Source organism: Zeus faber (genome assembly GCF_960531495.2).
Source record: "Zeus faber genome assembly, chromosome: 19".
Lineage (NCBI taxonomy): Eukaryota > Metazoa > Chordata > Actinopteri > Zeiformes > Zeidae > Zeus > Zeus faber.
In genome coordinates, this window is record NC_137206.1 from 2,667,603 (window position 1) to 2,738,367 (window position 70,765).

Genomic DNA, 70,765 nt, shown 5'->3' on the forward strand with positions numbered 1-70,765 from the left:
AGCCGCCGGCCCCCATGTGATGACGTCAGGGCCGTGATGAGCGGTTCGCCTCTTTTTTGGGACTCGGTCCTCCACGGGTGACTCAGTGGAAGGAGCCGCGCGGCGTTCCCACCCCGGGTTAGCCGGGTTCAGTGGCCGCCACGCCCTGGTGAGCGGGGGAGGGCGAGTGAGTTCAGCTCTGCGTTTCATCCCGGCACAACTATTGATTTAGGCAGAATTCAATTCATGTTTTACGAGTTTATGAAAATGATGGGACAAGAATTTGCAAACATTTACCTCGGATTTATGGGGCTCTTACACGTCTCTTCAAACAGAGAGATAAAGCTCGGGAAAGGATTCTGCTGAGGAATCCACGTAGAACCAGAGCAAGAAATCGAATTATAATTGAAAGCGAATTATTAAGACTGTTTATCTAATGATTTTTAACGACCCCGGGCTGTTTTGGAGCAGAATCAACAGCGTAGTCCATAAATCCACCAAAATCCCGACTACCCACGTCAGATTTAACAACAAAGGTTGGAGCGATCCTGCTCTAATGACCAAATCCCGGAGGATGGTTTCTCCTCCGTCTGCAGATCACATCTCTGTGGTTCTCCCTTCGACCGTCCGACCCGTCCGACCCTTGCGGAGGCGGCGCCGGCCCGCTTGGTTTGGAGATGGACTTCATCAAAGCCGCTTCTCACGCTCTGCCGCTGCCGCTTATCTCTGTCCACACGTGAAATTGTATTCGTTTGGAAATGTGCCAGAGTTACCCCATTTTATAAAGGTGGTGATCCTCCATCTTAATAACCATGAACCTATTATCGCTATTAACAGTATAGCAAAAGTTAATTTTTAATCAACTATCTCAATATGTCAATGATTTCCACATCTAATCTCCATAACCGATCTGCTCTCAGGCCCAACTTATACAACGGCTGCTCTTTTCAAACTGACTGATGATGGATCCTTCTCAGTGGACGACAAGATGCTTGGAGCCGCATCGTTTGTAGATGTGACTAAAGCTTTTGTCTTATGACTGACTTGATGCCTCCTCGACCGGCTCCACGCCGTCCGTCTTTCAAAATGCTCTTTGCTTTGGTTGGACGGACGCGTATCTTCACCGCCGGCGTCAGCGTGTCTCTTATCAGGGCGGTCGGTCAGATTTTATGACCGTGGAAAAAGGTATACCTCAAGGTTCATCTTTAGGGACGTTGCTGTTTTCCATTTTCTATTAGTGACCTCCCACATATCCGCTCCCATGCAGATGACGCCGTGACTTGTTCTTCCAGGACTCACATCTCACAAACTCAGTCTGCGCCACAGGCCGGTTTGGGTGCCGCTCCGAAATGTTTCTCTGTTAAGAAACTTCTACTGAATGAGAAGAAGCCCGACGGTATTTTGTTTGGCACTAGGTTTGATTATTTAACCGATAATCGGTCGATTCATCTCTCGGATGGGACGCCACTCGAGGAAGTGGAGACGTTTAAATATTTTAAGCCCCGTGTTGACTCAGTGATAAAGAAACCAAACTGCAGCCTGGGATTATCGTGTCGCTCCATCGACCGTTTGACGCCGCGGGGCAGGAGAACACGGGTCTCACAGCTCATCCATGAGTGGATCTGTATTGTTTTGTTTTGTGTTTCTGTACATTTGGATTTTGGGACCCCCTCCAAAACTAGATGATTCATTTCGAGGGGTTTATCCCTCTAATAAAGAGTTGTTGATCAATCGATCAGTCAATCAGAGGAATATAAACTGCGGAAAATTCCAGAAAATGTTTTTCGCCAAATTTTCTCAAAATATTTATTTTGTCAGAGAAATGCAAAGTGTGAATCGAAAAGGGAATCCACTTCTGCCAAACTTGTTTATTTTGGTGGAACGTGAAAACGTCAATCAGTCACATTCAACGTTAAATATACCAAACGTCTTAAAGGGTTAGGGTTGTTCTTTTCAGACCCTAACCCTTTAATTTCCTCCCCGGTAATCGTTTTTCGCCGTGCGGGCCGAGTGACTCCGGACCCCCGAGTCAGTTCGCGGCTTCGTTCAGGGCGGTCGGGCCGTTCGCGTGCCTCGCGTCGTTAGAGGGCAGAGCGGCGCTGAGGGCCACGGTCACACCGCTGGAGTCCGCTGCCGTCACCCTCCGAGCCCGCGGGGAGCGATGGCCATCTGACCGCGGCCCCTTCCGTTGACTGAGCTGGTTCTCTGGGGGTTTCATTTTATTTTATTTTTATTTTTCTCGAGGAAGATGCGTTCGTGCGCTGACCTTCCTCTGGGCTCCGCCGGGCTTTTCTCCGTCTCACTGCCGGGCGGCAGGGGCAGCGCTCCGGCTTGACCGCGCCGCGCCGCGCCGCTACAACGTCACAGGATCCAAGCGCTTTATTCCGTCTGTTGTTTTTCTCCTCCCGCTTCTCTCGCTCCTTCGGTTGTTTCTCTCCATCCATCAAGACCGAGGCAGATGCCCCTCGTCCCGTCATCCCGGCTGCACCATGGTGGGCTTTCCATCCCTCGCTCCCTACTGGCCTCTCATCCGCTTCCTGGTGCCGCTGGCCATCACCAATGTGGCCATCGACCTCGGAGAGCAGGTACTCCCATCAACATCCCATAATAAAGAATCCGTGTGTTTGTTTTTAAATGTCACCGACGAGGCCTTGTCTGTGTGAGATTGAAATTCTACCTTTACCCTTTATTACGGGAGGCGGTCTTGTAATAAGAAGAAGTAGTAGAAGACTGCATCAATACCATAATACTGCAGTGAGCCGCTTGGTTCCTGCTCTTGTTCTCTTGCTGAACAGTCAAGTCCAGGATGGGGCGAGGGATAATAACACAACACACATGGAAAGGATGTGGACTTTGATAGAGATGTGGATTATTTTATTATCATCCGTATTCATTTTTCTTTTTTTCCCAACAAGATCCGCGCTGATTGTCATCTAAAACAGTGGTTTCTCAACCTGGAGTTCGGGGACCCTCCAGGGGTCCTTCTAGATGTCCCAGGGGGTCCCCAGCAAAATGATTAACAGTTCAAACGTCTCCCACTGAACAGTTATTTCATTTAGGCGACGTTGAGAGAACGCACCATTAAGACGGTTTGGATCCCAGTGTCATGGTTATCGCCTTATAGACTGACGTGGACGTTTTGGACTAAATCAGATCCAACAATGGAAAAATCTTCTCACATCGGGGTCCCAGAGGCCCAACCTCATAGGTCTGTGGCCTAATGCGTACCAAATTTGAGGTTCCCCGATTTGGGGAGAAAAAGCTTGAGAAACCAGGACTGTAAAGGCAGCGTCAACACCTGCTACCGCTGTTACTGATTCCACTGTTCCCCGAGGGAGACGGAGGGGGGGACGCCTTCCTTCGGGTTGCCATTCCGCCATTAATCAGTAAAAAAAAATTAAAAAAAAAATCCTTTATTACGGGAGGCAGTCTTGTAATAATAGGGGGGGCTGATTGTAGAGGAAGGTGGCGGATCAAGCCGTCCCGGCGTCCGGGATCCAGCGTCTGCCGGGGCAGGGAGGTAGTCCCCGTCAAAAACAACGCACAGAGACTCGCAGGGGTTGGGATTAAGCTTATGCAACGGCTCCGTTCGCCGGTATAAATAGCAGCCGTTCCTGAAATGGAAAGAGGCAGCTGCAGCTCCGGGTCTCAAGGCGAAAATTGAATGGGAATGTCTTGGTTTGCGCCGACTAATTATTTTGGTTTTGTGGTTTTGGTCGTTCTCGTTTTATTCCTACATAGAAATGGCCATGTGTGTCTTTGTGGTATTGGCGTTGACAGAGTCTTTGTTTTATTTGGATGGGGGCAGCGAGTTGCGGTTTATAAAAGTAAACTCAGTTTAGTGAGGTTTTTAATCTTCAAACGGCAATTGTGTTTGGGCGATAGATAAAGCTAGGTGAGTGGCGAGCGCTCGCCCTAGTGGTCTGCGGAGGAATCGCAAAAGAAAATGAAAGATAAAAAAAAAAGTGTATTCAAATATATAAAAGTAGGCTTTTTAATCTTTATATTAAGCACTAATTTGACATGACTACATTCATGAAATATGTTTATTTTCAAGTTTCTAATTCTAATAGGATAATCGTTTAATTAAGACATTGGGGGAAGGTGCACAGGAGACAGAGGGGTTGTTATTGTCATCAGTTCATTGAAAACAACACAATTTCTTCATATTTAAATTTATTTTCATTATTTGTTTTTGGTCATTGGTATCTTTTTGTTAGTCTTGCACCTTTCCGCCCCGTTAGCCTGTGAAAAGGCAGTAAAATCCACAAATGAAAACGATGCTCCACCTGCTTTACTGTAAACTACGCTAGTTTGCATAAGACACGCTTTTTTTGGGGGGGGGCATCAAGTCCTTGAATTCCTGGGGGGGGGGGGGGGGCTCGGCCAAAAAAATATGTTTGAATACCATTGTGCCAGGTCACGGTCATGTGCTGGTTTTGAAACTCCAACCCCCCCCCCCCGTCACAGGCCCTGAACCGGGGCATCGCCACGGTCAAGGAGGACGCCGTGGAAATGCTGGCTAGCTACGGCCTGGCCTACTCCCTCATGAAGTTCTTCACGGGGCCCATGAGCGACTTCAAGAACGTGGGGCTGGTGTTCGTGAACAGCCGCCGGGACCGCAGGAAGGCCATGTTCTGCATGGTGGCGGCCGGGACCATCGCCTTCGTCCTCCACATCCTGATAGGTGTGTGCGTGTGCGTGTGCGTTTGCGTGTTGAAAGGTGGTTTTTGGCACCTTGTCATTTCACCGGCTTCCTGTGCACACTCCGTTTCGGGAATGTTGGGGCGGACTTGGGTCCCGTTAAAACTCTTGGATCGTTGTTTTCGTCGGCGCTGGAAGGGACGGGGACCAGTTAGAAGATGCTCCGACCCGTCCGACACTGTTTCCCCGTGAACGTGTGCGCCTAAAAAATGCCCCAACACAGCACCGATGCATCGAGTTACCGGCTTCTTTTTGGAACTCGGTGACGGTGTCGTGGTGGATCTGCTTTTGTCGATATATCAGTTACTGAAAATGCCAAACCAGGAGAAATGGCTTCTGGTGCAGGTTCAGTTGCAGGAGAAAGAGAAGAATCCACCACCTCTGAAAACCCAGATATTAGGAGCTGGGCTTTCGGCCTGTGGATATCCTGTAATTATGGGATATCCTTTGTTTCTTGTAGTGGAAATGAAATTCACATGGGGTCTTCAAAATGAGTTATCTCACTATTGTAAGTACTGTAACATTGGAGTATTTACATCACGACCCCAGGGCCTGGGTTGGCCAGTTTTCCGGCATTACCTCTATGTTTAGAAACTTACCAAGCAAAGTAAAATTGATTTACTCTGTTAAAAATGGCTCGGTCAAATATGGATTGTAATTCTATAGGTTAAGCACTCCATTATAGAGTAATTACAATTATGTGACCATTTCCTAAAGTAAGTGATTACTGCTGTGCTAGAAAAGCATGGTAATGGTGCCTAGATGGAAGTATCCATCTGTCTGTGCATCCATCCGTCCATCCACCTACCTATCCGTCTGTCTGTCTGTCTGTCTGTCTGTCTGTCTGCCTGTCTGTCTGTCTGTCCGTCCATCCACCTACCTATCCACCCGTCTGTCCTTCCATCTTTCTTTGGAGTAAACGTGTCTCTGCTCTCTCGTCACCTCGACCCCACCCGGACGCTCCTGCAGCGCACACGGATTTAGGATACTACATTATCAACAAGCTGCACCACGTGGACGACTCGGTGGGGAACAAGACCAGGAAGGCCTTCCTGTACTTGGCTGCGTTCCCGCTGCTGGATGCCATGGTGAGCGATCCCCGTGCACCAGTGTTCAGTGATAATAAAGACAAGCTGTGCAGGCTGTGTTTACCACGACATTAACTCCAGAATGACAAACCAACTGCATACTGCTCTGCTGTCCCCACTGCCCTTGTGGTTTCTTTATACCCACAACTCAACTCCTGACGAGGAAAGAGCTCCCACCGTACAGTTTCTTTTTTGTATTTCTGCCTATTTTTGGTTTAGTCTTCAGCTCAATTACACGATTACACCACCACCACCCCCCCTGGCCACACAGAAACGCCTGCAACACTTTGTTTTGGTCTCAAAAAAGGTCACGGAGGCAGGCAGACAGGTCTGTAGCCGATGCGGTACGGTGCAGACCAGTGGTTTCTCAACGTGGGGTCCGGGGAACCTCAAGGTTCCTTCAAGAGGTTCCAGGGGGCCCCATCAAAATGAAGTTTGGACTAAATTCAGATTGCGTCTCAGAGACCAAATGTCATCAAGTGGGGTCCGTGGGCTAATGCGAGTCAAATTTAGGGACCTCAATATAAAAAAGGTAGAAAATCACTGGTGCAGACTGAAACCTGATGTTTAATACTGGGGCAAGGTCTTGCACGGTGGGTCTTAGACACACTAGAGATGGAACAGCTGACCTAGAATCTGGTTGTTTTTAAAATCCACGACTGGTGTTGGTCTCGGGGGGGATTGCCGCTCCGCTCTATCCTGTCATTCATGTGTGCGGTCAAAAGAAAGTGTCCAAAATAGGTCTCTTTGTTTTCCAGCCACTGGCCTGGAATTGGCAACTTAACATTTCTTTTGTCTATTGTTCCCTTGGAAGGCCTGGATCCACGCAGGGATTCTTCTCAAGCACAAATACAGCGTCATCGTCGGCTCCGCATCCATCTCTGATGTCGTGGCTCAGGTAATGACATCCTCTCCCTGGTTTTATTCCATGGAGCAGACAACGTACGGAGATTTATTACAAAACTAAATCTGTGTCTCCCACAATGAAGCATCTGCGCTGCGCTGCGCCCGGTCTTACAAAACAATCCGGGAAAACAAGTTCTGGTTCATTTTCAGTTTATCTTTTCTTTAATGCACTGTAATTATCTGGCTTTCATAGTCAACAAAACGCTCGCACTTTTTATAAGACGTTAAAGATATTCAGGCCAGGTCATAAAAAAAAAAAAAAAAAAAGAAAAAAGGCAGCACAGCTGTTTCTGCTTACAAACCGCTCTGAACGACGTCTGGTGCTGATGGCAGATTCCTCTTGTTTTGCAGATCGTGTTCGTGGCCATCCTCCTCCACAGTAACCTGGAGTGTGTGGAGCCTCTTCTGATCCCCATCCTCTCCCTGTACATGGGGGCCTTGGTGCGATTCACCATCGTGGGTCTAGGATACTACTGTAACATTCATGACAACATCCCCGACTCCAGTGGACTAGATGTTGGGGTAAGCGCTGCTCTGCTCTCTGGACGCCGGCTGTTTCCATGGACCAGGTGTTGGGTTGGATCTGTTGTATGGACCGGCTGGTTTTAGGGTCACTGCTACAATTTGCCGTGTCGTTGCTTGCGACTGCTCTTGTCATTCTTGGGGTTCGGTCTCAACTCTTTTGGGATGTCTGTTTTTTCCATATATGTTTGGAGTCTTGTAGGGAGGGGATGGGGGCATTGAACTGCTTCTAAACATGGGCCTGTAAGGCCTAGAAACTATAACAGAGAACGATGCACAGAAATGAACTGGACTGGACTAGAAGTCAACGTAAGCTCTGGGCTTTGGAGTTGCTTTTGCTTGTTATTCTTTTGGGATAATATACTGCGGCCGTGAGAAAGGGGGTGGGGGGGGGGCGATACGGTTTGAAACGGGGATGAAGTGATATGGGAAGGCGGGAAGTTCTGTGGAGGCGGCGGGGAGTGACTGTTTATTCCTGAAGGGCGACGCCACCATCAAGAAGATGCTGAGCTTCTGGTGGCCGCTGGCGCTGATCCTCGCCACCCAGCGCATCAGCCGACCCATCGTCAACCTGTTTGTGTCCCGCGACCTGAAGGGGAGCACCGCGGCCACGGAGGTGAGGGGAAGGGGCGGGGGCGGGGGGTCGAAGGGCTCATGTTCAAAGCTCATGTTCTCGTGCTGCTACATATGCTCCGGCATCGGAACCCCGATACCGACATAACACAACGTGACGTAGTGGTGGTGAAGTCAAGCAGTGTGGTTTGAGTTCCAAGCTCCGAGACAGGACAACAACAAACAGAGGGAGAGCAAGAGAACCGGGCTGGAGTTTCCTCTTCTATTTCTGAAACATTTAAAAATGATTATGAAAAACAGTGAATAAATCACTTAAAGAAAAATAATAAACAGGTGTTTTTTGTAGTAGTAGTATTCAGTAGCAGCAAGCACCTGAGCCTGAATGAGCCTGCCGGTGCTGCCAAAACGAAATGAACGCCATCTCGGATTCCAAAGAAGTATTCGTCACATACATAAGTATTTGGAAGTTCAGGTTCATCTGGTCTTTAGAACGTTATTTGCCACCAGGGCCTTAAAAACAAAAAAATGGCAAAAGAGAGTTGCCACCGAAAATGTCAAAGGTAATCCACCTTTTCACAGAGGTTTATTCATAATACGTTATATTAAGAACCCCGAAAGCAAGAATTAAACTAGAGTGTGTATGTATATATATGAATAATAATTCAGCCTCCATAGTAGCTGCGCTAAACGCTAAAGGCTTCTGTTGAGCACCAAACACTCTGAGCTTCGGGGGCCGGCGCGGGCGGCTTCACAGGTGACGGCAGAACCGCTCTCCCCTCAAGTTGAGACAGATGAAACGCCAGAATGCGAACAATCTCCCTCTGGAGCGTTCTGACCCCGACTACTAGAGACAATACAGCCCTGTTTACCAGAACCAACTGGAAGTCACTGACAACACCGACTGCCAGCGGTTTGGGTGAATCACCGTGTCCGTGTGAAGCTCAGAGGATGATGCCACCGCGTGAAAACATTCCTACGCGGCCCTACTGTTCCCCACGTGGGCTGTTGTTGTTTGGAACACAATAACAAGCGGCTCGCGGCTGTTATCTCATAAACGTGTTGGGGAGGAGAGGAAAAAAAAAACAAAAAAACCCCCACTGCACCAAAAGGAAAGTGAACAGGCGCACGGTCGCTTGGATACGGGCTGCGGTCGGTCGCCGGCCGCGTGGCGGTGAAGTGAGCTCGCTCTGATTCCTCCTCCTGTGTCTTTGTTTCGCCGCAGGCCGTGGCCGTGCTCACCGCAACGTACCCTGTGGGTCACATGCCGTACGGCTGGCTGACGGAGCTCAGGGCGGTGTACCCCGCCTTCGACAAGGTAAAGCACACACCGCCTCCACGTCACGAGAGTGATGACTGAAAACACGTCGATCAGCTTCAGGTGAAAACCTGGAACCAGGCCACTTCACACGGCTCGTTCGTCGCTCCAGATATTCAACGGAAGTTAAAGGAAAGCTGTTTTTTATCGTCATTATTTTTTTTTTACTTTGTCTGTTGGGAGTCAGCCCCAGGGATCATCAGGATCTTTGAAGTTGTGCCAGCGGCGGGAGAATTACTGCCCCACGCCGAGCTGGAAACGGGCAATCAGGATCATGGGATGCCCGGTCCACTGCGGCAGTCGTCCGTAGCTGTTCTCTCAATACTGCATCGGTTTTTGGGTAGACTGTCAATGATTGGAAAATTAGGTTCAGATAAAAAAAATTTCAAGTTGTACATTTAATAAGCAAATCGCTTTTTCTTGACGCCGAGTTGGGAGCAGAGGAAGTGACGAGCACGTTCTGAGACTTCCCTGAAAATGTCTCCATCTCAGTTTAACGTCACTAAGAATATTCAGCCCTTTCATCCGTTTGGGTATGAGCAGCGTTTCATCGCCAGTGCACAAAGTGTGGCTTCCCAGCCGTTAACGGTTGCCCCCGGGAACACACTTTGGTGCAACTGTTTCCGGGATAAATCCGTGTGGCGCGAATCGTGATTCTGACCTTTTGGTGCATCTGCAGAAAGGAAAACGGCAGAAACGATACGATGGAGGTGTCTACGCAATATGATGGAATCATCTAGGCCTGTTAATCAGAATATAAATACAGCACTTCCAAATATTACATTACATTGCATTGATCAGACGCTTTTATCCAAAGCGACTTACAGTTATTCAAACACCGATGGACGCAGCCATCAGGAGCAATTAGGGGTTAAGTGTCTTGCTCAAGGACACTACAGCATGCCAGCAGGAGGAGCCTGGGATCCAACCAACAACGTTTAGATTACTAGACAACCAGCTCTACCTCCTGAGCTACCATCCCCATCCCCATTACCTTATCTTGCAATAAAATCGGAACCTTTGTGTGCATGTCAAGGGACTTGAGGAGCGGGGGCGTGTCTACCATTTCCATGTGGTGATGTAACAGTGCCTTTAAAAGAGGCACTCTGACGCGTCTCCTTCCGTGTTGGAATTAAGACGTTTCTTCATTGAACAAACAATGCGTCAAGTGATTTATTATTAGTCCAAAACAATTCTGTACTAAATCCCCAACGTCTCTCTCTCTCCCTCCAACAGAATAACCCCAGCAACAAGTTGAATTCCACGACTCCCATCACCAAAACGCAGATTAAGAAGTTCACCTTCTGCTGCCTGGCGCTCTCGCTCACGGTAAGACGCCGCCACCGCTGTTCCACCCACTATTCTAAACACGCCGTCCGTGTCCTTGAGCAGCGTGTCGGGGGCGCCACACAAATTATTTTGGTGTAAATATAAATAGAGCGAGAGTGTGTGTCCAGAGTGGAGATGGGATGAGTCCCTACAGAGCAACAGAAGGGTATCTTCAGTGTCTTCATCTTCTTCTGTTATTGATGTTGTTTGGGGTTCCCTTCCCACTGCTCATTCCCCAAAACAACCAGTTTCAAAACGGCCCGACAACGACGACGGCGACGCGGCTGCACCGGCTGCCCGGGTTTCCCACGTTGTCGCAACTCATCTTTTACCCTGAAATGCTTGATTACAGTGCAGGCACACAGGTGAAAATCAATTCAACAACAACACGCAACGCCAGGACATGACAAGCGCCCTGCCCTGCTGGATGGAAAACAACCCCAGCGCCTCGGGTCGGACGCAGCAGAGACACGCAAACAGGGCTTAGGTCACACAGGGGAGGGTTCCCGGCACGGAAGGTGTCGGGTTTCTCACTGAGTCACCCGTCAAACTTCCTGTTTTTTAACTGGAATATGGAGATTTTAACGTATGGTGTAAAAGTTGAATTTTTTGGAGAAAGCAGTTTTTCCTCCCTCTCTTTTTTTTTTTTTTTTTTTAATGCACAGACTTGAGCGTAAGATTTCACAGAAAATACCTGATGTGCTTCTCCTGAGCGGTCCTGTCACAGTTTCAGGTTGCAGAGAGACAGAGACAGAGAGACAGAAAGAAAGAGAGACAGAGAGAGAAAGAGAGAGAGAGAGAGAATTCGTCAACACTCCGTGGCGCAGGCTTTAGCAGCTTAATAAAACAGATATTCACGTTAAAAACGTATCACTTTACAGAAGACTTTCGTCTTCAAGGTTTCTTCCTCTGCAAACAACCCAAAACAAGACTCCACAATTAGCTGATTCAGATTTTATTTTCTTAAAGCCGTGATCTTTGCGTCCAAGTATTTTGGGGCCGGGTGAGCGTCCCTCAGCCTTTCCCCCGGAGCGGAGTGACTCCGGCTCCGGCTAAAGAAAACAGGAAGCTTGTGGCTGAGGTTTGGGCTTTTAGGGGCAGTTTAAAAAAAAAAAGAAAAGAAGGAGAAGAAGAAGAAGAAGAGTGGTGCGGACCAGATGTGGAGTCCCTGAGCTGTAAACAAACGGCAGGCGTAGCAGCCTGATGGGACAGATAGGCACTGCCTACACTCGGAGGCCCGCATGCCACAACCTGCCCAGCTGCTCTGAAAGCTGCAAAACACAGTTTGTCTCACGCTGATGCAGACGGACGGTCCGCAACACAACATTGAGAGTTTTGCACAAAAGAAAAAAGATCCTGCCCAGTTCCGGAGATTCACAAGAAACTCTCCACACTTTTCCATGATGCACTTGAAGTGAGAATCTGTCACAGTATTTTGTTTAAAAAAATCCCATATTTTATCTTTTTATCTTTTAAACTGCCACTTTATAAGAAACAGTCGTTAATTGTATTTATGTTCTGCATGTACTCCTGTTTCAACTGTTGGTGGCGGGGTTTGCCTTTCCCAACAAGAATGCAAAGGTCGGGCACGCGCAAGAAGTGAAGGCAGCCGCGGTGAATTAGACGCAGCGTAAAAAAAGGTCTGCCGAAAAAAAGAAGGTTGAAAATATCCTCCACCTCAAGAAAAAACCCCGCAAAACAAATTTGTGGATCAAAAGAAGACACATTTAGGAGTAAAGAAAGTCACGAGTCGGAGCCAAATTGGGGAAGTCTAACCCTCACGCGTCTGATGGATTTCCACTTCATGTGAAAGTATCCTAATAATACAATTTTTTTTTTGTAGAATAGTGAACCAGGGCGTGTCCCGGCAGCGTGGTGAGTTTGAACAGGGAGGTCCGGCCCGTGACTTATTTACTGTCAGTCGGGACGCCGCACCTCCACCGGGGAGGGCGGAGGGGAGGCGGGGCGGCCGGCGGTCCACAATTCACCAAATTATAATTCCAAATGAGTCCCAACCCGACCTGCATCACGCTCACATGCCGACGGAGCAGCATCACAAACAGACGCTTCCCACAGCATTCCACGAAAGCCAAGTTCGCTAATTTAATATTACAAACGACATAACTCAATGATGTGTAAAAGTATGATATACACCACGTTCCAAATTATTATGCAAACTGGATTGAAGTGTCTTAAACATTACATTTTTTGTTTTTCAATTCAACTCATGGATGGTGTTGTGTCTCAGGGCTCCTTGAATCACTGGAATCAATCTCAGACACCTGTGATCATTAGTTTTCCAGGTGCCCAATTCAAGGAAAACTACTTAAGAAGGACGTTCCACATTATTAAGCAGCCACAGGTTTCAAGCAACATGGGAAAGAAAAAGGATCTCTGCTGCCGAAAAGCCTCAAATAGTGCAATGCCTCTGACGAGGTATGAAAACATTAGATATTTGACAAAAACTTAAGCTTGATCATCGTACTGTGAAGAGATCTGTGGCTGATTCAGAGCACAGACGGGTTGGTGCAGATAAAGGCAGAATGAGGAAGGTTCCTGCCACAAATTCATGGGATGAAGAGAGCAGCTGCTAAAATGCCGTCACAAAGCAGCAAACAGGTATTTGAAGCTGCTGGTGCCTCTGGAGTCCAACCAACCTCAAGGTGTAGGATCCTCCAGAGGCTGCAGTTGTGCATAAAGCTACTATTGGGCCCCCCTAAGCAATGCTAACAAGCAGAAAGGGTTGCAGGGGGCCCCCAAATACATGAAGACTCATTTTCAAACAGTCTTGTTTACTGATGAGTGCTGTGCAACCCTGGATGGTGCAGATGGATGGAGTAGTGGATGGTTGGTGGATGGCCACCGTGTCCCAACAAGGCTGCCACGTCAGCAAGGAGGTGGCGGAGTCTGGGCCTCTGAAGGTGTGAGCATATAGAGTTTGTGACTGAGCACTTTCTTCCACGGTACAAAAAGAAGAACCGGGCCTTCCGTAGCAAAACCATCTTCATGCAGGACAACGCACCATCTCATGCTGCAAAGAATACCTCTGTGTCATTGGCTGCTATGGCCATAAAAGGAGAGAAACTCATGGTGTGGCCCCCATCCTCCAGTGACCTCCACCCTATTGAGAACCTTTGGAGCATCCTCCAGCAAAAGATCTATGAGGGTGGAGGCAGTTGGCATCAAAACAGCAGCTCTGGGAGGCTGTTCTGACGTCCTGCAAAGAAATTCAAACAGAAACTCTCCAAAAACTCACAAGTTCAATGGAGGCAAGAACAGTGAAGGTGATATGAAAGAAGGCTCCTATGTCAACATGGAACTTGGCTTGTTCAGATGTTTTTGATTGAAATTGATTTTGACCATTTTCAGTTCTTTACAACCTATAGAATGTTTCGAAACTCTGTTGTGCATAATCATTTGGAACGGTGCATTTTGAGTTTTATATTTTGGAAAAAAATACTGTTATCATTGAGAGGTTTGTTCAATAACATTGGAATTATACCTTAACGGTTGATGACTTGAAAATTACACTGTCATTTACATCGACTATTTAGGAAAATCAGAGAAAAATATCATTTGCATAATCATTTGGAACCCGGTGTACAGTGTAAAAATCCTTTTGAGTTGACAACCACAGCTCCACTGCTTTCCGATCGGTCGCCAGCGTGAGCTGTGTCTGCAGGTCCACCACAAAGTCTAAAATCCAGTTACAAACATGGAAGACGTTAAAGTCTTGAATCTGAACTGAAGGACTCAACGTAAACATTCAGTCTGGTCTCATGAAGGTTTGTCAGGTTCCTGACGGAGATGAACCTTCATACTCGCCGGCGGAGAGAGAGACAGGAACGTCCTTCAACTCACCTGAAGAACTGGTTTGATCCAGTTCCTTGAATCCAACAGAGCGTAAAGTTTGTTGGAATCATCCGCTACCTGCTGCTCCAGACACGCCCTGGCAGCCTGCACCACCTCACCGAAGGAGGAGGATCACTCTCCCGAGTGCTGAGCCGCTACGTCACTGCTTGTCATAGTGGAGTAGAAATGGCTTCTGCAACCGACTGGCGAGCGGGACATTATGGTCTGTCTGCTTTATCGAGTTACAGCAGCTTTATGTAACTGACACTCAACCTGAACCGCGCCCGATCTAATTATCTGGGACCGGCCCCGTCGGCTGGGGCCAGGTTTTCATTGGCCCCCGGTTCCCTTCAACAGCTGGAAACGCACAAAACCATCGCACTCGACGGTCTTCAAAGACTCAGGGAGCGTCCGTCTGGTGTCAAAGGTCAAACGGAAAAGAACGATTCACATAGAGGATGAAAAACATCTGATGCAGCAGAAACGAGGGAGGTTTGCTCCACTCTCTGAAATGAAATGTCACCATCTGTAAGCAGGAAAAAAAACAAAGCCAGATGGGATGAGGAAGGCCCCCGGGGACGTGGGGAGGTCACCAGGGGGCCAGTAGAACCCCAGGGGGGCCAGTAGAACCCCAGGGGTGTAGGAAGGCCCCCAGGGGACGACCCCGTGGTGCTTATTCCCCGCTGTCCCTGTCTCGGCAGCTTTGCTTCGTGGTGTTCTGGACCCCCAACCTCTCAGAGAAGATCCTGGTGGACGTCATCGGGGTGAAGTACGTGTTCGCTGAGCTCTGCGTGGTTCCACTCAGAATATTCTCCTTCTTTCCTTTGCCAGGTAAGAGCCCGAGTCACGACATGTGACTCAGCATCAGCACCAGCTCCCTGCCTCCAGTGCACTGATCTCTCCCCTGTGTGTGTGTGTGTGTGTGTGTGTGTAGTGACCGTCAGGGCCCATCTGACTGGGTGGCTTATGACCCTGAAAAAGACCTTTGTGTTGGCCCCCAGCTCCGTTCTACGCATCATTGTCCTCATCACCAGTCTGGTTGTGTTGCCTTATATGGGGTAAGTGGAGGCCCTGGGGGGTCAGGGCGGGGTCGGACCAGCGCTGTTTCACACCTTTCTTTTTTGGGTGAAAGTTAAATAAGAACAATCGTGGATGAAACAGCGTTTTACAGAAAGTGCTCTTAAAAACGTAACAACTCCCGCACATTGTCGCAACGCTTCGGTCAAAAGGATGAAAGTCTTTTGACGTATTTGGAGAATCTTTAAACTTCTCATTCTGTTCATGTGTTTTTAACGCTCTATCGCCTGTTTTTTTTTTTTTAAGTTTAAAGCTTAATCCAGCAGCGTCTCGTGTGACAATATGATTATAATATGATTATATGATTTTAATATTATATGATCATAATATGATCATAATGATTATAATATGATTATATGATTATGGTTATAATGATTATAATATATGATTATAATATGATTATATGATAATGATAATGATTATATGATTATGGTTATAATGATAATGATTATAATATATGATTATAATATGATTATATGATAATGATAATGATAATGATTATATGATTATAATATGTGATTATAATATGATTATTATACGATTATATAATATAACAATATGATATGATGATTTATGAAAGGCTTCTATGCATGACTGGATGTAGATTGTTTTGGTGAATAAGTATCAAACAATATCATCGACCGATTTTGATCCATAAAACGGTAAAATATGATTTCAAATTGTCCTGGCTTCAGTTTGGTACAAACTGGGACAAGCTGCAGTAACGACAGAAGACAGGAATGAAACCGTTGAACGTTGTGGCGGCGTGTCACCTTGCATTAAACTCCCTAACGGAGGAAGGTTTCCTCCTCCCTCCTCCTGTCGCTCTGCAGCGTCCACGGGGCCACGCTGGGGGTGGGGTCGCTGCTGGCTGGTTTCATAGGAGAGTCCACCATGGTCGCCATCGCTGCCTGCTACGTTTACAGACAACAGGTCAGAAGCTCCTCCACCTTCCTCCTCCACCTTCATCGTCCCGTCCCCCCGTTTAAAAACACCCGCAGCGTTTTAGAAAATCTCTCCGTCCGCACGAGAACGCAGGAATCGATTCAAAACGCTGACATAAGCGCGGGGCCTTGTGTGGGCGGGGCCTCGGTTCAGGTTCCGTCGAAGACGTTTTTGACGCCTGGAAGCGCAACACGCTCCCCCTGAGGAACCCAGTGTCCACGTTCCCTCCTTTCTGAGCCGCGCCCACAGAAGCCGACGCCCACCTTAACCAGTCCATGGGGCATTTAGGAGGGTTGTTCGTTATTGTCGTGCTTGATTTCGCAGTGGATTTTCTCAAAATTTGATACGTTTGTGATTTATATTTTTGCAGTAAAATTTCAGGAATTGGCAAAACTTTTTGAAGAAAGAGTCGCACGTCATCACCCGACAAATAAGGAAAAGGAATGTGGGATACACACTCTGCACGTGAACTTTAATTGTAGGTCTTTTCTAAACACAAACAACCACGGGTCCAAAGTTAAGGAAAAACAGAGGATACTGTGTTGTTTGTTGGGTTCTGCTAATACGTCAAGAAAGGGACCGAATACAATGTCAACAGTACGACGGCGACGCCCGCCTATTTGGCGAAATATTGTGGAAATCAGCTGAATTTGCATGAATTATGGCTTTCGGCAAAAGGGAACCTTTAAGCTCCGCCCAACATTCTAGACCGGCCTATCCGATTGGTCAGACATACTAAAAACACCCACTCTGCACAGGATCCAGGGCATTTGACGGGCGGGGCGGTTGGGGTTTGAACGGTGGCCACGACCCCCCCCACCCCAAAAATGTAAAGATCTGAGTCTGGATCTCACGTCTTGTTCCCGCCGCAGAGGAACAACGAGATGGCGAGCGAGCTGGTGGCGGAGGGCGAGAACTCGGCGCCCATGAGCGAGGTGTGCCCCCGCCCGCAGATGGAGTCCATCGAGGAGCTGCAGGAGGAGGAGGAGCAGGAGGAGTGACCGCAGGGAGGCGGGGCAAAGTGTGGCCCCGGGCCCCCACGTTTGGCACGGGACGTGGCTCCAAGAGGGACAGAGTATGGTTTGGTTTGACAGAATGAACTATCAGCTGTTTTTTATTATTATTATTATTATTATTATTATTATTATTATTATTATTTTATATACCATTTTGTTATTTTGTTATTTTTCTCTCTCAAAGAGGAACGAGGTCTCCTCCTCGTGGAAGGAGCCGCCGTTAGAACGCACACTGTACAAAGACTAAGCCATCCATCTCCAAGGTTCACCCGTCGGTGTAAATGACCTCCATGTCTTCCGACAGATTCCGCATCCAGCGCCTCTTAATGTGTTTCTTTTTTTGTTTCGTTTTTTTTTTTTTTTAATTATTAACCGAGCGACGAGCGAGGGAACACGACACGGGAGACACGCCTCCTCCCTCGAGTGCGAGTGGAGCTGCGGCGACGCAAGGACCGGTATTCCACGTTCCATCATTGTAATCAGAGCGGCTGCGGACCAGGGGACACGTCGCGGGACTTGTTGGGTTGTGCAATCGTATTTTACAGACAAACCAGAGAACGGAAACGAGGGGAAGCGGTGTACAGGATGTCCTCGTTTCCATGGTGACGGTGCGATGTGTATATTTAATTGCGCAGGGGGATCGGGAATCTCTCCTTATATCGTTTGCGTGTGTTTCGGAATATTATGATCGTCCTCTTTCCATGCAGTCCTGGAGTGTCTCTACTTTGGTTCTGCCGAGCTGGTCGTGTGTTCACACTGTCACATGTGCTGTACATACTGTATAGGCCTCATCGTTTGGCAAATAAATTGCTTTATTATTCGTCCGTCTGAAGACCTTGATCATATTCACAGAAACGACACCACTTCATTCATTTCAATGAATAAAATGTTACTTTATTTAAACAACCTCCGCTCCCGTCCTTGCGACAGAACAGCGACAAAAAAATTTGGACAGTGCAAGAGCATCGCATCATCATCGCCTCCACCCGCTCCACCTGCTCGGGGATGGTGGCCAGGTGATCAGGTGTTTTTTTTCCTGTGATACGATCCTATTTCCATATGTTGACACAGTGTATTTATATGACTACTTTTCACTTTTACCGTCTCGTGCAGTACGAAAATACTTCAAACAAATTAAGTCCAGTACACATTTATTGTTTTGGTTGAAGATTGGTACTACGGTGGCCTTTCCTCTAAGAGGAAAATGGCCGCCGGGGCCGGCCCCCCTCAGGCGGCGGGCCTCCAGGGACCGGAGCAGGAGGGACGGACGGATGGCCGTTTACCTCCCAAAGCAAAGATTTGAAAAGGTTCAAGTTGATGCGGAAACCGAAAGCAAGCGTCACGCTGTGAGGACTCCAAACTACGTCCAGTCACAGTGCTGACACCGCTCATCCTGTTTGCCAAACACAGCAGGATCAGATCAGTGCTTGGGTTTTGAACCGGGCCTCCACAGCCTCCTGGACGGAGACGGCGCCGCTCTCCGCTTCCGAGACCAGCAGCGGAGACGTCCCTGGAACGCCCCTTTAAAACGCCGGGTGCCCATCCCAAATCGTCTCCCCCCTTGGTTGTGCATCGTTACTAAGGCAACAAGGAGGACGGAGCAAGGCTTCACTTCGGGAGAACGACGCGGTGGCTGGTGTTTGGCGCTCGCTGCGTCTGCGGCGACGTTGGCACGTTTTGTTTTTTTTCTTTTTTATCTCCAAGAGCAGCTTGGTTCAAGGCAACATGTCAAACACACACACACACACACACACACACACACACACACACACACACACACACACACACACACACACACACACACACACACACACACACACACACACACACACACACACACCCCCCCCCTTATCTTGGTGTCTCCAGTTGTTATCTGCTGAAGCTACTGTTAAACCTGATAAAAATACAACAGTTCATACGACTGTTTCAGCAGCTTTTCTGTTTCCTCACATTCACGCTTCATTTAAACCTAAACTATTACCACCCACACACACACCCACAACTAGAAATAGTGCCCAAACAAACTCCTGTTGACACTAAAGATGGTTTCATCTGTAAATACATCGTCGTCGCAGGTTCGACAACGACCGACGAGCAATGTGCTTTTCATCTGTTTGTAAACCCAAATCTACACCCACGCAAAGTCCCTCCACCCGCATCCAACTGCTCCAGCGTCAGTTGACCGGAAACATGTCCACGCTGACGGAAGTTGCAACGGGAGCGGATCAGGAAAACAAAACGCCGTAAGAATTCCCCGAAATCACAAGATTCAAGTCGAAATGTTGAGATTGAAGTCATAGTGCAACCACCTCCACCACGTTCACCCGTGATGCTGCTCACTAAGCGAGCAGCGAGCCGCTCAGCTCTGTGCAGCAGCAGGGCCGGGAGGGGCGGGGCTAAGAGGGGCGGGGCTGGGAGCCGAGGACGTTTTCAGCGTTGGCTCGGTTCTCAAGAATTTAGGGAAAATTTAGAGGAAAAGCCAAAAACAAAATCCAGCCAAAGTATTACTGCCAGATTAAAATAAGAGTAGTTGTTATGTTTATAGTAGCGTGGTTCTTCTATACAAGTTCACTTTCATTAACATGTCGTGTGGAAGGTGCTGTTCATATAAAGGTTATTATTAAAATAAATAAAACTAGTTCCAATGTTTAGTTCAACAAGTTCATTCAGAAATCTGGACTTTTTCCTCAAATTCTGACTTAAGTAGTAATTCAGTTTTAATCTTGAAATTGTGCCCCCCCCCCCCTCCATGTTGTCTTTATTCTCTAATTATTAATGAGTTTTAATCTTGACATTGAGTCATTAACCTTATTCTGGAAACGTCTCTTTTCTCAAAACGTACCAAGACTCCAAGCTCAACATTTTGATTTGATCTCTTAATGAGATTTTATTCTCAGAATCCACGGATAATAAATATAAATGTTCGTTTCTTTCCCTCCTCCTGCGAACGCTGCAGGCGTTGAAACAACTAACGTAACAACTGGAGACGACTCCTCCGCTCCTGTAAAACACGCCTCTGGACGTCGTTTACAAATCTATTTTTTTCTGCGTTTGACCTGAGGAGAGTTTGGCGAGCGGCAGCGGCTGTCAGCTGGAGGCCACTTCCTGCTCCACTTCCTGCTCCTCCTCCTCCTCCTCCTCCTCCTCCCCCTCCTCCGCCTCAACCTCGGCCACGGGCACGTTGTAGTGGCGGTCGTCCTCGGTGACCAGCGACACCGTGGGCCAGTCGTCCTTGTGGTCGTCGGGGTAGAAGGTGACAAACTCCTCGGTGTCGGCCATGTACAGCCTGTACACCTGGATGGTGCAGTGCAGGGCGTAGCCCAGGAGGAACATCTCCACCTGCAGGGGGCGGCAGATACAAACGTCACCGTGCGATTTCCACGCAACATGATCATAAAAACGATTCTACATTGATAAATCAACATTTTCTACCTATTGAGGATTGGACTTTTCAGTTGAACCATCTGACGCGCAGCACTTCAAACGCTTCACAGAGAAAACTCCGCCCTCGTCCACTTTTATGGATTTTTCCGGAAAACGCATTTAAAATAAATCCTAAATACCAACAGTGTTCTTTACAATCTCTCCGCTCGCACGAGGACGATTTAAGACGCTGACACAGGCACGCCGGGCCGGGCGGGGTCGACAGAACCCAAAAGCCGCAGGTGAACACCAGAGAAGACGAGGAGCGCGCGTCGCCTTCATCGCAACACCGCATGGACACCGCTCCGAGGGTGGAGACTTTTAACCGTCTGGTGGAGACGCGGAGAACGACACCACGTCGCTCATAGGTTCCTGACGCGGGTCCAGGTCGTTTATTAAGAAGCTCCCTTTTACTTCCTCCGCCCAAACCCGCAAACCAGAGTTGAGAAAAGTCCCCACCCGTGGAAGACGTTTGTCCAGTGACTCAGACGAAACCGGAGACGACGTCTTTTAATAACATCCAGAAACGAGTGGACGGCACCAAGTCCAAACACAAATTAAACACCACTTCATTTCATTGACTCGGGTGCTATTTGATTCAAGCACAAATGGCTGCAAAACTCCCAAAACAATGTATCGACGTTACAATTTTAAAACAGATTCAAATATTTAAACGACATAATTGATTTTTCCCGGCGTATCCCCTTTTTAATGAAGTTACTGGAGGCAGACGTAGTGGACGTCTGTTCATTGAGAAAATGTGATTAAATGTCGAGCATCACGTCTCCAACCTCCAGTCTGTCACAACACGACGCTTCCTGTTTGAGTCGGTAACAGGTCACGAGCGTTCTCTGAACCCGTCGTAACGTCTCCCCCGTCGAGCAGCACAGCGGGGACGTTCGCGGCTTCGTAGCTTGTTATTTTCGAAAGCTCCCGGGCGCCGGGGCCCCTCGTTACAAAAGAGCGAAAATACCAAGGCAGCCGGCACGTCGCCCAGAGGCTCCTCTCCCGCTCCGTCATCAGACGCCCGGGGTGCAGCGAACCCTGCGCGTGTCGGCACGCGTCGCCGCCAGGAATCTGGATTCATGAGGCGGCTGCGTGTCCGGTCAGGACGTGTTGTTTACCGGGTCGCCGACAGGGAACACATTTGTTAGAACGCTCAGACTGGTTTTTAAACTGGTTTCCCACCGGGCAGGGAGGAACAGATCGATCGTGCAACGTCTCCGTTCTTCCAAATTAGAAATATTTCTTTTTTTAGTTGTTTTATTTGGAGGAACACGGGTCGAGGAGCACAGAGAGCCGTGTCTGCGTTCGGCCGCGGACAATTCACGCATTAAAAATAGATTTATGATATTAATTTATTTATTTATAATTCCTCATTGTCTCTCCCTGCCGCTCGGCAAACCGTAATCCCACATGAAGAAAAGATTCCCTCCGTCACAGCCCCGGCAGGGACCACTCAAATGAGAGTTTTGAGGCCTATTTTTCAGGTAAGGAGGTGTATCTCAGTGTATCTCCTTTTGACTTTTCCTCTAAAGGCTTTAGTGGCTCAGTCTCGGTGTGAGTGGGCGTGGCAGCTTGGATAGGCACAACTGTCCGAAATTTGGACCTTTTGGTGCCTAAACCATTTATTTGTAAAAAGAAATGACAAGCTGTAAATAAAATAAAATGTGTCATTATACTACTCCTTGAGTTCCTCTAAGATTTTGTGGACATAAAAATATCTAACAAAAAAAATACATGAATAACATGGTTTTACTGAATGAAAAATGCACAATATAATTCTTTAATATTAAATTCTGTTTTGCAACTATCCTCCTTTAGTTCATTTAAGTTTTTCTGGGCGTACAAATATACAACGAATAAATAAATGTATAAAATGCGATTTCATTGAAATATTATTATATTATACTTTTTTCATGAAAAAAGTATAATATAGGTTTCCACCAGTCATCAATTTTAGTTCCACTCTCCATGTCAATCTGCTGCGCAGCCCCTGCAGTACCTCTGCAACCCCCGAGGGGATGAGCCCACATCCAAACATAAAAGAAAATGTAACTGGAACCCAGTGTTGATTTTGACCTGATACTGAGACAAACTACAACCAAGTTTGCACTTCCCAAGAACGTAATTTCCAATAACACAGATCCGGTCTTTAAGAACGTTCTGGCTTTAAGGATCCACATAAATATGGATGAACGTGTACTTGATAATACACTAAATTGTAAACATACAGCGATCAGCCACAACATTAAAACCACTGACAGATGACGTGAATAACATTGATCATCTGGTGAATGTTGCTGTGATAGAAAGGTGTAGAACACACAGTGCAGGGCAGCTTGCTGCGTATGGGAGCTCACAGTGTCCATGCTGACCCCTGTCCACCCCTGAAAGCACCTACAATGGACACGTGAGCGTCACAACTGGACCATGGAGCGATGGAAGAAGGTGGCCCGGTCTGATGAATCACCTTTTCTTCTACATCATGTGGATGGGTGGGGTTAGGGTGCGATCCGATGGAGCTTCCGTGGGATGTGCTGGAACAACAAGCCAGATCCATGGGGGCCCCACCTCCAACTTCCAGGACTTAAAGGATCTGCTGCTAACGTCTTGGTGTCAGATACCACAGGACACCTTCATAGTCTGGTGGAGTCCATGAGGGGGAGCTGCACAATATTAGTGTTATGATGGTTTTAATGCTGTGGCTGATCGGTGTAAGTCAACACAGTCCAGTAAAATCAGTGTATACGGGGATATTTAGACTACAGGTCTGGGAGACAGAAGCAAGGTGCTTACCTGCTCGAGCCCCCCGCTGAAGCCCACCCTGCTCAGGTGGTTCTCCAGGAGGCTGCTGGGACTGGGGGATGAGTCTCTGGCAAACAGGAGCCAGCAAAACACAGGGACCTCGGCCCCGTCCTGCATGCAGCCGTGCAGCTCGGCGGCTCGACGCAGCATCAGCAGCTTGACGGCCTCCAGGAGCCCCAGCTCCTCCTCGCCGCCCCGGAAGAGCTGCTCGCACAGGACCCGCCGCTCCCCAGCGCTGGAGCAGGACGCCGCCGCCTCCCACTGGACGGGAACAAAACGGTGCGTGGCACCTCAGTTTACAAGGTAGAGGCAGGAAGCAGCAGAAATCTACTTTTTGAAGGGAAACTCCCCCCCCCAACATCAGAATCTTCCGATTTGATCGAGTATTGAGAGAATAGCTCCGGTTGAAAAATAAGGTTTAGGTTAAAAAAGCACCGGAGCTTTCCTTTAAATCCTGAAAACCTTATTAGGGTGGATTCATTGAAACAGCAGCTTGAGAGGAATTGACAAGTCAGAGACGACCGTCGTGAATTAAAGTTCAGAGCTCGACCTTTCACCTCATTTCTTATCAGCAGCGAGAGACTTTCCAGGGAGAGCCCTTGTATGAAAACAGAATGGAAGGATGTTTCAGCAGCAGCGTGATCAATGAATGCATTCATGTTTTCACCCGTTATTATTCTGCCAAAGCTCATGTTCTGTCAGGAGTCAGCTGATCCGGTGTCGTCTTTTAAATAGGATCTACTGGTTTCAAACAAGATTGTGATGGTTTAAAAACCGCGATCGCCTCGTCTCTCACCACCATCACAATATTACCACGTTTTTAAAAGATGTGTCATCCAGCCAGCAAGAAAGAAACAGCCGTACCTCCCCCCGTTCAATATGGTTACTTACTTTGTGGTGGAATTATCCTTTAGGGTAAAATAAGCGACACCATCGATTATAAGAATCATAGAATTGAGAGAAGCGCAATAAGAAAATGAAACTGATATCAACATTAAAATGAAACTTCAATGTATTTTAGATGTTTTTTTTGCTGCGTCAACGCTCTAGAGCTGGACCAGAACAAACCAACACACAGAGACCACAGAACACGACACTTTAAAAGAAACACGCGTAGCAAACACGCAAATTCCTGGCACACTTCAAGCTGTGAGAAGGGGCCCCATAAACAGGGTCCAGGGGCCCGAAGGGGGTACTGCAGTAAAACGGTTCTGCGAGCGTCCCTCTCTGGGGCCCGAGAGGCCCTGGGTCCGTCTGCAGCCTCTGGGGGACGATGATCAACGTGAGGAGGAGGGAGCGGCTGAGCGTTCCTCCACAAACCACCAACACATGGAAGCCATCACAGCCAGCGCCTCCTGGTATAAATACATGAACTGGGGAGTGGAGTCGAGTCCCTGACGTCTGGCTTTACAGTCATTAAAGGAAGGCGGGGACTCGCCGTCATTTTGGTCAACTGTGTGTATGAGTATTAGAGTATTACGGATCGAAACGTTGTGTGCCGTTCAATACACCTACGTACGTCTTCGGCATCAGTGACATAATAATAAAATCATGGAATTATCTTTTGTTTTTATAAAGGTGAGCAGATCATTTTATGACTGACTATATGACCAATTAGGTAAATAGTATTTGAGTAGAAGTATCACAGTATCATATTTCTAGTCAGGGCTCTGCACTGAGCCCATTTTCGACTTACGCAAATAAAAATAGTGATGTGTAAGAAATCGCCCTGCACAAATTTAAAGCACGTTTAGAGAAGGCTGAGTCAGCAAAATAATCGACATTGATTTGATTTTTTTTAATCTACTCAGATTTGAGAAGGCTGTGACTTTTCAGTGATCAACACAAAACAAAGCCAATCCATATAATTGTTTAAATTGGCATAAGCATTTTTTTCGTCGCACTCCTACATGTCTCAGCGCGCCCTGAAGCTTTTCGACTTTGGAGAACAGTGCTCCTGTCGGTTCAGAGCTCTGTGTCCAGTATAAAACAAAGAAAATGGGTAATGGAAATATTTTGTTGATAATATGTAATGACCCTGTTTCGGAGGAGCTCCACGTAGCTCTTCAGCTGCTGGGTGGTGTCCCCCGTCCCATCTCCATGTTGGCATTCTCCGGGAAACCTCCAGCGGCTGATGAGTCCGTCCTGCGCCTCCAGCTCCTGAGGTCGCGGAGAAACCCAAAGAGCAGGGAGATGCAGAACGACACAGAGAGAAAAACACTTGAACACACATTTAAAAGGTTCCGGGGGAACACAGCGACAGCCTCAGACGAGACCAGAGGGGCCGACAACAAAAGCCAAGTCACCTGTTTAGCTTTAATTAATAGGCCGACAAATAAATAAAACTCTTACGTTTTTGTTTTATTTTAGTTGATATTGTTTTCCCCAAGCTGCATCTCAATGTGGAGGGAGGTAACGCCGGCACACACTGGGAGCAGCCGCTCTCCGAGAAAAGCTTTTTTTCCCAGCTAGCCAACGGACTACAGTTGTTGTTTACGTTGTTGTTGTTCTTCTTCTGTTACACTAATCTCTGTCGCAATGTAGCTTGAATGTTATTCTCCCTTGTAAGTCGCTTTGGATAAAAGCGTCTGATAAATGACTAAATGTAAATGTAAATGTTCTTTGTTGACATTCTCCAGACGGGCTTCAAACCCTTGCAGCGTGTCGCGCCTTTCCTCCTGTTTGGTTCTTCTTTGAGCTGCTTTCCTGCAGCACCTTGAGACCGGTCCCCAATGAATGCCGCATTTGAAAACTGACGTCCATGCAAACTTAAGCCGCTGAGGGGGGATGGTAGCTCAGGAGGTAGAGCTGGTCTTCTAGTCATCTAAACGTTGCTGGTTTGATCCCAGGCTCCTCCTGCTAGCATGCTGTAGTGTCCTTCAGCAAGACACTTAACCCTGATGGCCCTGATTGCTCCTGATGGCTGCGTCCGTCTGTGTTTGAATAATTGTAAGTCGCTTTGGATAAAAGCGTCTGATCAATGTAATGTTAAGCGCCTTTCCATCAGATCAGTGTATGAAGTGAAGCTGGAGAAAGTGTGGTTGACCACGTTAAAGTAGCCCGGTCAACCAGACAACTACAAACGAGAAAAGGACCACGGACGAGGACGCTGCAAGTACGATCAATCAGAAGTGTATTGACAAACAGCGATGAAAAAGAACCGGAAAAGTTGAATGTGGACCATGATTATTATGATTAACCCAACACAGGGTGTGTTTGGTCCTGGGTGAACTGGTGTTTTTGAAGCTGTACCGTGGTGACGCCGTCCTGCTGCAGCCAGGCCGGACACCGGGTCCCGTGGCTCAGGACCTGGAACAGCGTGGCCCTGAGGGCGCAGTAGTTGTCGCCCCTCACCCTCCTCAGCCCCCCAAATCTGTGGGCCACCTCCTCGTAACCCTGGCAACAGAGATACACACATCCTTCAAAAGAGCCTTGAACTTTCGAACACTGTTTGAGGCAATTTGCGTCATGAAAGAAGCTCAAACGTGACTTTCATTTCTCCCTCGTTTTCCAGACACTGAAACATCTTCAACGCCTCTTTTCTGAAGTAACATGTTTGCAGGTTTTTTTTTCTTCTGTATTTTTATTTATTTTATTTATTTATTTATTTTTTAATCGGAAGCAAACTATTTAAAAGCCATAAAATCAAAATTTCTGATTTATTTTTTTCCCCCAATTCAAAGCTTCATTTTAGTTAAGTCCACTAAATACTTTTTCAGACTTTTTATTGACACTTCGTCCTGAGAACCTTGAGTGAACACAGGGATACAACCACAAGGTTTTACATCAGTGATTCTCAACCTTTCTAAACATCAGGGGCTGTAAATTTGATCAGATTTTGTCTCACATTCTATCTGATCAAATTTTTTTATTATTCAATATGATCCAGGGTCCAATTTCTAGTCAGAGAGATAACATTAGATAAACAGCATTAAACATTCTTTAACTGTGCCAATGTCTTGGAAATTTAAAAACAGGGAGGTTTGTACTATTAATATCAATCATTTTGCTGGGGACCCGCTGGAACCTTCTTGGAAGGACCCGGGGCTCCCCGGACCACAGGTTGAGAACCACCGCTTTAAAGCACCAAGCAAAGGGTACGGCGTGCTCCCCGACCTTCCTGATGAGCACGCTCTTGGCAGTGTTTCCCTTCCACTCCCTCTGGCTGTAAGACAGGACGTCCACAGCTGGAGCCAAGCTGCATCTGTCCTCCACCTTGGGAGCTGAGGAGGGAGGAGCACAGCGCCGGACATTTGGCACAACACTAAACCACAGGACGACAGATTTTAAGAGATGTCTTTGCGTTACTGACGCGTCGTCTCGACGAGCGCCGACGATCCGGCGTCTGGCCGTGTGTCCGGCGCCGAGGGAAGCTCCTCCGCCGCTCGGTAGAGATCTTCATCACTGGGAGAGCAAACACGGAATTTAAAAAATGAAGGTTTCTCCTCAGCGGTTTGAGTCAGGGACCATTTAGAAAACAACAATGATCCCGACGAACAGAAGAATTAAAGGCGTGTCTTGTGATTGATGTTTTGTTCTTTGGAGGAAGAACGGTGGCTCCCTGGGGAGCAGCTCATGGGGATTGGATCAAAGAAACAAAGACGGTCATTTAATGTCACTCCACATGTGAACGGTCGTCACACTTTTTAAACGCACTCCTCCTAAACCTGTATCAGTTTGGCAGAGCGTTCTCTAAAGCCTCCCTGATCTTTACATCCTCCAACTTAATACCTAAACCAGGGGTCGGCAAGGCGCCCCTCAAGGGCCACAGCCGTCTATTTAACCATTTCCCATTGGCTGACTGGCTACGACAAAAAAAGATTGTATTAAAAAATATATATATATTATATATATTCCTCAAACCTAAGAATGTTCACACCAAATAATAATAATAATAATAATAATAATAATAATAAAACAGTTGATGTCAGTGTCATACCTTCTATTTGCAGAAACTGAAACTGACAGTAGAAGGAAAAAATAAACTTGAAATTTTCTACATAAAAACAGAGAAAGGTGTCTGATACGTGTGGAACACTGAATGGTACCGTAAAAATAAATATGTGACTATGCGAAGCAAAAACCTGTCTTCCTGTACCTAAAAAAAACCAAACTGCACCATTTAGAAGCAAAACTAAACATCATTTCTAAAAGAACGTTTGCTTCTACAAACCTGTTTCCAACGAGATCCCGAGTAACAGTATCCGGCTCCTTCTTATCATCACCTTCATCATCTTCATCACCGGGGGGAGGAGGAGGAGGAGGAGGAGCAGTGACCTCCACCCGCTTCTCAGTTGCACTGGTCTCCTCCCGCATCCCTCCACCCTCTACGGGCTCCATCCCCACCACGATGGGCGCTCCCCCCTCATCTGCCTTCACCTCTGCTGCCTCGCCTTCATCCTCCTCTTCTTCCTTCTCCTGGTCCTCCTCTTCCTCCACCAGGTTCTGCAGAGAAGGGATCTCTGTCAGGAAGGGGATCTCTGTCAGGAAGGGGACCCCCGTCAGGGAGGGGACCCCCGTCAGGGAGGGGACCCCCGTCAGGGAGGGATCCTCTGACAGGGAGGGGACCCCCGTCAGGCCAACCGCTGGGCACTGGAGGTCAGGCTCTGTGTCCTGCTGGAGGTCCTGGCTGGAAGACACACAAAATACTTTTATTAAACAAGTACTCGATTTTAAGTACTCTTGGGTACTTTTTCCCCAAGAGTACTGACGCAAATACTACAATTTTTTACTTATGATTTTTAAGATTATGCTGGATGTTGGAATAAACTCCCTGATTTTGAATGTAAACAATTGAAAATGGAACAGACTCCAAAACAAAAAGGTTTTCTGGGAAAGAAAACTACAAAACAATTCACCACCAAATACAAACCTGAACGCAAGTTGGAGTTCAGCTCTGAAAATAAACTCTTCTTTCACACTTTTTTGAATCTCAGAAACTTGCTATATGTATGTGTGTGTATCTGTGTGTGTGTGTGTGTGTTTTCAAAATTTCCATTCATTGATTCATTTACACAAAAATCTGATATAATGTGAAAATGTTCCAAAATAAACCATGAAATGCTAGGCAACCACATCATGTTTATTTGGGTTTCAGGTTTTATAGCGGAACATTGTTTACACAAGAATCAGGATCTCTGCATCCGTGCAGAAAATAATATTTTAACTGTTAAATTTGCTGTTGCATTGTTTTATGGTTCTGTTTTTTTTTAAGGATCCATAACTCAGAGAGCGTCTCTGGAGGATTGTTCCACCACACCGGCTGCAGATGCAGGAGCTCACCGTCCAAAAAGTGGTTGAGAAACAAACAAACAAGCACAAAGGAAGAATTTCAATGTGCAACGTCTGCTTTAAATTACTTTTCAGTCTTTATTTGTCTGCCAGAGAACGACCTGCTTGGAGGGCATTCACGTGGCTTTTTCTCCCCAAATACTGGCAGAAACCTTGATTTTGATATAGATTCCTGAAAGACGCTTATTTTGGATTCCAATTCTCTATTTAAAATTGGAAATGAAAGGTCAATATTTAACTTTTATTTTTAATTTGCTCTTCAAATCAAATGTAGTGAATGTTTAAACAAAAACATCAACGATGGTGTTTTCTGAATGCGCGGTCATGACGACTCTGTTTTATAGATCTTTAATTGACTTGATTCTAATTTATCCAACACAACATCCTGTAACATGACTCAGGGATAAAGTGACAGTGATTTGTGTTACTGCTGCGGTGGCGCCACGCCCTCTAGTGGCCACAGGGCAGCGCATCAAAAACACAAGCCACCAGTTTGTGTGAAAACAAGCTTCTTGTTTTGCTGGAACAGCCACCACCAGAAGTATGAACCCGCTCACCTCTCGCCGGCTCCAGAGGCTCTCGTGGTGCCGGGCTCGGGCTCTGGAACGGGGCTGGAGGAGTCGCCGTCAGCGGGGGTAGGTTTTCGTGAGGCGGCGTCCACTCCAGCAGATGTTTGAGGAAGACTTTCAATCACAGTGTCGTCCTCAGCAGCACGAGCCTCGCGGCCCACGGAGCCGCACTCCTCCCTCCCGGCGCTGCTCACACACCAACAGGAGACAGAAGAGTGTCTCAGTGGCGTCCATCCAGGGGTTCATCCCATAATCCCTACGCGGGCTCATGGATCTATAACCAAACTTTCTATCGACTCTGCTGCAAATGTTTTTGTTCATTTGAATACAAAGGATATACTGGAGAAGACAAACGACCGAAGCTGCAGCCACAGATTAAGTTAAGCTCCTTAGTCACATGACCTACCGGGTCGGAGCGGCAGACAGCGGCTGCGGCTCACTTCCTGTGCGGCCCGACTCCGCGCTGATCTCCAGGCCGGGCGGCGCCTCGGCAGGAAGCTGAGCGTCTGGCCGTGACATCACGTCCTCACAGTGAGCGGATGAGTCACCCGACGGTCTGGACACGGTGTCATCAGTCTCACTTTTCTCTTCATCATCATCATCATCGTCGTCGTCGTTGTGGTTGTGGTCGTCGGCATGGTGACAGGCGGTTTCAGCTGCGATGTGCAGCGGTGAGGATTTCTCGGGGCCGAACTGAGCGTCTTGTGGGACGGACTCAGTGCATTTCACCTCCTGCAGTGGAGGAGGAAGTACTCAGAGGAAAAAAAAAAAACACAAAAAAACCTGCAAAGTAAAAGTACCACATACAGCATTTCACCACACTGACACCACAAGTCCTGGATTCTAAACGTACAAAAAGTATTAAAAGTGAAAGTGTTTCTCACATCCAGTGTCCTGATATAACAGAGACTATAAAAAGGGACGACGCACTTTGATGACTTCCTCTTTGGTCGGTTTCTTGGTATCTCTTACTTTTGAATATAAATCAAGAGTATCGTAATAACTGAAGTGACGCGACTTGTTGAAAATGTTAGAGCGTAAAAAGTAGAGATATTTGGTTGAATAATTTGTGGGAAAATGTACAAGTCTTAGAGACTCAAAGCTCTGCAGGTGCATTTACATACATACATGGATCAGAATAACGAAAACAACCACAAAAGGACACGTGTTTACATGTGTTTGTCTTATTTCGATTCCTTCGACCAGCTCGGCCCTGTCATCTCACTGAGCATCAACAGTGTTTCATCGTCACTCCTAAAGTGTGGCTTCCTGCCAGCGTTCGCCATGGAAACACACTGTTTAAATTGCTCCCGGGTCAAATCCAGCAGGTGTGAACCTCTGACATTTTGGTCAAAATATTGCCTTATTCTGAACAAAACAAAATAAAATTGGAACTTGAGTGTTCATGGCAACGCACACTGGGGAGTAACATCTGGAACAAATTTGACATTTGAGTAGATGTAGGAAACAGCACTTGTTATAATACATAATATCTGTTGCGATAGTTAAGTATTTTTATTTTCTAATCAGTTCTATTTTGTGGGATAGTAGGGATTGTGATATATTAATATAATATCCATATTGTGATAGGAGGCTAGAGATTTTGGTTATCCTAATATAGTAGGGCTGCACCCGCCTCAGAATTTTGGAAGGGGGGGGGGGGGGGGGGTCCCTTCCTACTGGCCAGATAGGCAGCCCCCCAGGGCACCATCCCGAGGTAGGGCATTGTGAATCGTGATTTAGGATTCCTACCTACAAAAATATATATATGATTCCCCTTATTTATAACTCCACATAGAAATCCTATCCCTGTGCATTTTGTAAGATTCTCTTTTCCGCTCTTTTGTAACAATCTCAGTTGACTGACGGGTTTCCGACTGATGATTCGACTCGTCGACTTTCAGGGGACAACAATAAAGTTAAATGTCGTCTAAGGAGCGTTACAGCAGAGTAATGGAGATTTACTGAATTTCATAGACTGTTCAAGGTGTTTTAACCAACGGCCGTTAGTAATGATTGTCTTTGTCTTATCAAAGCACCGACAGCCAAGTGGAGCTCTGATCTTAAAGTTGACGACACCATTTGGAAAACGACTTTGACTTGCACTTGAGTAAAAATCTTTATAAACAGAACCTTCACTCGAACACAGTGCACCGACCTCCGCCTGCACGGCAGCAGGAAGCTCCGCTGTGTATGCGTCCGCTCCCAGAAGCTTCTCCTGGTTCCCGCTGGCGATGCATGTCGTCTGCAGCGGTTCGACAAACCACTGCGACCGCACGACGGTTCCGTCGTCCGCATCGGACTTCTCCGCTTCTTTACCTTCTTCTACTCTTTTGGGGGGACGGGCCTTGGGGGCCGTTCCTCCGTTGGGGGAGTCCTCCGGCGTCCCGGTCCGTTCCTTCTGCAGCGGCCCGTTCAGCAGAGTCTCCCTGGGAATCTTCTCTGCCTCCTGGGAGCTCGGCTTCTCCTGCGCCGTCACGCTCTGCTCCTGGGACCGGACGCCGGTCTCCTCGCTCAGTTTCCTGAGCAACACAAGGACATTTTTAACACATACAGTAACGTTGATTCTAGATTCAAGGTGTTTTATTGCCACTCCGGTTCTACAAGTACTCTCGTGTGAAATTCTTAGGCGGGGAGCTCTGATACATAGCGTATAATAATAAAAACGGAAAGATAAGATTTAAAAAAAGCAATAAGGTATAGTAGCATTTAAAATGATAACAATAAGGGTATATAAAGAAGCAATAAAAATCAAAGGCAGTAAAAACCTGCATATACAATCAGCAAGTCATATTTCACGGTGGTGATGGTTGTATTGCACATGTGTGTGTGTGTGTGTGTAGTATGTGTATGTTTTTTTATCTGTGTGTTATTTATGTAGTGTAGCTGTATTTATGTAGTTGATTACATATTTAATGCCATTGTGTTTTTAGGTGTATCCAGTCAAGTTGCTAAACACAGTACAGTTAAATTAAAACTCTGGACCCTTTTCAATACTCCTTGCACTTTACCTGACACTGTCGTCGGCGTCGGGGCTCTCCTGGAAGGCGCCCACCAGGCCCGTGTCGGGGCTGAGCGCGCCGGCTTTCCCGGGGTCCTGCAGCAGGCCGCTTCTCTCCTCCACCGAGGCACAGGGGGTGTCCGCCGGGCAGCAGCACCAGTTCCCCATCGGCCCCCTGGGAGTTAGGGCGAAAAGCCCCAAAGGTCTGTGACCCTGCCTGGTGTCCTGACAACGCTTCACTTCTCCATCGAGAAGGTTCTACTGGTGGCACCAGGCGGCCACAACAGAATCATGTTCCTGTGTTAACACCTGGGACAGAAAGATGAAGGGACACAAAAGGAAAAATCAGTGAAGGACTTTCCATGAACTGGAATGAGGGGGGAGAGGGTGTTAAAGACAGTTTTTCATGTTTCCAGGTACTTTAAACCTCTGCCAAAACCAAAGATCTTGAAGAAAACGACCACATCGAGGGCTGTCATGTCGTGGAACTGCTTTGACACAAGAAAAGTGTGAAAAACAAACTTAAAGTGGTGCCATAAGATAACGGCACCGTAGCATGTTGTGTAGCATGTCTTTGCCGGTTGAGCTTGTTGAGCTGGTTCACTGTCTTTCTGTTGTAAGGCCTCCTTCTGTTTGTGGTCCTTTTCTCAGGTGTCTCACAAACAAATAAGAATCTGTTTATTTCGCCAACTACAGTTTGGCAAACAAGGAATTGCTGAACAGATGAAGGCATAAAAAGCAACTTTTAGTTTTGGCATACCAAGTGGCCTGACGTGTGTGGAAATGATCTCGCAATTCTATTTAAATATTATTGCTTTTGTACTTAGAAGTACAACTGCGCTCATTTTAACGATGCAATTACGCCACGCCCACCCAACAAGAATTGACATTGGCCGTGAACTTGAACGTGACTTCACAGTCCCCGTCTCACAAAAATAGTGGGTTTTGTATTTTATATTGTTAAAATTACAGCCACGGTACATCACCGTCTTAAATGTGTGTAAAAACCGACTGACCGACCAACCGACAACCACCTGCTGCTGCGCTGCGGCTGTGAGGCCATGTTTACCCTGCGTGACGTCACCGGCCCACACCCTCTCCTCCAAAAAAAACCTTTTTTTGGGTTTAAACTTGAAAAACATTTATTTTCGTTTACTTTCGCTCTTGCTGCCCGTTAAAAGTTCTTCATTCTCAAACCATCTTCTCCATCAGCCCAGTGTGGGGGGGGGGGGGGGGGGGGGGAGTTGAACCTGACAGTCCGAGCAAATTGAACAATAAGCAAAAATGTACAAAAACAGACAAATCTCCAAAGGAAATAGACAAATCAAAAGAGAAATGTCGGATATACAAAATATACAAAGTGTACAAATGTACAGTATACACACAAGAAGAAAGGAGCGTTTTTCTGCCCAGTATCCTGTTGTGTCGCACGTCGACGTTGTCTCGCGCAAACACAGGCAGAACTTGTAAACAGTGCGTGGAGCCGCGCGCCGGGGAGATAAGGACAGAAACCCGGCGACACGACACCGAACTCTTGGAATTCAACACTTTAACGCCACTTGGGCACTTTCCTACCGGTCCCTCCTGCTTTACGCTCACTCTTCGCTCGGGCGGCAGGTCCGCTAGCCCGCTAGCCCGCTAGCCACCCGGCTCCACACGCCACCATCGAGGCGGAATACAAAAACGAAGGAAACAAGCCGGAGCCTGCGTGTGTCCTCCGTGGGAGCAGCGGGCCCCGCGGCGTAGAACGGCGACGCGCGAATGCGGAACGCGTCGAAGGACACGCGGAGAACGCGGCGGGGGAGCTAGCGCGGAGCTAGCGGGGAGCTAGCGCGGAGCTAGCGGGGAGCTAGCGGGGAGCTAGCGTTAGCCTAGCACTGCAGGTGCCGCCGCTGTGGCTCGTTCAATGTCGGGTCGTGAGGCGGCGGAAAGGAGCACAGCGCCCCCCGCTGCACCAGAGCGGAACGACAGGAAAACCCCAACGTTACGTTACTATTTATATTGTGCTCATTCACTTCAGCTGTTTGCTTCTGTTTATATATATGTATGTGTATAAATAAATACATATGTGTGAGTGTGTGTATATATATATATATATATACACACACATTTTTTTTAACCTTTTATTCTATTTAATTTCACTATTATTTCATATTAGGGACTTTTTTCGTCTCTAAAGAAATGCAGACCCCCACCATGACATAGTTGTGTGCATGTTACTTTTATTTTTTTTTTCCCCATCATTATCCCTTTCTTGACCGATCTGCTTTATTTGCTGCTGTGCCACCTGAATTTCACCACAGAGATGAATATAGTTGCATCTCACCCTATCTTACAAAATATCTGCAGAAGGTTTAACAGAGCGCGGGTATGACCAGCGCCTGGGCATGGAGCGGTGCAGAGTGCCCCCGACGGATACCGTCCGACCTTCCTGATGTACAGAGGGAATCTGCAGGACCGGGTGATAGGAGATTTGGTCAGAAAAAGTGAGCTGGACATCAATCACTACCCCAAGAGTTCTAAAATTCAAGAGAGGTTTATTAGTCACATACATATACTTTGTACAAAATATCAACACTTTTAACCAAAGATGGGTTGAGAGACAGTTCTCCACTGGTCCAGAAGGTAAATCCTACAGGTTCCTTCTCGAACAATGGTCCTTCTTCTTCAGGATTTTGTTATTGTCCTCTCCAGACTGTACCTCTGTCGCACAGTTTAAAGCACAAATTACAGGATGATTCCTTCATGATATCGGTTTATTCTGACACACACATTATTTTTTGTTTCCAAGCAGTTGTTCTCAAATTAGCTGGGCATTTCAAGCAGATTCAAAATAAATGCTTAAAAAGACCAAAACATAATTGGTTGCCAAATCACAGCACTTAGTGTAAATAATTTGAAAAACCCCCAAATCCAATACTGAGGCAGCAACATAATCCTACAGGTGAAAATAAAAGGTAATAAACAATCAATTGATTTTCATATTGAAAATTCAAGTATTTTAAACTGTATAGCAAAGGGATATTTTACAAAATAAACATAACAGCACACGATGAAATGGTTTGTAAAATATATAATATAAATCCTGTCTTTCATGCCCAGCTCATGAGGCAGACTTTTGCTTTGTTTGTTTGTTTGTTAATGTGGACGTGCACGCAGCTCCTTGAACCATCTGTGACCCTGCAGCTTCACTCCATGTTCTCAGCTCCTGCAGGTGCTGGATCAGTTCCTGCGGCAGCCCAAGCTCCACGACAACATCCATGCAGCGCTGCAGCAGCATGGCCAGGTTTTCGGCAGCGTCAAAGGCACAGTTTTTCCGGCTGTGGTTCTGATGGGGCTGCTGCGGCTTCGAGCAGCAGTCTGCTTTGATGCATCCCCCTCCCCCGCAGCCCGGCTCCGTCTGCTGGCCCCCGTGGTCCCCGTAGTCCCCGTGGTCCCCGGTCTTGGTCCCCAGGTCCCTCATGCCGTCCGAGATGCTGTCCACGCTGGCCGCGGATGTCTCCAGCGACTTCAGCATCTCCTCCCTGAGCGCGTCCTCGTGCTGCAACACCTGCTGCAGCAGCCCCGTCACGGCAGGGGGGACGGGGCTGTTCCGGTGCCGGACCTGGTACCAGCACTGGATGGCGCTGCGGACACACAAAAAGGGCAGGCGGCAGTTTCAGATACAGAGACGGATGGGAGTGAAACAGGGCAAACACAGCATGACACCAAAACAAAGAGACTGAGGTGGATTCTGTCCGAACCACATGGAAAGCTGTCTGCAGTACGGCGGTGGAAGGACCGCATCGTTCATGTCAGTGAGAAGAAGACATTTCATTCACCACACGATGCCTTTCAGGTTGCCCACACCCCTGCCTGTCGCCGCTCCCTCCTTGTATCCCAGATTAAATCCCTGCTGAAGCGCCGCGTCCCTCCCGATGTCGATGCCCTCCACGAAGCCGTCCTGCAGGGAGAGCGTTCAGAAGCGGTTTTGGACATGTTGGACAACACAAACATCATATTTCACACTGAATAATTTAGTGTAATATAACATACTATATATTAAATGTAATGTATAGTATAATATAGTTGAATATAATATAATATAGTTGAATATAGTATAGTATAATACACTATAGTATAATATAGTTGAATATAGTATAGTATAATACAGTATAGTATAGTATAATATAGTTGAATATAGTACAGTATAATACAGTATAGTATAGTATAATATAGTTGAATATAGTATAGTATAATACAGTATAGTATAGTATAATATAGTTGAATATAGTACAGTATAATACACTATAGTCTAGTATAATATAGTTGAATATAGTACAGTATAATACAGTATAGTATAGTATAATATAGTTGAATATAGTATAGTATAATACAGTATAGTATAGTATAATATAGTTGAATATAGTATACTATAATACAGTATAGTATAGTATAATATAGTTGAATATAGTATAGTATAATACAGTATAGTATAGTATAATATAGTTGAATATAGTACAGTATAATACAGTATAGTATAGTATAATATAGTTGAATATAGTACAGTATAATACAGTATAGTATAGTATAATATAGTTGAATATAGTATAGTATAATACAGTATAGTATAGTATAATATAGTTGAATATAGTATAGTATAGTATAATATAGTTGAATATAGTATAGTATAATACAGTATAGTATAGTATAATATAGTTGAATATAGTACAGTATAATACAGTATAGTATAGTATAATATAGTTGAATATAGTACAGTATAATACAGTATAGTGTAATATAGTTGAATATATTAACGAGCACCTTGACTCTCCTCTCCATGTTTGCTTTCCATTCCTTGTTTTGAATGACGAAGTCATCTGCGTCTTCGTCGAAAACATCATCTCCGTTGTACGAAGCCGCCTTGACCCACGACATCGTGTTTCTTCATAAAACTCCCACTGGAAGGAAGCTCCAGAAGGTTTGGAAGCTTTAAAAGGTCTTTTCCACAAACAGAACGTAGCGACGGAGGCTGCTGCCTGGACGCACAACCTGGACGCACAGAGACGGCGTCGTCGTCGAGTACAGTCGACGTCATCAGCGTGGGACAAGCAATGCGGATTGTTGATTTATTGATTTATTTATTTTTTTTCCACGATTATTTGTTTTTATTTATTTTTATTTGTATTATTACATGTTTTGTAATGTGAGGATATCGTTGTCACGATCATGACTATTTATTCTTTGCTGCTGATTTTGACCGACATTATTTAGATCATTTTGATCGGTAAAAAAATATTTTTTATTCATAGATCATATGTTTTGGAAAATTCGTAGATAATATAAACATGTGAAACAGAATAGAAATGTAATTCAAATATAGTTACGGTTGTGTGTGTGTGTGTGTGTGTATAATATTAAGAAGAGATCATTCAAAATCATAATATATGAAGAAATAAACTTAAAATAAAGGTACACATTTAAAAATTAAAAAAAAAATACCAAATAAAAAAATACAAATAAATACAAACTCGAAAGGGGGAGAAAGTTCAAGTCGACGTCATTTTCAACACGAGCGACGAAGCGATGGAAGATTTTTCTAATCGTCGTTTGTGAAACGTCACCTCGACGCTGCGCGTCTACACCGCCCCCTGGTGGCGCTCTGCGCACGCGCACTTCTTTTTGTCTCCAGGAGGGGGCGCTGCATCCACGTGGAAAAATCAACCACGTCATCCGACGCAGGTCTGACGCCTCCGCGAGTCGATTCGTCAGATCAGTGACGTTGTTCTTTCTCAAAGGACGGAAGAGAAATAAAAGCGTTTCTTCCAGCCTCCTGCAATCATTTCAGCCTCTTACGAATTATTTTGCTCCGGGCATTTCATTGAATGGTGGAATAAAAAAAACCAAAAAACATAAATAATTGCAAAGACACAATTATAATCATCATCATAATCAAACTATTAGATTATAGATTATTATTACACATCTTGGATGATTGATTTGAAAATCCACAGTGGGTTCAAACTATAGACAACTATCTAATTATATAAAACTAACTATCAACTATAAATGTACTATCAATAATACTATAAATTCTAAGTGTACAATCAATAATTCTATTCATTATATACGGTAAATAAATGTTTGTTTATATGAATGTATACAAACAACATTTATATATATACCGATACGTAAAGCTAATCTAAAACAAAACATATTTCTTTCAATAAATATTTTTTAAATTAAGATAGAAAAATCTCTCTCTCTAATAATAATTTGAATGTATTTTATATAGATGTTATATATATATATATATATATATATATATATATATATATATATTTATATAAAGATATATATATATTTATATAAAGATATATACAGTATATATATATATATATATATTAGATAGTATATAATTTTCTATATAGATATATATGAATGATTATTATTATTATTATTATTGGAGAGAGAGGAAATGTATTTGGAGGACAATGTGAGAAGAGTCGTCTCTCCCTCCTGGAAGTGGAGTCGTGGCACAACAACAACAACAACAACAACAACAACAACAACAACAATACAAATAACACCAGAACAACAACAACAACAACAACAACAACAATACAAATAACACCAGAACAACAACAACAACAATACAAATAACACCAGAACAACAACAACAACAACAACAACAACAATACAAATAACACCAGAACAACAACAACAACAATACAAATAACACCAGAACAACAACAACAACAACAACAATACAAATAACACCAAAACAACAACAACAACAATACAAATAACACTAGAAAAACAACAACAACAACAACAATACAAATAACACCAAAACAACAACAACAACAACAATACAAATAACACCAAAACAACAACAACAACAACAACAATACAAATAACAGTAAAACAACAACTACAATACAAATAACACCAGAACAACAACAACAACAATACAAATAACACTAAAAAACAACAACAACAACAACAACAATACAAATAACACCAGAACAACAACAACAATACAAATAACACCAAAACAACAACTACAATACAAATAACACCAGAACAACAACAACAACAATACAAATAACACTAGAAAAACAACAACAACAACAACAATACAAATAACACTAGAAAAACAACAACAACAACAACGATACAAATAACACCAGAACAACAACAACAATACAAATAACACCAGAACAACAACAACAACAATACAAATAACACCAGAACAACAACAACAACAACTACACACCACGGTGCCAATCACCAGACACATTTCCATCCCATCCCCACCCACAATGTGTTGATTTGGGGCCTAATGGCGCCCGATGGTGGAGCAGTGATGGAGGAATCCGCCTCCGACCATCGATTTCCCGCGTCTGCTTCCCCTGATTCAACCTGGCAGGGGGATGGAGGGGGGAGGGATCCCCCCTCCATCCCCCCTTCTCTCCCCTCTCTCTCTCTCCCTCCCTCCCTCTCTAAGCTCTCCTCCCTCCTCTCCTCCCCCATCCCTCCACCCTTCCTTTCCTCTCTTCCTCCGTCCTTTCCTCACCCTCACCCTCTCTAAACCCTCCCCTCCCTCTCTCTACCTCTCCCCCTCTCCTCTGCCCACATCCTCTCTCTCCCTTCCTCCCCCTTCTATACCTCTAACCTCTCCTCCCTGGATCTAAATCCCTCCTCTCCTCTCTCCCCCTTTCCCTCCTCTCTTCCTCTGCCCTTTCCTCCCCCTTTTCCCTCTCTAAGCTCTCCTACCCCCACCCCCCCTCTCTCTCTCTCTCGCGCCCCCCAAACTCTCCTCCCAACCTCCCCCTCTCTCCCCCTCCCACTTCTCTTAAGCCCTTCTCCCTCCATCTCCCCCTGTCGCCCTCCTTTCCTCCCCTGTCTCTCCCTCCCTCTCCTCCCCCGGCCTTTCCTCCCCTTGCTCCCCCTCTAAACTCTCCTCCCTCCACCCCCCCCCCTCATTTTCTCCCCCCTTCTCCGTCCCCTCTCCCTTCCCTCTACCATCTCCATCTCCCCCTCTCAGCTGCTCTCCATACGCTCAGAGGGAAAACGGTGAGAAAGAGAGATTGGGGGGGGGGGGGGGGCAGCCTCTCGGTCTCCTCTGATTGTGTGTTGGAGGGCGAGCGACGGTGCAGGTGAGTGCCGGGGGCCCTCGGCCGTCATCACGGGGCCCGTTGACATCTCTGCCTCTCAACGGCCCTTCTCATCCCTCCATCCACCCCCCACCCCCACCAGCCACTTCACAGCTCCGAGGGGTTTCAACCCTGCCCCAGGTAAGAAGGAAAGAAAGAAAGAAAGAATAAAAGAATAAAAGAAAGAAAGAATAAAAGAAAGAAAGAATAAAAGAATAAAAGAATAAAAGAAAGAAAGAATAAAAGAATAAAAGAAAGAAAGAATAAAAGAATAAAAGAATAAAAGAATAAAAGAATAAAAGAAAGAAAGAATAAAAGAATAAAAGAAAGAAAGAATAAAAGAAAGAAAGAATAAAAGAATAAAAGAATAAAAGAAAGAAAGAATAAAAGAATAAAAGAAAGAAAGAATAAAATAATAAAAGAATAAAAGAAAGAATAAAAGAATAAAAGAAAGAAAGAATAAAAGAATAAAAGAAAGAAAGAATAAAAGAATAAAAGAATAAAAGAAAGAAAGAATAAAAGAATAAAAGAAAGAAAGAAAGAAAGAATAAAAGAATAAAAGAAAGAAAGAATAAAAGAATAAAAGAAAGAAAGAAAGAAAGAATAAAAGAATAAAAGAAAGAAAGAATAAAAGAATAAAAGAATAAAAGAAAGAAAGAATAAAAGAATAAAAGAATAAAAGAATAAAAGAATAAAAGAAAGAAAGAGGAAACAAGCTTTTCTCACAGCTTCATAGGTTGAGTCTCAGGAATGAACTGACTTCCTGTTGATGCTGTTTGTCTGTTTGGGTGTAAAGCGGGTGTGGCTCCTCCCCCCTGGGGGCGGGGCTTCTACCTGTTGCCCCTTGATTGCTCTAACGAGGAACAGGTGAACAGTCACCTGCTGCTGCTGCTGCTGCTGTTGTTGTTTTTCTGTTTTGTTTTTTTCCCTTAAATCAGCTTTGTTGCCAATGGCGATGGTCAACAGGAGCAGGGTTCTCAATGCAGGGTCCAGGGACCCCACAGGAGGTCCGGAGGGGGGGGCCCCCAGAAGAGAATGATGAATTTCATGGAATCAGAGCGGTCGGAGTTGGGGAGGGGTGACGGAGGGGGGACGTGATGGAGGGGGGTCCAGAGTTAAATGGACTATGGAGCGATGCGGCGATTAGCTCCGTACCTGCACATCCCAGACGCTGCGGGGCGGGTGTCACGGCTAATAGCGGAGGGAGGGATGGAGGGAGAGGTGGAGGCAGGGATGGAGGGAGGGATGGAGGGAGAGGTGGAGGGAGGGATGGAGGGAGAGACGGAGGCAGGGATGGAAGGAGAGGCGGATGGAGGGATGGAGGGAGGGAGAGGTGGAGGGAGGGATGGATGGAGGGAGATGTGGAGGGAGGGATGGATGGAGGGAGAGGCGGAGGGAGGGATGGAGGAAGAGGTGGAGCGAGGGAGGGGTTATATGCATGAACAGCCTGAGGCGCATGCTTGGTAATTACAGCCGAGAGGCGTCGGTGTGAGCGGAGCCCAAAGTGGAGGATTCACACCCACTGCAGCCGCATCCCCTCCAACCTTGAGGAAGGAGGGAAGACGAGGAGGAGGGCGGAGGGATGGAGGGATGGAGGAGGGAGGGGTGGAGGAGAGAGGGGTGGAGGGATGGAGGGGTGGAGGAGTGGAGCCATGGAGGGGTGGAGGAGGGAGGGATGGAGGGGTGGAGTGATGGAGGGGTGGAGGGGTGGAGGAGGGAGGGCTGTACAGACAGTTCATTTACCCAGAACACGGCTGCACCGCGGCGTCTCCGAGAGGCAGGACGGGAGACTTCACGCCTGATGGAAAACAAAGGCAGCAATTTTAAACCATCCAACACATGCACTCCACCCCTCCCTCCACCCATCCCTCCATCCATTCATCCTCCCTCCACCCCTCCTTCCATCCATCCCTCCACCCATCCTTCCTTCCATCCATCCATCCGTCCACCCCTCCCTCCATCCATCCATCCACCCACCCATCTCTCCACCCATCCTTCCATCCTTCCATCCGCCCCCTCCCTCCATCCTTCCATCCATCCTCATCCTCCTCCATTTGGAGGCTGTCGTGTCATTTCCATCCTCATGCCGTTCGCTGCTTTTCAGGACAATTTCAGTTGCAGCTTCGGTCAGAGAGGGAGGGGGACAAATATAAATATAAAATATTAATAAATATTAGGATTGAGATTAATAAAGTGTTCTGATATATATTTTGTGTATATATATATATATATATACACATTATATATATATATATATATATATATATATATATATTATAATATATTTACTTGATTAATAAATTCAGGAAATTCATAAATTATATAATTTATACAGTATATACAATAATATAATTTCAGAATTTCCTTAATTTATCAATAAAGTAAATATGTATGTTTTTTATTATATTTTGATCAAATCACACATTTTGCTAGTGTTTTTGTTTGTCGTGCATAAAATGAGACTAATATATAATATAACATATAACACTTCATTTATCCCAGTCCTAACATTTATGTATTTTTATGTTTATATATCTTTATTTTATATCTAAAAGCCAACAGACGTGGGAGAAATTAACGGACAAATCCGAGACATTTTGGAAATATTTCAATAATAATTTATGTGAATCATGGAGGCCATTTATATTATATCTATTATATCGTTTTATATAATCATAATAATAATAATAATAATTATTATTATTATAATTATTACATAGAATAATAATATGCTGCAGGGTTGCTGACAAGAAGGGTTTGGATTTATTTGGGTTACACTCACCCCAAACAAATCCAAATTCTTATTTTTTTTCTAAACCTAAACTTTATTTTGAATGTTATGACATCATAAAAATGTATTTTGTTAATTTCTGCTCTGTTTGATCTCTACTTCATTTATTATTATTATTTTTAAATGTTGTATACTTCATACATACAGTATCTCCGGAGAGCAGGAAGAGCTGAAGTTCTGCAGGAACCTGACGGAGCGTGTGGGACAGTAAACACAAAGCTGTGATTTTGTTCAATGCAAATATCAATAAAATGAAAGATGTTTCATGAAACAAAGCAAAAGGGAAAAATATGAAAAGTATGAAAAATATGAAAAGTATGACAAGTCAAGAGAAGCTTGAAGTGGAGCTGGTTGAACACCACCTCCAGCACGACGCTTGGTGGTGCGGCTGCTAATGCAGCTGCAAGATGGACACACGCACAGGTGGAGGGGTGGACGGACAGACGGACGGGCAGACAGACAGATGGACAGGAGGATGGATGGATGGACGGACAGACAGACAGTTGGACAGGAGGACAGACAGATGGACGTGAGGAGGAGGGAAAGGAGGGAGAAGCCGAAAACAAAACAAAACAAAGGAAAAAAGAAACGTCTCATAAACGAGCGGGAAAAAGCAAAGGATGTGAAAGGAAAGAGAAGGAAGAGGAGGAAGAGGAGGAAGAGGAAGAGGAAGAGGAGGAAGAGAAGAAGTGTCTTCTCCTTCGGTCTAATATTAATCATTGATCTTGTCTTTGTTTTCTATTGTTATTATTTATTTACTTTCTACTCCTGTTCAAACCCTCCCTCCCTCCCTCTCTCATTGTTGTTTTGACCCTCTGACCATATAAGTCCAAACAAGCCGCTGCGGTTTTCTGCCGTCCTGCTCCTCCACCTTCGACCACGCCCGGGGGGCCAGGCCCAGGGGCCACGCCTTTATTTACATTTGATCCCATTTGATCTTCAGTATTTCAGGATACAAACGCCCGTCGCTGGGTGTCCTCTGTCGTCTTGGAAACGGAACCACGGGTTTAACTGTTGATCGTGTCGCTGCTGGGGACCGCCTGGGGCCTCCGGGAGGACCTCATGGGGGGTCCCCGAACCTACGTTGAGCGTCGTGCAGCTCTCTATCTATCTATCAGCCCCACCATCCATCATCCACCCAACATCCATCCAATCATCCATCCATCAGTTCTCTTTGCCTCTTGCACCACATCTTGCAGAACCCTAACCCTGAAGCAAGGCACTGACGGTGTATTTTATTTTATTGTCAAATGACCCGGTGTTGGATTCCCTCCGTCAAGACACAATTGTCGGGTTTCAGTCGAGTTCGGCTTCTGCTCCAAACAAGACAAAACGTTTCATGTCAAACATTTGTTTTATTTCTGACGATGGAACAAATGAACGTGACTCCAAACACTTGATCTTTTTATAAATACACAAAGTGCTGCTTCACGGAGCCCACACATATTGCTTCCAACCTACGCAGGCTCTTCCGCTTTGGTTTCATTTGTTATTGGTAAAATGTCAAAGCAGTTCGTCTGAGAGTTTTAAAATCTGTTTATTTTTTTATTTTTCTCGGTGATTTGCGTTTATTCGCTCTCACGGGGGAGTCGGGTCGGCCTCGTCCACCATGCGAAGAGTCATCAAACTCAGAACCAGGAAGGAATGCGTGAGCAGAACGGGTCGCCCGGGGTCAGACGCACTGAGAAAACAAAACCCCCTCCTTCAAAATAAAAACCCCTCCTTCAAATTAAGAGTCGACTTGACGCTGTGTCTGTGTGGAAGCGACAGGACCGAGGTACACCTGGACACCTGGTCCCCCACTGCTCCGCCCCCGAATTTAAAGATTGTCAACATCGTGAACGCTAATTTTTGTCTGTACAATGTGCATAACGGTGGAGCTTTGGTCCGGTGTTGAAAAAGCGAAGGCGAAACCTCTCGTGTCTTTTTTTAATTTTTATTTGGTCCCAATCAGGTTGAGGACCCGGAGTCCGGCCACAAACTGTGCGTTACAGTATCTGCAGAGGTGGAAGAGAAACAAAACAAAATCCAGGATCAGAAAGTGAAATCCCGCTCCGGGATTCTGAGTCAACCATGTGGATTTGAACCGGTCGACCCGGTGACGGGACCGGGACCGGCCGGAGCGGTGCACGGCTGGGGCGAAAACATGGAAACAGGGCTTTTGCTTTCTGAACCTGGAGTTTGATCCCCTGGAGCGCGGCTCGCTGCAGGACTTTGCATTTCTCTGCCGGACGTTCGCTTCGACTCAAATCGGGAGTCGAACCGCGTTTACGAGCGGTTTCCTCCGAGTTCTGGAAGGAGACGGATCTGTAGATAGAAGAGATGGAATCGACGCGGGACGCTGCGCGACTCCCCCGGGGCCTGCCGCCGCCGCCGCCGCCAGGTTTTCATTCACCAAGAAAGGGAGACGTCTTCCAATCCGTTTGAGATCCAGGAGGAAAAAACAGAATGAAAGTCTGGAAAAACAAACGGGGGGAGACGCAGTAACAACCTGACGCGAGTCTGTTTCCTGTACGCGTCTTCGGGTTTCGGGGGCCGAAGCGACGCGGCGAAAAACAGACACGGCGCCGACGCCCCGGAATCGGGATTCAGATGAGCCGCTCCGGCTCTGGCACCGGCCGCTCGCTCTCAACGTTTCCCCGGATTTCTATTCCCCTCCGAGGTTTCGAGGTTCCGTTTCATCCTTGTGTTGACGCGGAGCGTTGCCGCTTCCAGACAAACTCGGCGCGCAAAGAAGCAGGAGGTGCGGTCCGCTGCACGCCGCCACCGCTTCCTTCCACCGGGAGGGGCTTTTCGCTGGAAAGACCGATTCCTAAAAAGCGTGACAGTGGTGTTCATACGTACATACACAAAACAACGTCCAAAACATAACCACCAAACACGGCCGTTGTGTTTCGGACTGACGAACGTTTTACTGCAGCAAATTGTGGCCCTTTATTGTGTGTGAAGGAAACGATACAGTCCCAAAAGAAACAGCTTCACATTGGTTTTAAAACACTTGCTAAAATGCATAACTGATAAAAAAGATAAACAAAAACAATATGATCTATTTAATTAATTATGAATAATAATGCACATAATGATATCTATTTTATTGAAGGGTTTTAGTTATAAATAATAACTCAAATAATATAAATACATAAATTAACAAATAACAATAACAATAATACAAAAATGAACTGAGCTAGTTTCAAATAAAATTATTTTAAATATGTATAAAAAATTGACTTATTTTTCTCATTTCAACGACGCTTCACAGGCGACTGGTTCGCGACATTTCGCGACAAATGAGTGATTTTCAAACGCAGCAACCAAACCCAACCAAACACAAACAGCATTTTCTATATTGCAATGAAGGAGTGTGGACGTGCCGTCTGACATCGCAGCAGGTTGGACCTTTTTGTTCTTTTGTTGTTGTTTTTTTTTGGACGTGGCGCGGCGTCACGGCGCCACGGCTCAAACGGACGAACTTAAAAAAAAAGCAACTTGTAGGAAAGGTCTCTCCCAGTCCTTGAGCTGAAGGGATATGATCTTTGGCTATCAGGCTTTGGTAACAGAATGACAAGTGTGGCTCCGAAAAAAAACAAGCTGCAGACGACCCGACGGACGGCGGAACTCCTCGAAAATCATCGATAAATACCTGCAAAAGTTGTACAAAGTTACACCGTGACTGAAAGTATCTGCAGGTGAAACACAAATTCGGAGGCAAACAAACGACATTATGCAATTGTTCAACAGCAAAGGTACTTTTTTTTTTTTTTTTTTTTTGGTTTTGTTTTGTTTTTTTTTGTTTTCCAAAAGAGCGTCGTCTGTCCTCCGTGCGAGGCTCGGTTTGAAGAGCGCACTTTCTTTTGAGATATTTACACAGAAAGAATGAAGGAAACGTAGGCCGGACGGAGATAAAATGTATACTCAACCTCACACGTATAGCTTAGATTTGCCAGTACAAATGTAGAAATTTAGAGCACATTTACATTACAAAATTATTTTTGTACTCAGATGCAACAGACTTTGGTAAATAGTGTTTTGATTTGGTATGATCTCTTTACTAAATCCCTCCTCATTGTAACCAAGGTTTGGGCAATACTCTGGTTTGCGACGCCAGAATCTAAAATTCTTTGACACAGTTCATTGTATATTTGTACATAATTCTCAAGATATTCATCTTTTTTTTTTTTTTTCCCCGCATGTTTTTTTTGGTTTTCGCCAAGGTCATTTTACACAACTGTGGTAATCACACTGACAACACATAGTTTTTTTTGTTCTCCGACTCGTCGACCGCTCCGTCCACCGAAGCCCCCCCCCCCCCCCGGACGGAGCGGGAGGGTCTCCGTCGCTCCCTCCGCGGGGGGCGTCGTCCGGCTCGTGCTTTGGGAGAGGCTCTCCCCGCGTCCGGGGGGCTTCTACTTGGGGATCTCCTCCAGGGAGTCGGCGAGGGCGTCGGCGGGGCCGGCCGGGCCCAGCTCGGGCTGTTTCAAGCGCTTTATGGTGTTTTTCAAGGCCTGCCTCTTGTTGCAGAACCAAACACGAACCACCTCCCTGTCATAGTTCAGCTTCTCCGCTATCTCCGTCATCTCCTGCCCGGAAGGGTGCGTGTTTTTCTCAAAGTGGCTGTTGAGGATCTCGAGCGCCTGCGGGGTGAAAGAGGTCCTCCGCTTGCGCTTTTTCGAGGGTTCGCTGCCGATAAACTCAGTCAGGTTCTGCATGCCGGACCTGTGGCGGGCTTCAGCCTCTGCCATCCAGCGCTCCAGAACGGGCTTAATCTTCTGGGCGCTTTTAGGGGTGATGTCCAACTTCTCAAACCTGGCAGGATATAAAAGGCCAGGGTTCAGTTTGCCTGTCAGACTGCTACCTATAGTGTTCTCTTGGGCTTCCTGTGGTAGGAAAAAGTGGCTTCTCAGGATGGTGTGTCTGGGGAGAATTGAGAAAAAAGAATCTTACTCAGGCGCCCCGCCACAACACGGGACAAGCTCTCTGGGTCACGCTTCACTTGGAAAGTCCAATGTTAGTACCCGACTGTGGATAAACTGACTAGGAGGCCACTTACAATCGAGTCAGTGTTAATACACCGAGGCAAACTCTGGCATTTTTTTAAGCCGAACCTAATTTAGGTCACGCAGAGCGACCGGCATCGGAGTATGTTGAGTTGATCCGGCGTCGAGAGAATAGCTTCAGCCGACGGCCGAGCACCGGGAGGATGGCGGAGGTCCGCCAAACAACGCGGCTCGTACCAGGTATTTCACAAGCTGCTCCCTCAAAACCGGATCAGCAGGAACACAGTCTGATGGCAAAATAGGTTCTTTAGTCGAACAATACCAGAGTTTTCTCCCTCAACACTTAGTACCAACGTGTCCAACGCTAACACCAGCGCGTGTCAACGGGCCGTTCATTCAGCGTTCTAGTCGAGTCGATGAGAACCAGACTCCTGAGACCGTTAGACGGTCGGGACGGTAAAGACGGTGTCTTCAGGTTTAACATTTGGCGGCGTTTTGGGACAGCTTTGGTGTGGCTGAGGCCGGGGTGAGGATCTGGAAGGGCCGGCGCCTCAGGGTGTTTCCCCGATGTGCCGAGCGGGTTGGGTGCCGCCGCAACATTGACTCGATTGTAAACGGGTGGTGGAGCACTAACGTTGGAGCGTCGCGGCGAAGCGTCGCCCCCCGACGCGGATCGGCCACCGGGACGGGCGGCCGCGCGCTGCCAGGGCCGCGGCTCTGTCCCGGCGCCGCCGATGCGTGACGGAGAGTCTGCCGTCGACTGCGAAGTCCAAACAAGCAAATAAAAAAAACAAAAAAAAGCACAGCGCACGCCTGATTCTTCATCTGAACAAAACACTTAAAAGACTTTCAACACTCAACAACATTTAAGCAGAGTATCGCTGTGGATTCCTTGAAAGGTCCTTTCTTCAAGTGATAAAGTTAGAAAACCACCAAGACAAGGCCTTAAATACGGCACTATTACTTATTCACACAAGAAGCTTGAATTATTGATGAAAATGTACATTTTTGACATTCCTTCTCCTTTTTCCCCTAATAACACATCTCTGTATATTTAATACAGCTGCATTTTCAGCCTCTAATCCAGAATGTTGCTGCACGTGGAGACTCAGAGGTGATTTGTTCTGACTTTTGAGCAGAACGTGCTCTCTCTGGATTCGACGGAACAACATTCAGTTATGAATGGAGGCTCTGACGGACCACGCTCACCATTTTTTGTAATTAATATTGAATTATTAATGTGATCATTATTTAGTGATGACAGGCCCTCACACGCGTTACCACGGACGCTGGGGGTAACAGCAGACGAGGTATTCAAGGTGTTTTCTATTTCCTAGTGGCTGTGTTCAGGTCACGGCTCCGTGTTCCTGACGGGAAGAATCAAACACATTTGTTGTTTTGTTCGTCGCTTTCTAGCAGATTTGAATTGTTTAAAATTGAGTTTAAAGTTAAAATCTCCAAAGACGCTGTTTTTTCTTCCTCTCCCAACTCGCAAACCATTTTTGTCCCAAAGGGCTCTCCCTACTTTCCTGGTGCGTCACGTGCACGTCGTGACCGCGTGTTAATTCAATCTGTCGATAAACGCTGGAAATGAGTTTGTGGCAGGACCTGGAGGTGCCGCGCGTCTCAGCCTCCGCCTTCAGTGGAGCGCGGCGGGCGGGAGGGCGGGGGTTTCCTCCCTAGGGAGGCAGACGACGGCAGAAGGCGCGGCTGGAGGTGGATGTCGCTGCGCGGATGATGCGCCCCGCGCTCGGCGCCTCTTCCCTCCCTGTTCCCCCACCTCGTTGGCGCCTCGCCCCAGGACGGCGGGCGCCATTATTTATAACCCTGTCAGCCTAAGCAGCGAGAGGAGGAGGCTTTGGTTCTACATTAGTAAATATGAGGAGTCGGCGGAGACAGGACATTTCATGGATCAACAGGAACCAAAGATTTTAAAATGAGTTGGGGGCGGAGGGGGCGTTCGGCTGGTGCACCCCGCCACCGGTGCGTGACCACGGGGGGGGGGGGGGATGGCCTTGGACGCACCTCTGTGTGTTTACCCAAGTGCCTCGGCGTTCGCAAGGGAACCGCACATGGCAAAGGCGAAGCGGCTTCAGCCGCGTTTCACAGCTTTCCTGCACGTTTGGTGCAGCACAAACACAAGGAAACGTTTCCGACTCAAAGTAAAAAATTAAAGAGATTTTGACGTGAATATGTCGAACGTGTTTGAGTGCACACACACTGGATCGTCTGGGATTCACACAGAGATTTTCAGGGAGTGATAAAAAATCTAATTGCTCTGCGTAAATTAATATGAAATGTATTCATATATTGAGGTGCTACACTGTGCTGCAACAAACAAACCCCCGAATCAACCTGAGCCAAACTGTAATAATTCATTTTTATGAGGTTGTAAAACATTGTAAGATTAAGATTTTGTCTAAATACAGCGTTGAATTCAGTCAAATGTTCAACTGTCCCATCAGAAGACGAAGGAAAAATGTTAAACATGTTCTTAAAATTATTATTTCTTCCCCATTAGACTTATTAATAATTACTGAGTGATATGCATCATTTATTACTTTTTAAAATAAATAGAGGATATTACACATTATTGCTAAATATATATATATATATATATATATATATATATATATATATATATATATATATATATAAATAAAATATTCATAATGCCATATTAAATAATAATCACAGTAATAATGTAAACTATCAGTCCATTAGAACCTCCATGAATATTTTACATCTTATAACACGACAAATTTAAGGTAAAATTTCTCATATCTTTTTATTATCATTAACTCAGACAAAATTAAAGAATTTTGAGAGAACATATTGTTTGGAAGCCGCTGTGTTTGATTTCCTGTTTTCTTCCACAGAACTAGAAACCTGTTCCTGTTTTTACTTTTTATTCTCTTGTCATTTGTATGAAAAAGTTTTTAATTGTTATCTCCTCCATGTTTCCCTGGAAAAGAGATTCTTAATCTCAGTGGGAATCCTGGTTAAATAATGCAAATAATAACAAAAGTAAACACCTGACGATGTTTTAACCCTAATATGATACAATTCTACATGATACAAGCGCACTGAAAAATGATGAATCATAACCTCAAATGATCAGCGTACTCTGTTAAACATCAGTCAAATAAAAAAAAATGTCGCTGAGACAGAGCGACACAAGACGACCCGATGGAGGTCTGTGTCTGTGCCTGCGTCTGTCTGTAGTCTGGCCCCAGCCGAGGCCCCCGAGCCCCCCAGGCCCCCGACCTCCCTGATGTAAACTAAACTCTAGCATGTGCAGTTGGGCCTCCTCCTTCAAGCTCCGGCGGACGGCTGTCATGTCCGATGTCATGCCAACAAAGAAAAGATTGTCTTAACGCCGGGGAAACAACCGGCAAAGTGTTTATTTTTTTTGAAGCTAATGGCTTTTAATGTATGTTATAAATATTTGAATCATGCATGGCCCTAAATATTTGATGGCTGATTTCTAAGACTCTAAACATTAGCCGGAGCGGGCGGCGTCTCATAAGAGCCGAGCCGCTTCACTTTTTATCGGCTGTTTGATGTTGATGCGATGAAATTTTTAAAAGTGCGCGGCGGCGTCGTGTCGTACGCCGAGCGGACGATCGGCAACTCGCCGGCTTTTCGGGGACGGAATAAAATGATAAGAGGGACGAGGAGGAAGGTCTGTTCTCTTTTTGGTCTGAATAAACACGTGGATAGGGGGGAAGAGGGAGGGGGATGCACATCGCGGTCACGTAGTGTCATGTGATGGAACAAACACAGACATGACATTTCTAAGGTGCATGGGACTCCACTTTGGAAGAAACACATCAAACACTTTCTCTGTAGAATTGTCTTTGTGTGTATTTTCGTGTGGTTATCTGACGTTGGCACTAGGGTTCCGTTTGACCTTGTGTGACCTCTGAGGAGTCAGTGCGGCGCATTAACACTGATTGTCTGATGAATATATGATGCACCGTTTATGACAACGCTCTCGTTCTCAGGGGCGCGGCCGAACACGACGGCCTCAGAACCGGATCCCTCCCGTCAGCTCCTCTCCTGCTAAAGCAGCGCTCAGTAATTATTAAATGCCTTTAAGTGCTCGGTGTAATATTTGCGAATGTATTTTGCATAAGTAACATGTCTGCGCTGTCAGAGGACTCAGCTCAGACACGAGAGCTTCGTTTGTCAAAGGGATATTTAATTATGTATTTTAATATCTTAATAATGCGCGCTAAAACACCAAATTAAAAATAGATGGTGTTTAAAGATGGCGGGCGATTAAGAACACTCTCCTCGGGAGTCGCACTGGAGCGCCGCGCAGCGAGGCCGCCATCTCATTTGACGGAAATATTGATCATAACTGGTAGACCGTCGTTTCAATGATCAATACCCCATTACACCATCGCAGTGTTTGGATTCTACAATCTGTTAGGTGGCAAAAAAAAAAAAGTTATTTCTCTTTCTGTTCCATGTTTTTTATGTGAGTTTAAATTGTCAAATGTTCTCGTTGAAACAAATCAACGGCCTCCTAAACTAGAGTTTTAAATGGAATGCATTTTTTTTTCCAGCTGCACCGCTGATGTCTTATTAATTATGCAGCGAGTCCCAGCGCCGTCGGATGGATGAGCACGGCAAATTTTCAATCGATAACAATTAGGTTGATTTGTTAACCTGGTGGTTGTTAAAAAAATCCCTTTTTTAACAAATTCTATTTAAACTAAATGAAAGATATGGTGGGATGGGGAGCAGGGCGGGCGAGACAATCAGTCCAGGTTTGCACGGGTCACACTGGCCTGCATACAACCGGGATTGATAAGAACACGGGGATTAAGCGAAACTCCGAAAAAAACGCCATTTTAACTTTCTACTCTACCTCCCACCATCACTTAGTCGCAAGGTTTTTCCAAGTAAGTGTCTCAGATCTCCATGTTTTGGAGACTGAATTTAACATTTGACAATAAATGAAGTTTTTTTGGGCTGTTTATAACTTCATCACTTGATAGAAAGGAGTATCACAGAACAGCACGCGCTCCAAACCCAAACTCTGAGTCGAACAGAAAAGCTCCGTTCCAAAACACCAAACGCCGAATGTGAAAACAAAGCCACGAAGCAGAGGTTATAGACAAGACGTCTGGAGGACATTCAGTCCAATTACGACTTCATCTGCACAATAAACAACTGTTACGTTTGGGAACAGAACCTTTCATCCTTTCCACTTCCTCTGGGTTCAGTTCCTTACTCTTACCTGCAGATAGCGGACTGGCTGTAGGCCGGGCCCTCGGCGGCGCTCAGGGCCTGGCCCACCTGGGTCTGGGTCAGACCCAGGGACAGGCGGCGGATCTTAAAGGCTTTGGCGAACTCCCGGATCTCCTCCAGGTTGACGCCGTCCACCTCGCTGGGCGCCGTCTGGGGGTCTGCGGGGCGACGGAGAGGAAGAGCGACAACACACCCTCCGCTGTTACTTCAACAACCACAGGGGCAAGATGCCGGTGTTTGATACCGGGCTGATGTAGAGTGAAGGAAAGAAATCTGACACCGAGATCCTAGTGAGCATGTCAGATCCCAAAGGAAGGTCTGACTTCCTCTGTTGCATCCCTCAAACAGAGATTAAATGGATTCTATGATGACATGGTTACAGTACTTGAGGTTTGATATCTGCTGGATGGATGAGGCGCTGGATGGAGACGGATCACTTTTGGGGAAGACCGTGACCACTCTCTGTTGCTTTCTCTTTGTCTGACATGTGATCGACTGAACCGATCAGAAAACAGAAAGGAACTTAATGTGAGGATAAACAAAGGTGATTTAGTGCAACAAATATTCTGAAGGTTTTAGACGATTGCTTTTTTTTTTTTTAACATTATACTTGAATTTTTATGTGAATAGTTTTGAAGTAAATACATTTTTAGAGAAGCTTTTAATGCATTAACTTATCATCCTTAATGATGCTTTAGCCTTTTTCATTTTCACCAAACATTTTGTTCTAACGACCCAAAACAGTCCTCCAAGTCTGTTCTGTTCTGTGATAGTCGAAACCTGCTCTCGGTGTCGAACGATATTTAACAAGTTTAGGAATTATGTTGACAACTTTAAATGTTTTTACATTTAACCACACAAAGGCATATCTGCCGCGAACGGATGAACATGCCAATACAACCGCTCAATATCGTGCTCTCACTCTGATCGTCAACACAGGACTCCAGGAAATGCAGCAACAAGGACGTTGTGCTATTTTGGTGAATGCAACCTTTGTGGAATGAACTGCATATTAAAGACAGATTCTCATTCCTCCCACTCAAGGTAAGTTCAGAGTCTCGCGGAACTAGACTTTCACACACCACACCATTCGTAAACAAACCATCCCAAACAAAACATTACTTATGGGGAAAAGGCGCCGGCCGCATTTAAGTGGATTTGAAAGACTTCGCCGGAGTGTTTTGAAGAATTTCCCGGCTAATAAAAAGTGATTTCACATTGTACATCAATGTCAGGTGCGCTGGCATCCTGCTTACCAAAGCAAAGTTTGGGCTCCCTGAATTATTCATCCTGGTCATTATCAATGAATTATTAAAGGAATCCTCCAAGCGTATTTAAGCAAAAATCTATGGCTGCCATCTCCCGGAGCCTCATAAGTGACGTGCGGCGCGTGGCGTGCTCCAGATGTGTGAACGCTCCAGATGAGGGAGTGGATCTGAAAGGGAGAGATGAGCCGTAAACACAGCGTCCGGACCCAGAGGAGGCGCCACGCGGCCCCCGCTCCTGCCGACGCCTTTGTTACGACTAAACTCAGACGCTCCCAGATGTTTGCTCTGTATGCATCATGTTTCTCTTTTATCCATTATGTTTGTCACGCCTTTCTCTTAGATGTCTGGTTTTAAATATGCTTCATAAAATATATTATACAAATAAAACAAATAATGTACTGTACAAATAAACCAACAAACCAAGCCGATTGTTTAAAGTTGTAAAATGATCTGATGATAGTCTGGACTTTTGTCAGGTGACCCTGATTTTATTCTTTGTATAAATACTGTAAGTAGGCATCTATCTTTCTACGCATCCGTCCATCTATATAGCTATCTATCTATCTAATTCTGTAAAAGACAGATTGATACACAATCATTTTGTGCAGATAAAATAGTTTGTACTGAGTTTTCCTCTCTGGAATTAAATTCCCTGCCTTAAAATGAGTTTACTTTGGGTTGAGGAGGCGGGTTGACTCTGACAAATGAAATTTATCTGAATAAAATGCAGCTTTTAAAGCAACTGTTGCGCTGACAGGCTGTGGCCCAGTGATTTATAAGGCTGCGGCGGCAGACATTCATGTTCATTATACACACACAAAACACTCTGAGAGCATAATACACAAACAGACAAACAAACAGACAAACAAACAAACAAACAAACGACAGTGTCAGCAAACAGAGGATTCCATGCACAGAAGGGACTGAGTGTCACAAAGTCACCAGGATCTTCCATCGTTGATTACAAAAGTGAGGAATCGCAGTACAAGTCATTTCTTTGAATATCCTCGTTATCTAAATTATTTTTGCTGAATCTAATCGTTGCTAATCCAAAATAAGGTTGGTAATCTTCACTTGAAAATACACAAAACGTTCGCGACAATTATGAGACGTTGACGTTTTGCTGGAGTGACCTGATGCCACTTCTCAGTTACTGTGTTTACAATCATTTTATTTTAAAAAGTTTTCAATTAAGCAAATACCAAAGCGTATGTTGGATTAATTATCAGTTAAATACATAATTTACCAAAAAAGTATATGATTATGAAACAATATTCAAACATTATTATCTTTGAAAATATTTAAATGAATGGAACAGAATCTTCATTCTTCACGTACACACTGGAGGATAATTATTGTGTTATAAGATAATAATAACAATATGATATATACAATGTATTTATCGTATCATTGTCAACAATAAAAGTTAGATTCATATCTTTTGAGCTATTCAAAGTGTTTCGTGTGTGTGTGTGTGTGTGTGTTTCTGTGTGTGTGTGCGTGTACTTACTGCTGACCAGCTGGCCCACGCTCAGAGCGGAGGAAGAGGAGGTTGATGAAGATGAGGAGGAGGCGGGATGAAGAGGACTCTGTCTGTGCGCCATGTGCAACAGGCCGGACTGCGACGACACCGGGCCCTGAGGCTGGGGCTGCGGCAGCTGCAGGCACGCACACGCACGCACGCACGCACGCACGCACGCACACACGCACACACACACACACACACACACACACACACACACACACACACACACACACACACACACACACACACACACACACACACACACACACACAGGCAAGGACATAGACACACACACACACATACACAGGCAAGGACATAGACACACGCACACACACACAGGCAAGGACATAAGGCGCACAGGTACACAGATACAGACAGACAAACACAGAGAAACAAACAGGATCATTAAAGGAGGAAAACAAACACCTCTTCTTCCAAACTAAACAGGAAGAATCCTTCAAGTCCGTCGCCTCATTACGATACAACAATCCTTCTGTTCATTCAGAGCAATTGCATTAGACGCTCCTCAGCAAACATAATTAGATTAATGCCACAACTCAGCAGGAACACATGCTAATTGCCGGCTGACATATTTGGACGGGCAGCGGTCAATAATCTGAAGGATAAACTCTGCACCAGTTCGTCACCGCGGAAAAAACTTTTCACGGTGACGGAAGGACGAACAATGGAATGTTGTTTTTTTCTTTCGCAGAACAAACACGATTATGCATTCACAAAATGCATAATCAAAAGGATAAGTCGCTCAGCGATTGCAAGCGCTCCTTTAATGGCGTGCTGGGGAAGCTTTTTCCTGTTTAAGGACAGATTAATAACAACAAACACCACAGCAGGCCACACACTGCTATAAACTGACTGTTAATTAGACATAAACACAGATTCTACATCTCATCTCATCCGTCGTTTTCTATCTGTTTTTTCCATCATTGTATTTATCTTTACATCTGAATTTCCCTCCAGGGATTAATAAAGTGTTATCCTATCTTTCTTATCTTCTCCTATCTTAGCCATGGCCAATTGGGTCATTTCAAAAAACTCCCAGCGGACCGTGGTATGGTGATGGGAGGGCCGTAACAGGCCCGCGGGCCGGAGGTTTCCCATCCCTGCAGTGAAACAATGGCGGGGTGTGATGACACTGCAGAGTCTTCAGCACCGCTAAGCTGGAACTATTAAAACTTTGGGCCTTTCAAAAACACTTCACAAACAGCGGAGGAGCTGTGTTTACATCCAGCTGGGTAAGGTTTAGGGAGGAAGTCAGGGTTTTATTCTGATTTATTCTTTTTCAAATTTCAACTCGTGGCAATTAGAGTTCCTTCTCCTGCCACCAGACATGTGAGGAAGGCGCTAATGGCAGGTGGAGTTACAGGAAACACGTGGACGCAGCAGCAGTCCGCGTATCAAACATAATTCATGATGCGTCAGCGGTGAGCGCTCCATGGTCGGAAAAAAAACCAAAACATAGATGTATTTTCATGTATTATGCACATTCGAATTGTTTTTACAAGATCAAGATGGTACATCTTCACTTCTAAAGCGATGGCTGCCTTCCACCCTTAAATATACTGTCTTCTCCTCCTCCGCTCCCCCGCTACTAATTATTTTGGTTGTGTTGTGTGCATGTGTTTGTTTGGGTGGAGGAGCTCTGACAGCGCCGCTGACAGGCTGCAGGAATTATCTGGCTTCACTGGAAATGCGCCGCGCAGCCCGCGCTGACAACCGTGAATTACGCCGGTGGAACAATGTGTACATGCGGCAGTGGAGGCGCAACAAAAACATAAACATTATTACAAATGCATTAATTCATTGGAGAGTGTGATCTGCCACAGAGGGAAGCGACAATTAGACGTCCATCTGCCGCGACTTCATCCATTTAGAGTGTAGCGCCGCTCGCCATGAACCCGCACCCTGTAATCTGCCGCTGACATCATCATTACCGAGTCAATAATATTTCAAACATGATTCTGGCGTGTCATGATTAGTGTGTGGAGTCTAGAGTCCAGGAACAATCGTGCTCTCCATATCTCCATCAAGTCGTTTAGCAGCGGCTTTTATCCCAAGAAACAAAAACTAAATGGAATTGTCGGTGGTGACATCACCGTCTTTTCCTGCATTTTAATCAGGACGAGCAGCGTTGGCTTGTTCTCGTTTCAGGGTGAGGCGAGGCTTTGGATTCTAATTACAGGAAATATGAGCAAATTGTATTTGAATGAGACAAACGGACGGAGGGGGGGTTGGAAAGCGGAGGAAACCCTACGAGACACGGCAACTGAACCTTCTGCAGTGTTTAACATGCGAGTACGAGTCCCCGTCGGCCTTTTAAATGTCTGATCAGAGCGAGAGGCCAGGAGAGGACCGAGGGGGGCCTGTGTGTGGAAAGAAGGGAGGAGAGGGAGGGATGGAGAGAGGGGGAGAGCAGAGGACAGAGGAACAGAGGGAGGAATGCAGAGGAGGAGGAGAGGAGGAAGGGTGGAGGAGTGCTTGGAGGTGGAGGTGGACTTTTAGCGTTGCTGTTTATTAAGATCATTCTGTTGCGCTTTTAGTGTGGAGGGAACAGTTCTTTGTTCATCAGCGTGAATCTACCTGTGTGTGTGTGTGTGTGTGTGTGTGTGTGCATGTGTGTGTGTGTGTGTGTGTGTGTGTGTGTGTGTGTGTGTGTGTGTAGAGTATGTGTGTATACTGCACAACAGGTTTGTGTGTTTATGTGACAGCAGTACGTGCAGATAATGTGTGCAGCCTGCGTGTGTGTACTCTATGTGTGTGTATAGAACAGAACAAAATAGAATTAAACTTTATTCTGAGAGGAGCTTCCAGATGTAGTTGCCAGTTTGTGGTTTTTGCTTTTGTTGTTGCTCCAAACCTGTTGAGGAACGTCTTTGGGTTTTAAAGGTAAAAAGAAGAGCTCAACCTTCACCCTGTGTCTCCAAGCAATGATTCAAGGATCTGATGGAAGATATTTTAATTCAATCCTCCTTTCTCTTTTGTGCTCCTCAAACATTTTTTTGATGCCCTGTTGCTGTTTATCAAGGATTTTACCTTTCAATTAAATTCAATTAAAAGATGGAGTGAGTGATTTTCCTCCTCTGTAACATCTCCCTTTCCAGCAAAATATCCCTGATGTTTTAGAGAGGGTCACACAGTGTGTACGGTGTGTGTGTGTGTGTGTGTGTGTGTGTGTGTGTGTGTTACCTGCTGTCCTGGTTTGATTGGCGACAGTGTGATTCCTTGCGTGTTGATGACGGGCAGGATCTGATTGCCGATCACCGTGGCGATGATCTGGCCTTGAGCGTTGGTCAGGAGCTGCGGCGTGATGGGCTGCACCTGCAGCGCCGCGTTGCCGCCACCGCTGCCCGGCTGGCTAGAGGGCGCTGCGGCGCCGGGCATCAGCGGGATCGTACCGATTATCTGCAGAGGGGGGTGGCGGGGAGATGAAATGAGCGTGGGGAGGGCACAGCGGGTGGGGGTTAGACTGGACCAGAAACGAATGAACATCAAAATATCTGTGAATGAATTCAAAATAACATAATGAAAAATGTGAATTTGAAAATTTAGCAATTTTTGAGAAACCTCATCAAAGTGTAAAAATGACACCGTTTGAACTTTAACTGTCCTGGAGATGGACATTCATTTCCAAAAGATCGTGATCAAATAAAATTAAATGCACGATCTGAAACACTGCGGAACGTTTCCCTTTAAAAACATGAAATATTTGTTCATATTAGACAACAGAAGGCCAACGGGGTGAACATAATTGATAAGATTACCTGAAATGAACAGAAATTTGTCACTTTGAAACAATATAAATAATTATTAAACAACCCAAAAAAATAAAAAATAAATAAAACTAACAAAGCACAATGTCAGAATAGAAATGCTTGGAGTGGTACAGTGATGCAGCTCTTAAGATGCTGATCTGCGCTGCTGTGAGACGCTGGTTTGTTTTGATGAAGCCAAAGAGCAAACTGTCTGCGCCATGACCCTGTCGCCTGACCGTGTGTGTGTGTGTGTGTGTGTGTGTGTGTGTGTGTGTGTGTGTGTGTGTGTGTGTGTGTCCAGGACAGAGACGGAGAGAGAGTCAAATAAGTAAGAAAAGAAAAGGAGAGAAAAGAGGAACAGATGTAATAAAAAGAACGATTGAAAAAATACACAGAAAATGAAAAAAAAAATATATATATATATATTATATAATATTATATATATATATATATACACTGTATATAAAGAAGAGTATGAAGGAAGGAGAGGAAATGAAGGAGGGGACAAAAGGAGCGAGAGACAGAGAATGCGGAAAATACAAGCAAGAAAAAACAGCGACAAAATGTATGAGAGAAAGAGAGAGGAAGAGAGAGAGAAAGAGAGAGAGAGAAAGGGAGAGAGAGAAAAAGATAGAGAGAGAGAGATAGAGAGAGAGAGGGAGAGAGAGGGAGAGAGAAAGGGAGAGAGAGAAAGACAGAGAGCAAGAGAGAGAGAAAGAGAGAGAGAGAAAGGGAGAGAGAGAAAGAGATAGAGAGAGAGAGATAGAGAGAGAGAGGGAGAGAGAGGGAGAGAGAAAGGGAGAGAGAGAAAGACAGAGAGCAAGAGAGAGAGAAAGTGAGAGAGAGAAAGGGAGAGAGAGAAAGAGATAGATAGAGAGAGATAGAGAGAGAGAGAGCATGCACTGGTGGCTGGTGACGCTCTATAACTGTGCCGTGAGTTGAAGTCAGAGCAAACTGCTGCGAGCACACTGCAAAGGTCAGCGCTGAATACCTGTGTGTGTGTGTGTGTGTGTGTGTGTGTGTGTGTGTGCGTGTGTGTGTGTGTGTGTGTGTGTGTGTGTGGGTGTGGGTGTGTGTGTGTGTGTGATGTGTGTGATGGTGCACACCACTGACTGTATTATCCATCACTGGGACAGGACAACATCAGCGTGTGTATGGGTGGAGGCTGTGTGTGTGTGTCTGCATATAAATATATATATATATGTGTGTGTGGGTGTGAGTCTGTGCGTGTGTGCGTGCGTGCGTGTGTGTGTGTATCAGGGTATTAGGGTGCGTGTGTGTGAGCTGAGAGGTTACCGTGGCGACTCAGACACACTCCCAGTCTCGCCTGTAGGACTGTCATGCAGCGATGCATACATGCAGATACATGCACGTACGCGCGCACACGTGCACTCGCGTGTCGCAGTTTAGGTGAGCGCTGACGACAGCACCTGACCTCATTCCTTCCAGGAGACTCCTCCTTACGGGCGGAACAGCATGTTACAAGGTGGGAATTTTAGGAAAAAGAATTTCCATTATTAAGTTACTCAGTCTATATGTAGGTACAGCCTTCAACGAAACCAAACAAAACACCTTCAACACACCATGCCATGACAGATGAAACTACTTTATACAGTCACACGGGAAAACGAGAAGGTATGCAGCACATTAACTACACCGTGGTGAACAGTCATCCCAATTCAGGCCAGAAATGATTTGAACTTCCCCCAAACCTCTGAAACACACAACGGATCAGAAACAAAAAGAAGCAGATGGAGAAAACGTGTTCAAGAAGTTTCCGCCGGAGCAGACAACCATGTTTACAGTACACACGGGGGGGGGGGGGGTTCGAGAGCTCCCTGCATCCGTGGTTCCACTTCCAGGGTCCCTGGGGTACTTGAGCACCACCCGCCCCGCCCCTCCCCTCCCTTCCCATCATGCTCTGCTCTGGTTCTGTAATCAGGGAGAGCAGATCAAAGGAGGGCGGCTGAGTGTCACTGCAGCGTTTTAGCTCCGCGAGCTGCCAGAGTGCGGCCAAGAGAGCTGCTTTAGGGGGGGACGTAGCGCCTCTTCACCATGATGAAGGTTAATGTCATCTGGAGACAGACTGCCCCCACCCCCACCCCCCTTCCAGGTCCTCATTACAACCAGAGAGAAGCTCCGGCTCGACAAGATGCCCGTCACTCTGAATCAGGTCGGGTCTCTCCCAGCACCTGGACCCAGAGCTTCACCAGGAGCCTGACGAATACATGTCACATCTCGGGAAAAGTGAGAAATGTCCAATAATGCAACAAAACCTTGCACATTGCACTGTTTATATATCAATAAATCAAAGGATAAAATAATCATCAACATATTGATGGAAATGGTGGATTCCCCCATCCGTTCCCTGCAGGGTGGAGGTAGGATGGAGGTAGGGTGGAGTGCATAAGAGTAGGAAGAATAGCGGTAGAACGGAGTAAATATAGAGTCGAGGAAAAATAGAGGGAGGTAGAGCAGGGATGGAGTACAGGGAGGTGGAGTACAGGTGGAGTAGAGGGAGCTAAACTAAAGGTAGAGTAGCACAGCGAGTGTGCTGGTATCCCTGTCTCTGGGTTCACTCGCGTCTTGGAGCTTTGTGAGGCCGTTATTTGGCGGAACCCTGGACGACGCACGTTTCACATTCTGTGTCGTTTACGATGCGTTACCGCGTCTACAGTGAATATCAAACACAAAGGCTGATCCTACAGAACGGTGGAAATAGACCACTCCCCGTTCAGGAGTCATGTCACTAATATCACAAACTCACTGCGAGGGAGTGTCACCAACATGGCACCCGTGACCTTGGCACCCGTGACCTTTGACCTTGCGTCCGACTTTCACCTTTTATACCAGACATCAGTTCAAACACAGAAGAAGAGATGAAAAACAACAACAGCTGCCTCCACATTTTCCTTCCCTTTTTCACAGTGTAATTATGGGATGCAGCACGAGCAGGCCTGTACCGCGTTTGCGGTGCGACCCGACAAAGTGGGGCCGGAAACGATGTGCGTTGAAAGAAAAAAGTGAATTCGGGGCATTTGAGCGGCCCCTCCATTGACACGTCTGTGTTCTCACGTGTCATTGACTCGGTCTCTGCAGCCTGTAGCGCCTCAGCTTTCTCAATGGATGTGACTCTATCGCTGGCCCGCCTCTCCCCCTCTGCCCCTCTCCCTCCCCCTCTTCCCTTTGACATAATAAGGAGGGATCAGTGGGAGAGAGGTGGGCCGGCGAGCTGTAATTCATCCCTGCCACGGCTCATTTGCTTACGCTGCCTCGCATTAGGGGAGAGATAATTTATCTCTCTCTCCGCGTCGCCCCGACACACTCCCCCGTAATGTTCTGCTGCCACTTAGCATATTTTATGACCCCCGTCTGACGCCCGTGTCTCCGGGGCCCGGTGCGATCTCGCTCTGCGTGCCACTGCGACGGGGAACTTGTTCCGCTCAATTATTCATCGTCATTGGACTAAGTGGTCGTTCTATAAGAATAATAGAAGAGCTGGCAGCTGACAGCTTGGCTCTCCTCCCCGTCCCGCGATGCACTGCTCCACGGCAGGAGTAGAGTCAGCTGTTTGAGGGCTGACGTGCAGGTGGACACTTTGCAGTAGATAATATCAAGAATTAGAGAGTACTTTATGACTATAAAGTACTATTATGATGACTTACCCAAGGGAATGACGCCAATTGTCAACGTTAGTTCTGTGTATGAAGACAAAGCACACTGCATTTGTGAATACTAGAACGCTGTTGAACTAGTTTGATTTGGTACTTTGGTACCACGGTACGAGTTCTGTGTATGTAGTGTTTGTTAACCTGATTGTGTACCTTTTTCTGCTGCAATAATTTCCAAGTGACATCTAATCTATTTTGAAAATTTGAACTACTTTAATCTAATCCTTAATGATTGTATCTAATCATCGCATATATTGATGATTAAAAATAATAACAGGGATTTTATAATACAATACAAAATAATCAAATCAAATGATCTTATTTAAGCCAAAACACTCTAACCTAATATGAAATAATATAATATAATGTAAAAACCATTTTATCTTATCTAATCTTGTCGAAAACAAATTGAATTGGACCAGATTGAAATATTGAGGACCAACAGGAGCATTTGGGTAATTCTTTCGTTTGAAACACGTCTTGTGTAAAAGGCTCTTTGTGTGTTTTCCACTGCAGGTGGAAGAGCCGTCACAAGCTCCTGCCTTCCCTCTCTCATCCCCGAAGAACTCATTAAGATTAGGCTGCTCTTGTTTCCACAGAAATGTCATCTCATCTCTCCAGCCAGGGCAATCTGTGACTTTAGCCATGGTCGCCAGCCAATATCTCTTCCCATTTTCTCCCCTTCGCTCTCCGTGCTTTGAATTGAGACCTGCGGGTGGAAAATGTTTGGACTTGCATCATTACAAGTCTATGAAACTCATCATAAAGTTGGGAGGTTTCATAGCTTCCAGGTCGTGAAGACTAAATGTTTATTGTATCACATTGAACTCAACCAAAAGACATTGATCTCCTCAAAGTTATTTAAGAGAGTTTTCTTATTCTCAAACATGGGAACGTTAAGACAAAATGTGTTCATTTTGCCGCCGCAGTGTCAAAAACAATGATCTTGTGTCGCAATGTGTTCCTCTGTTCAAATAATATCACCGCTTTGGCAGATAACGTTTCTACTCAAAAAAATCTCACAGAATTGGGATCATATCCACTCTTCCAGGCACATTTCCTGAACCATTAAAACTTACCTCAAATAATCTTCCAGTGCGATGACATCAAACTGGCCCTGACTCTATATTTTTGGAAGTCGTGGCTGAGTGATGGCGTCAAAATCTTTTCAATTGATCCATTATTGAGAGAATAGCTTCCGCCGAGCGCTGTGCACCGAGCTGCAACACGGAGAACAATGGGGCAACCGGCACCACGTTCTTCGGCGACACATTTGCCCCACTGTGGCGTTACGGGGCGTCAGCGGATCCATTTAAAATGTTCTGATGCCAATCACCGGGATTGACTCCCAGATCTTAGCTGCTAACCATCTTTGTGTGCAAACTGAGGGGCCTTGGCCCCGGCCCCCCGGCACAGACTCAAGCTGGGTTTTCCGATAGACGGCACAAAGATGGGGGTCAAACAGAGCTGGGATTTCCCTGCTTAACCCTCTCAAACAGACACAGACAGACAGACAGACAGACAGACAGACAGACAGACAGACAAACAGACAAACAGACAAACAGGCAGACAGGCAGACAGGCAGAAAGACAGAATGGAGGATCCCCATAAAAAGATTACAGATGTATAAAAGCAGAAAACGCTTCAGGAGCCGGAGCGACTAACAGCTTTTATGCACAGGCTTAATCACAGCCGTGGAGGCCGCCAGCATAAAAGACTCTCATTGATTCTCCTTGGCGATCACAAAGACGGGGGGGCCAATATAATTAAGGTTTAAATGTTGCAGACTTGAAAACAAATTGAACTTTGTCCAAAAAAAAAAAGGGAAAAAAAGAACGCAGCACCTTTTCAAGGTCCCCGCGGCGATCTTTTTGTCAAAGACTGTGTTCAGAGGAAACACTATGAGGTGAAACGGCAAGGTCCAACTGCATTTCAAATTCAAGGATGGTTGAGTCATATTTTATTGTAAATCTGACTATCCGGCGCAGACTATATTCACTTCCCAAATTGCCGATATTCAACATTCTCTCGAATTTGTAACAGTTTTTCTTCTGCTCCTCTCTTCAATTAAGTGCAGAGCAAAGTTGGGTGAAGCTGTTCTTTTGTTTTGCTGTTTCGAGGATTGTTCCGCATGCGCAAGTTTCTCCTCTTCGGTGTGGAGCCTCTGAGCTCGTCGGTCCTCCGAGGAAGGAACATAAACAAAGACCAAGTGACGCCAACATGCGTTTCAAAAATGCGTGTGGATTAAATGTCAGAGTGTGTGAGAATGGAGAACACCACACATCATCTTCTTGCTCTTGTTCTTCATTGGACCAGACTTTGGTAACGGCTGTTCTTTTGTTTTGCTGTTGAGATTTTGACGCCTGCACCAGTCCTTCGGCGTCTCCGAGCCCGTGTTTGCTGGTCGGCTCTGTATTAGCCCGTATAATCTCTCCAAGCGCCGTGAGATGAGAGCGGTGCACGTTACAGTGGCCTCCCTCTGAATAATGCCGTGCGGTAATGAGGCTGTGGCCCGGGGCTCGGACTGTCTCGGTGACCTGGTTATGTCAGGCTGCGTCAGCGGCCGAGGCGCTGCAGAGGCACGGAGCATCCCATCAAATCCATATCCATGGTGATCTATCCCCGGCGCTCCCCAGCCCCCCGGCACTCGTGGAAGTCCATACTGTCTCATTAGCGGCGTTTAGCATCAAGGGTTCGTCCCGCGCTTGTACAGCACGGGGCCTCGGAACGTCGCCGGGCCTGGTGCTGACCTGAGCCACAGCGGGAGGGTGGGCCCTGTGCACCACCTGTGAGCCAGATGGAGCTTTTTGAAGTCTTTCAAATGCTAATGCACAGGTCATCCTTGTGCAGTGAGAAAAGGTACAAAGGCACTTCATGTCGTACTATAGACTAGGTGTATCAAGGCACTCGATATGATTACTATTACTCTTAATATTTTAAGTACATATCAGAGCAAGTACTTATATACTTTCACGTAGAGTTAAGTATAAATGGCGACGGGGTTATTCCCCTTTTGCGAGAGCAATTTTGTGTCAGGACATTTGTACTTTTACATAAGTAAAAGGTCTGAGTATTCCTTTCTCCGTGAGGAAGCGCTTGTGCCGTCGTGTCTTAGAGGTTGCCGTGTTGAGTGTTAGGTGGTTAACCAGGGGTTAAGCAAAGTAGCAGCGAGTGGAGTGAAAGGCCACGTTGCCTGTGCAGTTGTTCCCTTAATATGTGTTGTGTGCACCTGAGATAAGATGATTCATTAGATAGGAACGCCGCATGACAAGCGCCATCGTTCAAGCCTTCGGCGACCGATGGAACAATCCTGCAGCCACCCTGTAAATATGACAAGGTCAGCGTTTTGCTGCGACGGGCGCATGCGGATAAGGGAACGAGAGAGAGAGAGAGAGAGAGAGGGAGAGAGAGAGAGAGAGAGAGAGAGAGAGAAATGGCGACAGATAAACAACATAGCAACACAAACACAGAAATAGTTTTTCTGAATAAAAGAGAAATTCCACAGTGATGAGGTTTGGAACGCTGCTTCCAAATGCAACATGGGACCGCACCGCACAACCACGGTGATGGATCACACTCTGGGTCAGCAATGTGACGGAAAAAAAAAGATTCTGGGGGACTGTAACGTCATTAAATCTGTGCCATTTTTCACAACTCAGGTATACTTTATAAAAACCCCTTAAACAAAATTCAAGACTGATTTTTGGACCTTATGTCTCTGAGTATCAGGTTCAGTGGTCGGCTTAACATCTTAAATGTTCACTGTGATGCAGAACAACTTGACTCATTTTGGCAAAAATAACAATATTGATAAACACTGTTGAAATTGAGACATCAAAGTAAATGAGCACAGGGGGCGCAGGGGGCGGTAGCTCAGGAGGTAGAGCTGGTGGTCTAGTAATCTAAAGGTTGCTGGTTGGATCCCAGGCTCTTCCTGCTAGCATGCTGTAGTGTCCTTGAGCAAGACACTTAACCCCTCATTGCTCCTGATGGCTGCGTCCGTCGGTGTTTGAACAATTGTAAGTCGCTTTGGATAAAAGCGTCTGATCAATGACTAAATGTAAATGTAAATGTAAATAAATGAAGTAAATAAATTCTAAGTTAAGACTATTCAATGACTGATATTTGATATGATATTTGAACACTTTTTTTTTCAAGGACCTGCAGACACCCTGTAGAAAGAATCTCTGTAATGAATTTAGATTTGTTCCTAATCAAACATTTTGAAAAAAAAAATCTCAAACAAAAGGGATAGTTTTGCAGAGCTACATCAGTGATAATGTGAGGAATTACACAAGTAATTACTAATTACATTACACCTCACGCAGCGGGAGCACTTGCTCACCTGTCCCTGTGCGTTGGTGACCAGTTGTCCTGTCGCCCCCTGCAGGTTGGACAGGGTGTTGCCGAACACCTGCGACCCGGTGATGGAGCCCATCGCTGCTGCCGCCGCCACCGCTGCCTGGCTGGCCAGAGGGTTCAGCTGGTCGGGAAAGAAATAGAAAATAAAAAAATCAATCAGGGACGTAGAGCTACTGCTAATAATACGATACAGTTCCAAAACCACTGACACCACTGATGGATCCAATACTTTAACTGACATCGTTTCTAGACTGAGGCCGTCATCTTGAGGTCAACAGCCTATGATAATTAGATTAAATTTAATTTGTGTCTACATGCTACTGCGTCTTAAAAAGCAGAAAATCAAAAAATCATGGCTTCTATTTTATATCTGACATGTTTCATAAGACTATTTATTATTTCTGTTCATTGGATTTTTCTGTTTGTGATGCACTAGTTCTTCCAGTTAGGGCCACACAAAAAATATATATTGTCACGTGATAAAGATCACGAGTAAAAACTCAGAAATCAAATCTCAGAAGTCAAAGTCCTAATCCTCTTCTGTATTCCTGGTATCTGATACCAGTATGAGTTTGGTGCAGCTCTAATTAATACTCCTAATGAATGTCCCAGCTGACAGTGGTCAGAAGTTCTCAACACAGCAATGGGCACAGCGCTGATTGGGAGCATTGTGGCAGATAGTTGACATAAGAGGTCAGTGTGGGGGCCCTGAGAGGACTGAGCTCCAGTGCTTTGTTACCGGCGGGCGGAGGCGGCCAACCGCGGTGGGTTTGTATAGTCGGCCAACGAGGACTGTGCAGTCCATCATCCAGGTCCCAGAGGTCTTTCCTAGGGAACCCAGTGGGAGGCCGCAGGGCAGGGAGGTGGTGCGAGAAGGGGCTGGGGGAGGTGGCGAGGGTCTGAATAAGTGTTCATTTTACTGCTCTAAGTGCTCGCTCCGGCCCCCGGGGCTCCCCACGGGCTGAATGGAGGCTGTCTGCCAGGCACCGCGGCCCCACACCATCCAGCCCTCACAATGGAGGAAAGCGACGCGGCCATGCATCACTGTACCTCCAACTGCCCCAGTACGCCTGCTCTTACAATTGCCCCGGTGTCATAATGCACTGCCGCGGTGTTACTTTTGAGAGAGAGCGGAGGTTTAAAAATGACCGTCTTTACCCCCCGCTGTAATGGTCCATCTGGTGTGGCCTGCGGGTTGCGGAGAGAGGCTTCCCGCGTCGACAGGGGCCCCGGCGGCCGCTCGGGACACCGAGATGACCGGTATAAATCATGCTAACCACTTATTAGGGGCTGCAAATGCACTGCTGATTTGGTTCTAGCGCAGAAGAGCAACATCTTATTAGGTTGAGTGAGTAGATGAAGGAGCAGACATGGCGAGGCATCCTTCGCATTACCCGGCGGTGGAGCAGGAGGAGGAAACAACGCCAATCAAAGCACAGTTTGAATCCAGGCGGGAGAAAAAAAAACAGATTCATACATTTAGAATACATTTCATATATATTTTTTTCAAACGGGATTGTTTTTAATGATTGTTTAGTTCTAAGCAAACCTTTTTTTCCAATTTCAATGTAAATCAATTTCAAATT

The 70,765-nt window shown here is 45.9% G+C and overlaps 4 protein-coding genes across 7 annotated transcripts in view; 1 reads left to right on the forward strand and 3 right to left on the reverse strand.

The window, feature by feature from the left end:
* The first annotated feature begins 2,083 nt into the window (after nucleotides 1–2,083).
* Nucleotides 2,084–18,127, forward strand: ankha (ANKH inorganic pyrophosphate transport regulator a). Its single transcript, XM_080020255.1, has 12 exons — nucleotides 2,084–2,564; nucleotides 4,450–4,666; nucleotides 5,653–5,771; nucleotides 6,586–6,669; nucleotides 7,029–7,199; nucleotides 7,681–7,815; nucleotides 8,995–9,087; nucleotides 10,324–10,416; nucleotides 14,970–15,099; nucleotides 15,203–15,326; nucleotides 16,179–16,278; nucleotides 17,163–18,127. Exons 1-12 carry the CDS (start codon nucleotides 2,469–2,471, stop codon nucleotides 17,289–17,291), a joined length of 1,491 nt encoding a protein of 496 aa, XP_079876381.1. The 5' UTR covers nucleotides 2,084–2,468; the 3' UTR covers nucleotides 17,292–18,127.
* Nucleotides 18,128–18,205: 78 nt separating this feature from the next.
* On the reverse strand, nucleotides 18,206–35,275 carry LOC307244881 (uncharacterized protein). Of its 4 annotated transcripts, none has more exons than XM_080020251.1 (12): nucleotides 34,974–35,275; nucleotides 33,409–33,707; nucleotides 32,556–32,919; nucleotides 30,804–31,129; nucleotides 30,386–30,583; nucleotides 28,711–29,166; nucleotides 27,850–27,941; nucleotides 27,654–27,760; nucleotides 26,790–26,933; nucleotides 25,575–25,697; nucleotides 23,529–23,798; nucleotides 18,206–20,645 (listed from the first exon to the last, which is right to left on the reverse strand). In XM_080020251.1, exons 2-12 carry the CDS (start codon nucleotides 33,564–33,566, stop codon nucleotides 20,394–20,396), a joined length of 2,490 nt encoding a protein of 829 aa, XP_079876377.1. In that variant the 5' UTR covers nucleotides 33,567–33,707; nucleotides 34,974–35,275; the 3' UTR covers nucleotides 18,206–20,393. The 4 variants fall into 4 exon arrangements, with proteins under 4 accessions (XP_079876377.1, XP_079876378.1, XP_079876379.1 ...); XM_080020252.1 differs by lacking the exon at nucleotides 34,974–35,275 and adding an exon at nucleotides 34,555–34,605; XM_080020253.1 differs by lacking the exon at nucleotides 34,974–35,275 and adding an exon at nucleotides 34,555–34,603 and having other exon boundaries at nucleotides 33,409–33,573.
* Nucleotides 35,276–35,915: 640 nt separating this feature from the next.
* Nucleotides 35,916–38,426, reverse strand: otulina (OTU deubiquitinase with linear linkage specificity a). Its single transcript, XM_080020490.1, has 3 exons — nucleotides 38,202–38,426; nucleotides 37,220–37,341; nucleotides 35,916–37,024 (listed from the first exon to the last, which is right to left on the reverse strand). The coding sequence occupies exons 1-3, from the start codon at nucleotides 38,313–38,315 to the stop codon at nucleotides 36,502–36,504; spliced, it is 759 nt and encodes a 252-aa protein (XP_079876616.1). The 5' UTR covers nucleotides 38,316–38,426; the 3' UTR covers nucleotides 35,916–36,501.
* Nucleotides 38,427–48,730: 10,304 nt separating this feature from the next.
* The window catches only part of pou6f2 (POU class 6 homeobox 2), a gene marked incomplete at both ends in the record, with an annotated part of 96,061 nt that continues 74,026 nt past the window's right edge, over nucleotides 48,731–70,765 (reverse strand). The window contains 5 exons of the mRNA XM_080020486.1: nucleotides 48,731–49,238; nucleotides 54,573–54,741; nucleotides 57,362–57,509; nucleotides 60,581–60,796; nucleotides 69,163–69,300. Of these exons, the coding sequence (XP_079876612.1) occupies nucleotides 48,731–49,238; nucleotides 54,573–54,741; nucleotides 57,362–57,509; nucleotides 60,581–60,796; nucleotides 69,163–69,300 (1,179 nt within the window). The remainder of the gene's footprint in view (nucleotides 49,239–54,572; nucleotides 54,742–57,361; nucleotides 57,510–60,580; nucleotides 60,797–69,162; nucleotides 69,301–70,765) is intronic.

Excerpts from the sequence above, each read along its gene's own strand:
- otulina (XM_080020490.1), bottom strand. The coding sequence starts at position 38,315 with ATGTCGTGGGTCAAGGCGGCTTCGTACAACGGAGATGATGTTTTCGAC. Across the intron at positions 37,342-38,201 it reads ACATGGAGAGGAGAGTCAAG|GACGGCTTCGTGGAGGGCAT; the intron begins GTGCTCGTTAAT and ends CTCTCCCTGCAG. Across the intron at positions 37,025-37,219 it reads AACCTGAAAGGCATCGTGTG|CGCCATCCAGTGCTGGTACC; the intron begins GTGAATGAAATG and ends GTGTGTCCGCAG.
- LOC307244881 (XM_080020251.1), bottom strand. The coding sequence starts at position 33,566 with ATGGGGAACTGGTGCTGCTGCCCGGCGGACACCCCCTGTGCCTCGGTG. Across the intron at positions 32,920-33,408 it reads GACGCCGACGACAGTGTCAG|GAAACTGAGCGAGGAGACCG; the intron begins GTAAAGTGCAAG and ends TGTGTTGCTCAG. Across the intron at positions 29,167-30,385 it reads GCCTCTGGAGCCGGCGAGAG|CCAGGACCTCCAGCAGGACA; the intron begins GTGAGCGGGTTC and ends TGTGTCTTCCAG.
- ankha (XM_080020255.1), top strand. The coding sequence starts at position 2,469 with ATGGTGGGCTTTCCATCCCTCGCTCCCTACTGGCCTCTCATCCGCTTC. Across the intron at positions 15,327-16,178 it reads GTTGTGTTGCCTTATATGGG|CGTCCACGGGGCCACGCTGG; the intron begins GTAAGTGGAGGC and ends GTCGCTCTGCAG. Across the intron at positions 16,279-17,162 it reads GCTACGTTTACAGACAACAG|AGGAACAACGAGATGGCGAG; the intron begins GTCAGAAGCTCC and ends TTCCCGCCGCAG.